General features: G+C 39.0%; 1 protein-coding gene across 1 annotated transcript; it reads right to left on the bottom strand.

The window, feature by feature from the left end:
- Nucleotides 1-4,647: 4,647 nt before the first annotated feature.
- On the bottom strand, nt 4,648-49,589 carry ARSJ (arylsulfatase family member J). Its single transcript, XM_065633798.1, has 2 exons — nt 48,863-49,589; nt 4,648-7,164 (listed from the first exon to the last, which is right to left on the bottom strand). The coding sequence occupies exons 1-2, from the start codon at nt 49,237-49,239 to the stop codon at nt 5,763-5,765; spliced, it is 1,779 nt and encodes a 592-aa protein (XP_065489870.1). The 5' UTR covers nt 49,240-49,589; the 3' UTR covers nt 4,648-5,762.
- Between the last annotated feature and the right edge of the window lie 22,500 nt (nt 49,590-72,089).

Here is a 72,089-nt window from a genome sequence, read left to right on the forward strand (position 1 = left end):
ATAAGAAATTTTAAAAATATATTTTTCAGGTTATGTCGGTATGACATTTCAGGACCCTGCTCTCCACTCGTTATGGAAATCCGTAATAACAGTCATTAATCAGTTCTGTTACTTCAGTCACAAGCTAAACTTCAGCAGCGTTGCTCTGATTATAATTGAAATTAATGGAATTCATGAAATAACTTTTAACTATATTATGGGCTATACCTTTGTTGCAACTTTAATTCAAATCCAGGCACTTAATTAAATCTTCTTTCATGCTCTTAACTGTATTTGTATCTATTACTATTAACTCACTTGGCAGAGGTGAAAACAAGCATAATTCAGGGAAAGAGAACGTTTTCTGTTTTCACAGTGGCCTGCCTTTTACACAACCTCTCCACTTCATCAAGACCTTGACATGTTCCACAGAAATGGAGTACATTATTGAGCACTCTGCTGAACAGAACAGAACACTGAAGTGAAGCTTCTGTTATCTAACTGCTAAATTAAATCTTATGCTCTTTTTTGTCTGTGGGAATATGCATTCTCTGCCTATTCTTGGAAACGAGAAAATAAGAGTGAGAGCAGAAAAAGAGAAGTTACTGCTGTCCTGAAAGTACAGCTTATTAAGTCAGTAGCCAACAGGAATATTGTATATTGCAGTATCTTTCTCTGAGCTAATGTTATCTTTTGGAAAAGCAGACCTAGTATAATATATAGTATATGCAGTATGAAGTAAACTACATTTAACTTGCTTTGCATCAATATCGCCGGTGAATATCCTCTGGTTTTAAAGCAAGATGACAAAAGGAACCTGTAGTCTCTATATGTTACATACTGAAAATTACTACAGAGTTTTTCCAGGACTTATGTATAATGCACAACAATTGTCAGAAAAGGTACATCCTTTGTTCACAGATCTCCACTTCTGAAAAAAATCCTATAAAACATACTGTATGTTATTTTCTTCCTTTCTTTATCATTCTTCAGAGATTTTCTGAACCGTCATTAGAGTAGAAGCTGGTAGACACAGCACTCCTGTTTGCACTCATGATTGCCACTAGGAGGAATTCAGTATCTCCTTGTAGTTTAAGAAGACTTCAGCCATGCTCATTTCTTTTGTCTAATTGCATTTTGGAAACTACTCTTATTCTTTGCCATCAACAAAATCTGAAGCTACTTCAACTGAAAGACATTTTAACAGCAAGTCCATCCCAAGTTTATTCCCTAAATGCTGTAGCCTAATATCTGACCTTACATGATGTAACTTTTGCTGCTGTCTCACTTTCTGTTGCAAAAAGCTCGTGTTTTATATAAAAGGTAACTTTCGAAATGTGGATGGATATGTAAAAGTGGGAGTGCTGGCTGCTGAACATGCAGCGCATGAAACATAGAAAAAGAAGCTTGTTCCGTGCAGTGAGATCACAAAAACCCAAGTTTCAATGTTGTCTAGATACCTCAGACAACCCATTACGTACAATCCTGAACAGATGGAAACATGAGTGCTTTCAGCAGCTTGAAATCAGGACCCAATTACTTCTAGGAGACAGAGAAAGTTGCTGGGTCTAATAGCCTAATTCACTTTCAAAAAAGCCTCATGTCCCAGCTATAGAAGAACCTTCAGACACGAACGGCTCCATTAGTTATGATAATTCATATTCCATGACAGAGCTTCACAACCACGTGGACTTTCCCTCACACCTTACAACATGATCCACAGATAAAGACTGACATTTCAGATTTACTTACCGTTCTTGGCACTTCCTTCCACTAGTGTGTATCTGCAGCCAGGAGAGTGTTTTGTCTCCAACTTTACATCAAACTATGTAACAACGACAACAAAAAGCTAACAAGATAAAATTATCTAACCATTAGAAAAGTAATTCAAAGGGCTTTAGAATAAAATTGAGAAAGCCTGAAAAGAACACCACAGGTATTTTTCACACTTACAAGATTTTAAAAGCAATGCAGCATGATGTACTACATTCAGGGAGCACAAATCACAAGGCAAAGCTTTCTTGATTCTGGTTTCATTTTTGGTTTTTTCTTTCTCAAGTTTTTCTTTCTTCCTCTCTTCCCTGGAGCAATCCTTCTCACTCTTCAGGTTGTCTTGGTGTAGAAATGATCATCCAGGATCACAGCTACCAATAAGACACGGAAAAGGAAGAAATATTGTCTCCCTGCTCAGGCTGGTCCTCCCAAATGCGTCACTAAGACCAGATCAGAGAGTTACTATCAGGTTTGCTTTTGTCTTGTACCCATAATAGTATACGGGGAATAGAAGTAGTGAGATAGCTTAAAAATAATAAATAAATCCTCCCCACATTTCCTCTCCCCACTCAGTCTTTTTCTGGATCCCTTAAAAATATGGGTAGAAAGACCAGTTACTGATTTAGACCACATATCAATTAGTTTTCCAGACTACCTTTGCACAAATGTATCAGCCTGAGCGGAGTGGTAACTCCCTCCGTGTCTGCCCAGAAATGATGAGGACTGCTGGTTTTCCTTGAGAATATAGGACTGTGGTCTCAGTAAGTCTAGTAGCCTTTTTTGAACTGCTTGCAGCGTTTACCTTTCACACCTTCCCCAAGATTAGACATGTTACACACTCTAAGACATAAATAACCTGTGAAATCCTGTTGTGGGAATGTATGAACTGCTTAGAACTCTGTAAACAGAAAGTCAGGTTTGAGAGCTTTATGGTATCACCAAAAGCTAGAGACCACTCTATTGTTGGAGTGAAAAGAGAAGTAATGTGTGAAAGTAGACAGGAAAATTGCAACACAGCACTTTCACATCAGGATCTTTTCACAAAATATTCAGGAAGGCTTCCAAATTGTGGGTAATTTCAAACCCACTCTAAATCCAATCTTTGCCCTATGCCAGATCAGAGTATTGATTTTAAGGGCATCAGCCTAACTAAAAGCCATTGCAGCCTTAGAAAACGTACTCCCATTGTGTACTCTACAAACACTTACTCTTGTGGCACACTTATTTAATATACCAGACTTGCAAGAGCCGATCCGCTGTTCTGTTTTCCACCAATTACTTTCAAGGACTCCCATTTTGCCTGAGAAAGAACAGATATAAATAATTATAGAATAAAATGTTGTCAGAGAATAAAGCTGTCTGCTTGCTTCAGTCCAATAAAGGCCAAAGCTATGATAAAACTTTTGTGGAAAAGCACGGTCATCGATGCTATGAGGATAACACTATTACAGTGCCTTTATTTCTATTATGCCAAAATAAATTAAAAAAAAAATCTCAGTCCTTTTACACGTATGGTTTAGCTTACACATCTAATTTTGACCTTTTCTAAATGACCTCTGAAAGTCAGAAATGTTACTATCTATTTCTAATGCTGAACCCAGTGTGCAACTCAAGTATTTCAAACATAAACAATAATTTACATGGTAAGTTGTAAACTAGACAGTATAATGTTTCAAAACCAGATCCTGCTTCCGTGACTTCTCTCCTAATGTTCATTACTGAAATGTAGATTCTCCCCTAAACTAGAAAAGGAACATCATAAAAAGTCATCGTTTCTACATTTGCCCGATTTGTAAATATACTTTTGTATTGATAGCTGATCCAAACTAACTTGAAAAGTCTCATCTTTTCTCAAAGACAAAAAGGATAGGCATTTTGTCAGACATTAATTTTACACACCACACTTGGGAGTATAATATCTCAAGATGTTATTATAATTTCTTTTAAGGACATTGTGGTACATTTGGGAAAAAAAAAAAAGTGAGAAATCAGAGAACAGTTGAGTTCCTGGTTACTCATGGAGCAGTTCTGTATCTTCAGTAAAGCCAGACAGATTTCTAAGGAAATCCATTAGTCCTCTTGAGGACTGCATAGTGTGAGAAAGAACAGTGACAACATTCAACACTTATGCAGATACACATCATCCTTTTATAAATATTATCTACAGGTAATGATCCAAGAAGTCCATTTCTGTTTTCTCCTCAATATAATCATTACGAAAGTAACTCTAAAATATGACTAACTTGTTTCTAAGTGTTCATTCATGACAGCTTTATTCTGATCTATAGCTGCAAATATGCAATTTAGTAGTTTTTGGTGGTATGTGTCTGCAGTTAATTTCTTTTCAAAAAAGGTCAAGGGGTATTGGAGTGCTGGACGTGGTTCAGATTTTATGAATGTTTAATTTTCCACCTGCAATCCGTTTATATAAATGTAATTTCTGCATCAAGCGAGATGTAATTGAAAAGCATGCTTATTTTAAACTTTATCAAAGTACGTTATAGCTATTTAACAAACAAATCATCAATTTTACTTAACAGAATTCATCTTGAAACTTATATGGGCATATATATTGTATCACTTATTACAGATCACCAAGAATATGCAATTGGTACATCCATTAGTCATCTATGCAGACACGCTGGAAACCAGTAGTGTGAACCACTCTCACATTATATACATAATGGAAGAATAAATTCTGATTCAGAAGCAAAATGTCATAAAATCATCCCTGCACCAAAAAGAATAGTAATAAAAAAGCTTATCAGGTTCTTTGAAAATAAACAAGGACAGAATTGCTGTCTTGGAAACAACAACAACAACAAAAAGGCAGACTACTTTTATGAATGCCATAAAAATAAACTATTTTAATAGATACATAAATAAAACGTTTAAAGTATAATTTTTCCCCCAAACAAAGATGGCCTAGCTTCTGTACAGAAACTGAACAATATTCATGTGACTACTAAATTAAATAATCACTTTGTTACATTCAAAATAATTGGAGGCAAATACATAATGACATGATGCACCTGAATCATTCTCATCCTAGCAGTGTATACAGTATTTTATTGTTTTACAGTACTCTGAGGATATGGATTTGTTAAATAAAAATCTGAAAGACAGAGTGGAAAAAAAATTAAAAATCAAAGGAAAAAAAATCCAAACAACCATTATCTTGCATCACCCATTAATTGAAGTTTCAATGGAAGAGAAATAAGTATTGTGCTGGAAAATAAATTACATACTTTATGTATTGCAGAATAGTTATCTTAACATGTTTAAATATTACATTCACTTTGGTGATGTGTTTTTGTCTATACCTATGATAAATTCTATGTGGTGCGTGCTAGCTCTTCATGTGTGTTGAATAACAGCCTTCAGGATTTATGACAAGTGGGGGGAGCTTAGCACATCTAGGAAATCTTTAAAATATTTCTGATTTATGTAAGGCAGACAAAGTCTAATTCAAAGCAGCTTTCTTCCTATCATGTCCCCCTCCCCAGCACCCCAAACGTTACTGCAATGGCTCCATGTTTTTGCTGTGTTTGTATCAAAGTATCATAGGTTGGTGACTAACATGCTCTGACCCACAGAGGTTCTCAGGTTTTGTTTTTCCTTTCTCTCTATGAATCATCTGTCAATTTGAGAACATTTACCATTAACATATCCATACTCTCCAAATATCCCAACTAATTTCGGCAAGGAAGCCCCATCTGTCCATCAAAACCAGTATTACTGAAGTTGGGAGTTATCTCCATTGTCATCGGGAATGTAACTGTGATGGATGAGCACCATTCCTCTTGTAGAGGAGAAAGTTTGTTGTGTGGACATTTACATACACTCAAGGCAGAGTGTTGAGATATCTTGTGCTGGTGAAATCAGTGAAGAAATTAGAAGTTGACAACTTTCACCCATAGTGCAGAGATAGCATTTCTAGTAAATTCTCTCAGAAGTTCAAGGAAGTTGGACCAAGCTGACTTAGACTTGGCAAAAGAGTGTGCTCGAGTTTATCCACCTGCAAGACGTGAACGGCAGTGTAATGATTGCCCTTTTTTCCGATTTGCCTTTTTCTTATTCTTGTTCTTCTTTTGCTTATTTGCACCTTTACTTTTATCTGATTTCTTTTTCTTTTCATCCTCCTTAAACCATGGACCCCAGACTCCTCCATTCAGCTTCGGGTTACTCCGAGGGTCCTTAGGTGGGTATCGAACAGGAACCGCAGTCTTATTGAACTGTGAAAGCCTCCGCAACAACTGCTTCACTACATCTGGATACTTTGCAGAGAGGTCCACTCGTTCATATGGGTCGGCGGTTATGTTGAAAAGCCAGACTGTTTTTCCAGCTGTCCAAGAAACGCGTTCATTGTGCCAGCGGTTGGGGCCTGCGTTACTGAAGGCCTGTGGAGGGACCCAGTCACTATAACCTGGATTTCCCGTCAGTAGTTTCCAATGATTCACTCTGATGGCGGATTGAATTGCGGTGTTCCAGATCCCATAGCCAGCTGCCCAGGACCCATTTTTGGCTTTGGTGTAAATTGGGTCAATGTTGTGTAAGATGTCCACCCGTGGAGAACGTCTGCCTTCACTAATGGTTTCCCATATATCATAGCCATCCAGCTGGATATCTTCATCGATCTGCCCTTCCGCCAGTGTGATCAGAGTGGGGAACCAGTCTGTGATGTGCACAAGCTCCTTACACACAGACCCTTTGTTTTTCAGAAGGGGACTATGGACAAACCCAACAGCACGGATACCTCCTTCCCAGTAGGTCCCTTTGCTTCCTCGGAGAGGCCAGTTACTTCCTCCAGCCATTGGCTGCCCACCATTATCTGAAGAATATATGATAATGCTGTTGTCATAGTAACCATACTTCTTTAAAGCAAGGGTTACGTTGTTTATGGCTTCATCCAAACAAGCTAGCATGGCAGCGTATCTTCTCCTGTTGATGTTATTTATAGATCGATAATGTTCAAAATACTTGCCTGGTGCCTGAAGAGGCGAATGAACAGCTTGGTAAGCAATATATAAGAATATGGGTTTGCTGGGGTTATGGGAAGCTAAGATTTGTTGTACTTTCTGTGTGTACATCTGTGTTGAATAGATGCCGTTGTCATGATCCCAAGCCGCGTTGTCATTTTCATACAGGTCGTAGCCACATATCCCAGGGCTGTCACACTTGAAGTGAGTGTAATAGTCACCGCTGCCTAAGAGCGAGCCGAAGAAAGTGTCAAATCCTCTCTGCGTGGGCATGCATTCTCTGCGGTAAAACCCCAAGTGCCATTTGCCAACCATGTGTGTTGAATAACCAACCTCCTTCAGCTTCTGAGGTAGCGTGACGTTATCCAGAGGTAAGCAGTTGGGCTGGGTGGGCCGTATAATGGAGTGCTGAAGGCCGGTGTGTATCTGGTACCTGGAGGCAGGGAGGAGACAGACATACACATCAGGCAGCGGGGGGAAAAATGCTCAGGCCCTTACACATAGACACCCATGTGCATAACTGTAACAGAAAAAAATTCCTATTCATGAAGTCATTTTCTCTGGGAAGATTTTGAAGTGCCTATATCAAAAACTAACAAGGTCATACTATACCTGCTGAAACAGGAGAATGGCATTTGTTTCCCTTCACAAGCATTTAGGTGCAGTTGCCTCACCTCCTTTGGCCAGTGGGCAACAACACTGAACAAGAAACAAGGCACAGAAGGATCACACCCTCCTCTCCTTGCTGGCCTCATGTTTAATGTTTTAGTTTCCTTGTAGCTGTGAGCAATGTCAAAGGATCTCTGAGGCAATGTGCTGCCTGTGAATCACTATTTGGGCACTACTATTTTAAAGCTAGCAGTCAAACTCCTAGACCTTTCCACTATCACTTCTGTATAATACAAACCCTGGAAAGCAGAATGATTGTGTTGTTTTTCCTGAGCATGAACAAGTACCCGTCACTGACTCAGGACCAGCTCTCACAGTGTGCACAAAGCCCCATGGGCTGATTTCTGGTCATCCATCACACGATATGCACACGATCTATGATTTAGCAGAGATATTACTAACACTATAACAACTGAGTCAGTCGTCAGCGCGCACATGATGGGACCTGGCTCTGCTCCCTCCTGGACCACCTACAGTCCCATGCTCCGGCATTTATCTCCTGAGTAAGAGCCGTACGTATACGTGTACAGCAAGTAGCCCAGCCAAAATCTCAAAGACCCATCTGCGGTTACAGTGAAAGGGGTTTATGAGCGATCGCTCAAAAGGAAGTGATAATTTCATCACTGGATCTCTTGTTCAGACATCATTTTTTGTCCTTGCCTACCTGTTTGATGAAACATGTCCCTCCCTGAACTGAATTAGTCAAAATACCTATACGTGCAGGAGCACAGATATTTTGAGGTACTTTTTTTTCCTCCACAGAAAGCTTTCACGTGTCCCCGTTTCACAATGATTACAGAAAACTATGTGGATAAATACAACTTTTACAATGCCTCAGTTTCCTAGTGGTAAACACATCTATAGCATATAAATATGCTGGACTTTGAACATGCAACAGCAGTATATTTAAAGGATAGGATAATAGATTCTGCAGTGCAGTACAGTCTATGTGTAAAGAATACATATGGCTCCCATATGATTAGAAAATGAATCCAGCATGGGCAGTAGTAAGTATCAAAGATCAAGGACAAATCCATTTATATCAGTTTGACGCTAAAAAATAAAATGTAACAGCACGCTGTCAACCAAAGACGACTTCTCCCTGAATATAGGAATAGATTAGCTGAAGAAAACAGCTAGGTCCACCATTACTGTGAATTTTCCTCAAAAATACTTTTAAATTAATTTCTGGTAGTCAAAGTTTGGGCTTCCTGACACATTCTGCTAGTATTGCCAATCTGATTGGCAACCTGAGCTATCTAGAAAATCAAAAACATTAGGCTCTGCCTGTCCATAAATAACTACAAGTCTGCTTTTATATGATGTCTTCCTGGCCAAGATCTTAGAAGGCAACATAGATGTCTTTAATGGCTGCCAATCTGTAATAATTGTGTAACTTCCATTTTATCCTTGAACTTATTTTCACAGAACCAGAAGCTCTGGTCTAACTAATTTATTGCAGAAGCTTTGGGTGTTGCACTCCTCTGCTTTAAGCCAGCCTGTACTCAGTACACTGCAGCGCTGCTGCTTTTCTTTGTCTCTCTGGCACTTTTTCAGAGCATTGTTTTTATCTGTTACCAGTTTGTGGATCTGGAGCCCTGCCATCCAATTGTCCCCAGACTCACAAGCTGGTGCCGACACAGGAGATACTGCAGTAGTTGAAGCATACTCTCAAATTTACGGGTTTCTGGGATCTGCACTTTGCCTTTGTAAAAGAAATGTCATGCATGCACAAACACCCACATCTCTCCCATGATTCAAGTATAACTTTATTCTCCTTTTAAAACTGGTAAACTACAATGAGGACACCACGCTGACTAATGGCAGTGCCCCATACTGCAGTTCACTCCATCTTGGAGAGTCCTCGGGCAACTATGTTCACAAGACATTTAATTTCCTTCCCCTTCTCGTTCCTCTGCCTTGTTAAAATCTTTCAGTAAATTCCCCTTATTTGATCTGACTGAAAATGTCCTTGGCCCATCCTGCTGTTTTAGTCAATAGCTCCTGCTGTCTTAAACCTTGACAGCCTCCTCTATCTTGAGATCAACACCCAATCCCAGCTGGACAGTTTCTTCCCAGATAAGTTAATTTTGCTTGAAGTCAGAATTTTCTCTAAGGTGATGTTGTAATAGAGATCCTTCTACCCTTCTCAACACAGAAGCTGAGCCTGGGGGGAAACAGGCAACAGAATGTGCAACACGCTGAAAACCAGTTTGCCTCTTGACAAAGCCTACAGAGAAAGTATGATATTCATACAAAGTTAATTCTCATAAAGAATTCATAAACAACATGTAGAATCCCCAGCTAGGGCTTTATCAATTATATATCCAAGCATGAAATTCCTACACTGTTAATCTGACAAATACTGAACCAAACAATATCAAGAATTAGCCTCGGTTATACGTATTCTTCTTGGGAAAAATATTTGGCATACAGCAATGCATCTTGTTTCAGCAGCGCCCGCAGGAACGTACTCGATGTGCTGGCCACAACGCACACACAGCAGTCCTGCTCAGATCCTGCGCGGTTGTCTTTTCTCGTGAGACTGGTGTGTTTCCCATATGTGTATGTGCATGCTATTTCTGGCATAGTTATGCTTCTGAATATACATATACGCATACGTACAAATAGATACGTAAAAAAGGATCTGCAAAATAATCAATTACAAGTAAAATATTTCAACTGACGAAATGTTTCAAAGAAATGTCAACCTATAATTCTCAGAATAATCTCCACTATTACAAAAAATGGTCAAGATTTGTTCACTTTTCTGTGCCACATGCCTTCCTAATTGATCCGTCATGTGCCAATGTTACTTTTTCAGTGAAAGTATTTTGTTTTCAAAGGACTTGAAGAGCATTCATGGGAAAACAAAGTAACCTGAGCAAAACCAGTGATTGTATGGAACTGAACGGCATTAATAGCAGCAGGAAAAGTGTCTCAACATTACTGTTTTGAAACTGTATTTAGACCGTGCAAGAGAAGAAAAAACAAGGCAAAACAAGGCAAATAAGAGGCAGATTATGATTTTGGGGGAGTTCTTTAGAAGATAAACTCATGAGCTCACTAACTGCCATGAATGCCTGTGAAATACATTCTATAGATTTCAACACTTTCTACCACAAGACGAGCTAATTCCTGAGAATAAATTGATTGAATTTAATCCCAAATGCAGAAAGCAAGTTACAATCATGAAAGTCTGGAATTCATTGTTATAATTACAATAGTAACAAGTTAAATATAAGCAAATGCTGACAGGCCACAGAATATCATTTTATAGTTTTTTAGACTTTGACCTGTATGGACAGTATTTACATAAAGGTAATAGACTGATACCATACTGTATAAAGTATAGGGATCCAAGACTTGTGAATACTTTATACATATGTACTATGCTTCCTTCCTCTTTGCCCCTTCAAGTTTCTAGATCACGGCTGTCTCTATTTAACACCTGAAACTCGCAATTTACAGAACAAGGACCAAAGTAAAATTCATGTGAAATGTTCAGCTAATCATATGCATACTGAAAATTAATTTATCCTCACTGCATAAGGGTGCCTCTTCTTTGCACATTTTCTACTCATTTCTATTTTACTCGCGTGGAAGTTGTCCAAGTGTTTACACTGTGATAACTGTTCCAGCAAAGGCAGCTGTTTAATGCCAGGTGACTGTTACAGCACTTTGTTTACTTGTTTGTAGTGGAAACTTTAAAGCAACGGACTCCCAGAGGGAGTATCTTGATGACTTCACAGGTCCTTTGCTTCTTGGATGCTGAGAGAAATATTTCAGAGGTTTCTTAAAATAAATAAATAAACAAATAAATGCTCTATCCTGAGTCTGAGCTCACGATACTGCTTTCCAACATGATTTCCCTTCCCGTTTCAATCTGGAAAGACACAAAGCTAAGCCAGTGGCTTTTACACTGCTCCTACCTTCGGTCTCAAGGTGCAGAGACCATTAAGTTGTTAAAGGTCAACTGCACATTCAAGTGTCAGTGTCTTTGTGGATGTAAATCACCACGGGGACACTAAAGTCAATTTGACCTGAGCTTGAGGAATGCATTCACATTTGGAGGCTTGATTTCCCCACTTCTGATGTCCCTAGTTTCCCAGTTTGCATCTGGAGAGCAAATCAAAGTAGAGAAGTTGGTCAATGACAGTAATCTTTGCACATTTTCACTACTATTCCCCTGAAGCAGAGTTTTTCCTTAAAAAATGTTTCCCTAAGGAATTTTCTATTGAATATTTTCCCCCTTAACTTTGGAGTAGGTTCTCCACTGAGAAAGAAGCTGGGATGTTTCTAATTTTGTAATGGGCGTGTACAAAACTATTGATTTTAAGCTTTCATAATTTTAAAATACTGCATTAATATTCTTCAAACTGAGATTCTTTTCAGGCTCACTGAAGATTAACAAAGAAGCACAGTTTGAAGTTTCTAATTTCAGGAACTTTTTCTAGCACAGTTTTACTTAGGTACATGTGGAAAATATATTTTTCTTATGCTTGCATAGCTCAGGATATGTTGAAGAAATTTTCTCATTTTTTAAAAATAATTAACTCTAGCCTAGGACTTAGAAAATATTTTAAATAAAAAAATCATTTGGCAGAAGGAGTTGCAAATGGAGTGATAGCACTGAAGTATGCATAATACATTAATTAAAGAGATCATTACTGATGATTATACATTTCCTTGTTAAAAATAATAAAATACAGCAAGTAGATACTAGTCTATAAAGTAGGTGTAGGAACTGCTAAAGAAAGTCTAGGGCATCTTACCTGAAGCTGTTTGTATAACACAACAGCTTGAAATATAGCTACTCAAGATGAATAAAGAATATAGAAAGCAGTGACATTTTTTGCTTGGAGATTCCTCAGACATTGAAGTTAGTGCAGAGAAGCAAAATCCAGCCCCTCACTTGCTGCCAAAAAATGATTAGAAGTGGGACTCAATGACCAGTAAGAGAAAACAGACATAAAGAAGACTTCTTTATAGTGGACTAGAGGCTTTGGGATGGGGTCAACACACACTAATCATTGGAGAAAGCTATTACTTTGGGCAGGTATTTTTACTCTGCCTCAAATTGTTTTGAGCTCTGTCAGATGCTCATAGGGAAGCAGAAGCTGTGCAGAAGGTCTTCTGCTTTCAGCCTTCCAAACAGGCTGGTGAAGAGCATGGCAGAGATATGCAAAGTTCCTGGATCAGACATGAACCAACATGAAAGAAACACACAAAAGTGATTTTGCATTAGAAATACTTGCCATAAAACCTTTTCATGCTGAATCTGCTGAGGTTTTTAAAACTAGAATCAAAGGGTAAAGTTGGAAAAGGGGCAGATTGCTACATGAGACGCTGGGGCAGAGAGACAGAACTAAGCTGATTTAAATGAGATGCAAATAAACGTATCACAGCCTGACATGAACTGCTGCAAAGCAGTCAGTGAGTATCAATTCATAGTCTCTTCAGACTGATGACAATGAAAGCCATCGCCTGTAGCCACAGCGCTTCTTTCTCATTTTGTGTTAAGTATATTTGCTGATAAGCAAAATGATTTCTAAATTTTCCTGCCTTTTTTATTTCCAGTCTTTTCCTAGCTTAGAGACTGGTGACCAGTCTTGCCTTTGCTAATTTCCATTTACCACGCTTCCGTGAGAGGCAAAGCAGGCAGCTGGCATCTCGGCATTTGTCACGGCAGCAAGTTTGAACATATGTTCTAGGAAATATATGTGTTAATCACATTTCTTCAGTTTTGATGGTCCATGTCAACCGTGTACTGTTCCATGTGACATGTTGTCTAAATGCTACCACCAAAGTTTTTGTTTCTGAGAAGACTATATTGCATGAAAACCATCTTAAGGAGCCTTGAGCTTATACCATATAAGTTACAGTTCATCTTTTAAAAATAGCAGCTAAGCAGCAGTGCAGGAGAAACTGTTCTTTTCTGCTCTAAGTTCCGGATACTTGGTTCCAAAGTAAAGTTACAGCTAAGGCTCCAGCTCAACATACATTTTAAATAAGAATGTGATTTCAGCCAGGTAGTTGGCTGAAACAGGACCAAAGTAAGCAATTGAAGTCTGTGCCATGAGCGTGAGCGATGCTATAGGTATGGAAATAACTCTCCAGTCAGCTGAGTAGCATTTTATCCTGGTTAAAATTCTGAACAACACTAGGGAGTGAAGGAAATGCCTCATAGATTAGAACATGATTTGTCACAAAATGTACTCTTTCGCTGAACAATATAAATTAAGTGTAGAAAGGATGTAGCGGCTTATGCTGCCTATTTTTTTACCTGCTTAAGATTGTGGATAAGATATTCTGCATATCTACAGTATTGTCTCAGTGGTTTGAATTAGACATGAAATACATTTATTGGTATGTACAAATGGTACTATAGCTAGCGAGTTACTTCTCTGAGATGGCGGATGCATGAATTACAGAAGAAAATCTCCTTGCAGAAAAAAGAGGAGCAAAGATTTATTACCAGAGTATGGAGACAGTTCATCATTGGGATATGAGTTATGGCTGGGGGGTTCAAATGAGCTCTGCTGCAGCAAAGAACATACAGAATCCTGTGCCACAGCCTGACCAATACCGCCTACTTTTTTTTTTTAAATTTGAGAGACGCAAAGACTGTTCATTTTCCAGAGCAGACATGATCCCTCTGGTCCCCATAGTCCTGGTTCCCAACTATTCAGCTGACAGAATGCAGAGTGCTCACCACACGCATGTCATTGCCTCAAGTTTCCCACTTTCCTTGGGAAAGAACCAGAATCATATAAGCAGGGGAGCCTGAGGGAATCTGAATAGGCCCCTCAGAGCATTTTCTCTGCTCAAGTCTCATATCAACGTTAAATGTACGCTAGAAAAATCGCTATGAATCTGCTCTATCATTTAACCATTTTTATCTTCTGGCTTATAACTTCAAGATTTTTTGGGGGAAGGCAGGTTATGAATGTAGATGGATCAGAGAAGGAAATACAACACTAAAGACTGAATGTCAAATGCCACTCAGAATAACATTATCAAAAAGAAACATTTATCAATAGCAAGAATCAGAGGGACTTTCAGTGGTCTCCTTGTGGTGTTTCAGAAGTCCCAGTACAGTGATGGACCCTGGTGCTCAAAAGCTGGAGAACCAAGCCAGAAAATGTTTATTTTTATGGCTCTATATTCTGACCAATTTTGTGTCTCAAGGATATGCAACAATTCTACTCTTTTATCTTCCCCATGTCCTGCTGACACAACTGGCACTCGAAGAGTGAGGCAGAGCTTGGTGAACAGCAGGAAAGAAACTTGTCTCTAGAGCTGCTAGCTTTGAAGGAAAAATAGCTGACTATAGAACCAAGCTGGGAGAGAAAAGAAACAGAAACCTTCATCTGCGTTTCCTCAGCGTTACTCTTACTGGTTGCAAGGAGCGGTTAGTGCAGGAAAAAATAAATTCATATAATGAAACTCAAGCAGAAGTTTCGTCTTTAAATCACTCCACAAATTAAGTTGTAATTAGTATTTGCGTACACTAATTCCTAATTTTTACAAAACGTTATGAAACTGGCAGAATATCCACTACTAACCTTTCCTGTCGTTGAGACAGTTTATCTGTTCAAATGGGAGGACAAAAAGGAAAAAGGAGAATGTGGGAGTCGGCAGCAGCTGGAATGCACATGTGTATATGCAGCTATTGTTTTCTTTGCCTCAAGTTCGCTGCAGCTGTGGAAACAGAGCACGTTTCCAACTTTATCACTGAATGTTATTCATTTAGAAAAAAGGGAAAAAAATGCGTGATTGCATAATCAGCGCTCTCAGTTTCATGTCTACATGTAAGTGACATGAAAAGAAAACCATTTGACTAAATGCTTTGCATACCAACCACAAATCCAGACATTGCCACCAAATTCTGGGCTCTCAGCAAAAATAGATCCCATCAGATATTACACTTAATCACCATGTTGCTGGGAAAAGAACTGCACCACTGTGACTTCAGGAGGATGCTGGAGCTACAGTCACAAAAAGTTCACATGAACAGACTATCCCTGCATATTCCTCTGAAGTTAAGGCAAGCGAAAGGCAAAGGAAAAGTGTAAGGGGTGAATTTTTTTAGTCCCGCTTCAGTCGTTTTTCCAGGAGGAAAAGCAGAAGAGAACGACATAAATTGGGTCTAAATGCCGTAAATTGGTGTGCAGAAGATTTCCCCCCTCCGGTACTTCAAAAACTCGTCTACAGACCCTGTTGCTAGCACTGCATGAAGGTGGAGAAGAACAGCATGTCACAACAGGGACACGGCACACAGCAGTTTGGAAAGGTTGTTCTCTGTGCTGCAATGTGTAACTTCTGAGCATTGAAAGCGTGTCCAAGAAGCCTGCATTTTAACCTGTGTGTTCGCTGCTGCACTTGAGAGACACCATCTCAGAAATTATTAATGTCCTGGTGTAGCCACTGCTACGGACAGGGTAAATGTCAATGTTTCAGTGTCTCATTGAAGCATTCTGCCCACAAAAATACATTAATTGGTAATAAATCAGGAATTTTTATGTGACCAGGAAAAAAAAATGCTGTATACAGGTGCAAAATATTTTTCAGCTACAAATCTCAAGTTTGAAACTCATAATTCTGTGACAGTTTAGGAAAATTAATCGTTATATAAGAAGAATTTATTCAGTGGATGCACCTAAGAGACATGAAAGGTATTCATCATATGCTTGCCTTTCATAAGAAGACATCTTTATTAAAATGATATACCTGATAGCAGTCCTTAAGGTAGCAGGCAAACAGTTATTTTCTTACCATTCACTTTAATTGAAGTACACGTTTTGACTTTTTATTAGTATTTCTGAATTAATATTGTCTTCATGTATTATTCATGTATCCAGTACTTAGAGTCTATATCAAATCTAAATGCTGTCAAATGACCTTGAATTGACAGCAAGGATGACTGAGAACAATATGACAATGTGTAAAATATAGGTTAACAACTACCATACCATGGTTTTATGTGATACCATTTGAGAGCGATAACTGCTTTTTAATTAGAGAACATTATGACATTGGAAAAAAAAAAAAAATCAGGATTATTCAGAGCTTCAGAGATATATATTTTAGATACCTCCACACAACATCCAAAATCTGTGAAAGCTAAAATTTTCTATTAACCACTGAACAACTACATAAACGTACCATTTCTGAGCATGACATGGGAGAATGCCATAGTTTCATTGCTTTACTGAGCTTAAGTATCCTATAGGCCCTTAAGTTTCTTTTGAAACCTTAGATTAGTCTTTAAGACTCTAATTTAAAATTAGAAATAAATTATTATTGAAAGTATGCTAATCAAGTGGTAATGTCCACAATTTCTCTTCAGTATTTATAATATTCCCATTTTCCTGCTCTGTTACATGTCTCAAGCTCAACCGTCTCAAAGCATCTGTTAGAGGAGAGAACTGATTCTAGCCCCCTTAATATGTAGCTACTTAAATAGAAGGATCAATTCCATCCATTTCAATTGAATACTCTTTCAGATAAATATTTGCTTGGTGTCATCAAAATATCAAAATGAGCCCCTGGATGAACGCATGAAACCCCTGTTCTAGTGTAGAGATTCATTCTGAATGCTGATTAAGAAATATTCTTTGATTATTATTTCTATCTCAACTTTGCTGTTCTATTTATTCTGCCTAATGCCTTCTATTCTATAACATTATTGTAAAACATGTACATTTGCACCAGAAGGAAATTATCTCTTCTTTCATCTCCCATATATCACATGGCAGGATACCCACCTAGAGCAATGTGATAGTTGAGCATTTATATTTAACATTCAGTTACAAATTTCTAGACACACAGTTGCATATTAAATGATAAACTGTTACTCAAAACTGAAAAAGTGAGATTGTGCAACCCGCGTAATCCACTTACACAATAGAACTTCAAGGTTTACACAGATTGCTACGCTCACCCAGGTGCCTCCCGTTTAAGACCCTGAACACCAGGATTCTTCTCCGCAAGATAAAGATGCCATTTGCTGTTGTCTCTACAGGTATCCTGGGGCAGACACATGCCAGAAATCATTTTGTGCCACTCCAGAGCTAGTTTTAGAACTGAAGTAATTTCCTGAGAAAAGCTACAGCCCTGATAATATGAAGAACAGTTTTATCTGGATTGAAGAAAAGAATGCATTGTGACTTTTCAACAACATGGATAGTTTTCTGGCCTGACATTAACTGGCAACAGCAGTGGCACTGACTCATTAGTAAAAGGAATAACCTTGACTTGAAACAGAGGGCCGGAAGCCAAGAGACACACTCGCTTCTGGGTTCTGCATAGTCTGTAGCCTGAGCATTGCAGTTGACCTCTAATTCTTTTGCCCTTCTGACACTTCCATATTTTTTTAGTCTTTTGTGTTTCTCATTCCTTCAAGCAGGGATGGTACTATGTCCCTTGTACAACACAGCTTATGCTCCAAAAGAGCTTTTTAGTCTTCAGATAAAAAAACACTGGCAGAATGCAAAGGAGCATCACCCTGATGCTAAAACCAGTTTGTAACTGGATTTGTTAAAACACAGCACTTAGAAGCAGCTACTTATTTACAGTGATTACTGATAGTTATGTATGAATTCTGTCACATATTGCTGCCTCTGAACTAGATCCTACTTCCTCATTGGATTCAGACCGTTGTTAGTGCTACTGGATTTTCTTTTCTACTTCCTGATTCACTTGAGAAATATTGTACTAAACCTCATTTTTCAGAACTGGTCACAACATGCAAGTCCATTTTTGACTGAGACACTGGCTGGTGTTGAAGACACTGTGTGCAGTTCCCAAAGTAGTACTGTATTAAGATAATGAAATATTTTATTAACTGTGGTCCCAGATGAAAGGTCCCTGATTGACAACATGAGGAAATGAAATATCTTTGTTTATTCACAGGGGAAACTCAACATGGAAATCAAATGCTTTTGCTGCCATTATCTGAGCGTATGTAGACGTAGGGGCGCTTTTGTAGCAGAGGCAGGAAGGAGTGGGGAGCAGTGTTTCGGTGCTGTCAGTCATTTGTGTGACAATTTTTAACTAACACATCAGAGATATTACATACTGCATAATACGGCATAAAAAGGAAAGTAAAATGTCTGTATTCAAAGCACAATGTCTTTGTTACTTTAGGGATTTTCAAATTTCTAGAAAGCAATAAAAGTGTAAACACAAACTGAACTCTCTTCCAATGCTCTCTTCCAACTCTTAAACGCTCTGGTCAGCTTCTCTCTTAAAAGCTTCACGTGTTGGAACTGAAAAGGAGCGAAACAACTTTGGCAGGTACCACGTGCAGCTCACTGCAGCCTGTCCCCTGTAACCAGGGTAAATGCTACAATGGCCCTAAGATTCAGCTTGCACAGCTGTCTCTGCTCATCACAAGGCAGCGTAAAGCCAGGAGCTTAGTACTTCATAGGGTTGTTTTCTACTCCTGTACCAAACAGATTCAAGTTGCCATCTTTGCACTCTGCTCAAATTAGGCAAAGACTAGGGAAAATATAAGGCTGCTCTGTAGACCAGGAGTGCAGTGAGATCAGAAAGCTCTCCTTTTGGTAATTAGTGGCAGCCCACACATTTGATGGTTGCAAGATGCCAGGGCATGGGGTGCCATGAAGTCCCCTCCCACCATCCTGCTACACTTTTCCTTTCCCCAGTCTCCTACACCACAGAAAAGAACTGTGGCTAATAAAGGACTGAAGTTAACAGAACATCTGCTTCTAGGCCTCCATGCAACTGAATAATGAAGTGATTTGGACAAACGCTTCTTTATTTCTCTCCTAAATCTGGCTTAGCAAAACAAGTAACACTATCTTGGATGTCAGTGCTGCACTCGCTAATCCTTTCTAATGATCAGTAATTTCTTATTTATACTGCTGCTCGGTAACATCTTGCTTTACTGCTTGTATTGCAGGACTGTCCAAAAGCCTAACAGAAACTGAGACCACAGTGCAAAAGGCCTGGAAATAAAATGGAGTAGAAGACAGGGTTTGAATGGAAATACGTGCCTAATAATTGTTAGTCCAACATAAATCTAGAAACCATGTCACTTACATGTATAGCAATTATCATAGAATCATTTCAGTTGGAAGAGACCCTCAGGATCATTGAGTCCAATCATAACCTAACCTAACTCTGGCACTAAACCATGTCCCTGAGAACCTCGTCTAAACATCTTTTAAACCCCTCTAGGGATGGTGACTCCACCACTTCCCTGGGCAGCCTGTTCCAATGCCTGACAACCCTTTCTGTGAAGAATTTTTTCCTAATATCCAACCTAAACCTCCCCTGGCGCAACTTGAGGCCATTTCCTCTTGTCGTATCACTTGTTACTTGAGAGAAGAGACCAACCCCCTCCATGCTACAACCTCCTTTCAGGCAGTTGCAGACAGCGACAAGCTCTCCCCTCAGCCTCCTTTTCTCCAGGCTGAACAGCCCCAGCTCCCTCAGCCGCTCCTCATCACACTTGTGCTCCAGGCCCCTCACCAGCTCCGTTCCCTCCTCTGCACTCTCTCTAGTATTTCAATGTCCTGCTTATGATGAAGGGCCCAAAACTGAACACAGGATTCACGGTGGGGCCTCACCAGCACTGAGTACAGTGGCAGAATCACTTATGTCTAAATCCAGACAAAGCATACATGAAATATTTGCTAAAAATATTAATATACTAATGAAACCATGCCTTATTTAAGATGTTACTAGGTGATTTTGATCCCAGACAGAATACCACAAGAATGACTCAGGTAATGGAGTGAGCTGGATAAGCGTAAGTGAGGTGCAAATCGGACACACAAAGTTTTGGCAGTATGCATTCATTATATCAAACAATTAAATTCTACTACGTTCATGGAACCTATGTATCAATGCCGACAACCTTATATGCCTGCCTTCTGAGGGACTTTTTCCCCCCTACCTGAAAACATTTGTTTGATAGAGTGATACTAGCATTACATACCCTGTGATAAGTGATTTAAGGACTGATATCCTCTTCAAAACGTAGATCCTTCGTACTGAGGCAGGAGGTATACTATTCTATATGTATAATATTCTATACTATACTATGAAAGAACTTCAAGGCAAACAGTAACTTGGCAGAGGTGGATGGGATTATCAGTCTGGTTCAGACATCAAAACTAAGGATGAATTTTTCACTGACTTCACAGGGCCCTCGTTCAGATCTTATTTTGGTACTTTGGACCCAGCTGCCATTTCCATACTCTAAGGCACTCAAAAGGGTCACTACCAGATGGACACTTGATAGTAACCCAGTTTGTCCTACAGCCAAACCAAAAGATGCTCGTACCTTTCATATTTATCTCGTTCAGCTGTATGCTGTCCTTATTCTTGAGGTGACTACATCCCATGCATGTATATTACAAAGAAAGAATAAGCATAAATTATGATGTTGTGTTACTAATTGATTGCATAGATTGTCATAGCCCATTAATTTCCTTCACTAACTTCAACAGCTGAAAGACAAAATCAACATAATATTGTAAATTAAAAACAATTATGAAAAATGGAAGTAATTTAAATCATGATCTTTTATCATGAGGCATTTACTTTTCTAAGTTTTCTTTGGAACTGTGAGAAAGAAAACCCTTTTAAAAGTTAAAAATAAAAGGCAGAAGTAATGATTGAGAAACGTTAATTGTTAAGGAGAAAGGAAACACATTTAGCATTTATCAAAGTGTTTGTTTCATTAAATAGTTGGAGAGCTTTGACTCAGGAAGATCCCTTTGTACAGATCGACCTTCCACACCTGCTTAAATTCCTTAGAGACAGAAGAGGTTTCTTGAACTGGATGGATTTAAACAACTGCCTGTTCTTGAACTGATGCTTAAGTGCACTTCCAGTCTTTGCAAGATCGCGGGAGTTTTAGAAACCAGTCTATAAATGTTTTTACAGCTAAGACACAAATAGGTGATTACTGTGATTCTCCAAAACATGTCCGTAAATCTCCACAAAATCAATATAAGTGAGAGCAACTAAAAAAAGACCACGGACTCCCAATCTGCGTTATTAAGCTTCCTTTAAAAAAATCTGGTCCTTCAAGATTTTTCTGTAACCCTTGGACTCCAGCCAGGGCAACTGAATTTGTTAAGATGGGTACAAACTTATATATACTCCTGTGTGCGTGCGGGGGCCTAATATGACATCTAAGTCCTTAGAGCAGCATGGCAGCTTTTTGATTAGAAGCAAATACGTACACTGTCCAAAATGCTTATTTTGACAAAGGAGATCAGTAAATTGTTCTCTATTTTGACTCGTAATCCTCTTGCCCCAATAGAGCTGTATATCATATAAGTCAATACGTGAATGATGTAGTCCTCCCCTCTTTTTTTTTTTCTTTTGCAAAAGGGAAATTAAAAGGACATATACTGTTTTCTCAGAGGTTCAAAACCAAAATTATTATCATCATCATCACAGAAAAGCAACTCCTACACATTTGGTCTTCAACCTTAGAGTTTCTTGTGGGAGCCAAGCGTTTGTTGAAAAAGACAACAGTAAGACCATAACCTATCACCCCTTTTCAAGCATTATTAAAGACACCAAACATTATTAAATTAGTGGGAAATAACTTGTGGCTCTCAAATCACTTATGTGCTTTCAAGGTTGTGAAATTATGGATTTCAGTGTTTCATAATGATGGCAATAACATCAAAATTAACAAAATGCTGTAATGCTATACAAATGAAGCATCATCATTTAGAGTGTTCTTATTTTCAACATTCATCTCTGTGTGAGGGGAGCAATACTGGAGTTGTGGGGATTGTAAAGGGAAAAGAGGGAACGAGAAGAAAGAAGAATCAAGCATCCTTTGTATCTGCAATGAATAAGAAGACAAAAATATTTCTTTCCTCTTCAAGACCCAAGAGAGTTAAAGGAGGAGAAAATCCGCACAACTGAACTCATGCACAGTAATTTGATGACATTACATAGTATTGTCTGCATTATGACTCTACAATACCACACGGAGCTGATGAGTTGTGACAATACCACAGAGCTATCTTCATTTGAGGGAACGTGAAGATGTTAACAAAACTGCCGAATATCAGAACATCACATCTGTTCCGTTTTGTTTGTATGAGACTTTTCCATTCACTAAACAAATCTGTCTTCTAAGTGTAGCTCTAATGGGTCACATAGGAGGCAAGCAACTCAGAAAAAGCTGTAAACCCTTCAGGGAGCCTGTCAGCTAACTCAGTAACAAATTCTTATCTATATTTTCCTATTAGCAATAACAATATATAACTAATTTACACAGCTTTTCCTTTTCCGTTTCAAAGTGTCTCAGAAAACAGATAAATCAACATCCCTGTTTTAAATATACGCACTCCGAGATACAGAAAAATGAAGCATCTCACAGAAGTAACCCAGCACCAAAGGCGTAACTGTAGAAAGAGCCCTGGTCTTCTGTCTCAGCCTGAGGGTCCACAATGGCCTAAGAAAAGTCCACGATTATGTTCAGGGCTCGAGAGATGGAAAACAAGAAAGCTCTTAAAAATGCAGCCTCATACAAGGAAAGGTTAGAAAAGCAAGAAAACAGTAGTATGCATTGTGCTAACTGATTTTCACTTACAAGCTAGATCAAGTTTTTGTCTTGACAATTTTCTCTACAGATTTTTATCCATCTACATTAACCTCCTGTACTGCATTTCCTTGCTATAGAGAACTTGAGCTTATTAAGCCATTGCCTACTTTGCAAATACTGCTTGAGAGCAACGGACATATCAAGGATCAATTAAACAGGTTTCTCACAAGAGTGGGTGCACACTATAAAACACATTTTCAACTCGTTCTGCAACTTAACCATGCTGCCTAAACGCACCAGTTCTTCACTAACTGTCCCAGTTGACTTGTTCAATATTCAGCACATCATATATTTTGAATTCTGGCAATCTGGCTGCATGACTTTAAAATTCCTCAACAGTTCATTTTATGCCCAGCTTTTCATAAGTGGTGCTCTACAAATTGCAGGACCAACTTCTTAGCTTTTACTGTGTTAAAATCAAACAACTGCTTTTCAAAACCAGGCTCACATATGTGCATTCAAAATCAAAATACTAAAGAGTCAGCAGCAATAAAACAGGATAGCAGCAGCAGATCTGTAAAGCCTTAGCTAGCATTTGTGGTGAGCTAAGAATGTGGGCTACACATGCATTTTGGCTGCAACTTGGGAAAATGAAGTTCCTTCTATCTTTCTAATGCAATATCTTCAACCAACAGAGCAGTATTGAAGTACTGACAGTCATTTGGGGAAACAGCATCAATCTCTCCTGGTAAGAATGGCAACTGCTGCACCACATTAGGATGAACGGAGATGAAAGAAAGAAGGGAAAGATGAAAAATCCATGGCAAACACATTAGAACCTGAGTAGAACATCAATATTTCATCCAGTTATTAAGATTACCTGAAGTTAGGCCTTTCATTACTTTTGGTACACTTTTCTTTTACAACTTTCAGTAAATAATATTATAGCCGTAGAGCCAGTAGTATGTATTGTTATGTAAGTGCAGTATTTTAAAAACAAATAGCTATTTATCTAAAATCAAAAGTAATTTGAAAAGCATCTAATCTAGACATGATGAGGCACCATGAGCTAGCTGGCAGACAACATCATTACTTCTTAGGCTTTTACTGCCTGGAAGTTAAAATTTCTTTTCTGCTTTGAGGGTGGGGTTTTGTTTGTTGTTTGTTGTTGGTTTGGTTTGGTTTTTTGTGTGTGTGTGTGTAGTGGTGGTATTGTTGTTGTGGTTTTTATTTTGGTTGGTTGTGGTTTAGTGTCATTCAAGTTTAAACAGTCCAATAAGTGTTCTGATGTTGCTTCCTTCCTGCCCCTTTTTCATTTGCAGATTGCATTATCATGCAGAAAAAAAATCCTGTGGTAAACAAGTTTTATGCACTTGGTCACAATAAGTGTGACTTGGAAATGAAGCATCCATCTAGGAACAACAGAATATCAAAGAAATTAATTATTATATTTAGAAATGACATACACCCTGGGGCAGCTGCACAAAAGCCACAGCTAGACACACTTTTCTCTTGAAATGTGTATGTCAGGTTTGCTGGTAGGATATGAAAGTTTTATGTTGGCTCTTCAGTTCTTTAGTATGTTACATAAGCTCCCTTTCTCCTTTGCTTTCATAACAGTACATAAATATTTTACAAACTATGGGTCTTTGAACTGTGTGTCTCTGACCCATTGACTGATTCTCATTTGTCTCTTTGAAATCGTATCTCATATGCTATGAGAAATTCATCATCCCTGTTTGCCAAAAAAGCTCCAACAAAAAACCACAACAGTAATTCTGTTTGTTGCCAATGCTACGGGTCAACTTGAAGGACAATAAATTTGCACTTAATATCAAGGTTGCACGAAGACAATCATATTCTGACATATTCAAAGCAGTAAAGTTCAAACAGCTTTTAATTAATTCTTTATAAACCTTAAGCTAGACACTCCCCAAAACACAATTAAAAGAGAAATAAGGGAAGAATATCCTGTCTTTCAAAGTGGAGTAATGTAAATCCCAGTTTCCACCAGAAAAATAAAAACATGGCTGTATATGTCTACTTATCGTATTGCACATCTGGAATTACAGGTGACAGTGAAACTCAGGCTATTCTGAGGCTATTCCAGGCTAACATTCATTGCTTCATAAAGTGCACAAGATTTTGTAGTGTTATGGAAAAATAAATATCTAATGCAAGGCATTTTATACAGCCTATCGAAGTAACTCAGTCCAATATAACTAAATAGGTCTGCATCAACTACACTTTCTACAATCCTCCAAACTTTTCAAGTTCAGAAAAAGTGTCTTTTTTAATCCCCCTCCAGTTTTTCCCATTTGACTTCATTCTCTATGGGATGAAGGAAAAAACCCCATGCTTGAAATTACAGTCAATTGCAATTCTAGAATCTAACCTAGTATGTTTGCTTTGACAAGGAAATACTCAGTTTTCTTCTGAGATTAGCTGCATTTCCTATACAAGACCTGAAATAGATGTTCAAACTGTTTCACGGTTGAAATCAGGATTAAGTCTTTAGCTTCACTATGATTTAGAACACTTGCTTATGAATAAATCTCCTTTTTATTTAATTTGCTCTGGAAAAATCTCTCATCAGTATTCATTCTGAGCATATAAATATCCTTTGTGTCAGCTAAATTCAGGGATTTTATGAGCTGGAATAAAATCCTCACTGGGTCACTGGGGTCTCCGGACTCAAACTAATACAGGCTTCACGGATTTCAGCTATGGGAAGTTCTGATCTTGCCTTCTGCTCTGGTTTATATGGTTTTCTTCTGCATGAATGTCCCTATTCTGCCTAGGTTCACCTATTTAACTTTCTGCAAGGCTTCAGGAGACCAGCGCATCTTCCACAGGTTTCCCACATTCCATATAGCCTATGAGTAGATAATCAGGATAGATATTCATGTTGCTATCTTCTGTTGCATGTTAGGCTTCTCTAGCACACTAAAAGCAATTTTGAAAAGTCAGAGTAATTAAATCTGGTCAGCTTTCTGGTGAAATAATATTTCCATCAAAAAACGTTCCTTAGAAAATCCAGTGAAACCCAATCTTTTAACAGAAATAATACCACCAAAAGTTTAAACTCAAAAATGTCTTCGAAGAGATACACATCAGCCTTTATCATTAGCACTGTGGCCTGAGATCTGAGGAAGCCCACATCTCTATTGGTTTTTCTTTTTAACACATTCACCGAACAGGGTCTCAAGCTACACTGCAGGTGAGAACTCTGTTGCTCTGCAGACTCAGTCTCTAGGTCAAAGAATAGTGCAGCACTTTCAATGGGGAAATGGAGAGATTCATTATTCGAACAGCTGCAGGACTTACGAGGGATATTGGGCAGACAGGGTCAAGTTCCTGCATTCAGGTTCCTGATTCCAATCACGGTCTCAAAACCAGGTTCTTTAATGTTAAAAAGCACCCTCCACCACCTGAAACACCTGTTTTTCTACTGCTCTCATGCATCAGTGCAACGTGGCACTGTATTTCACTCGTCCACCTGTTTTTCTTTTGCTTTTCTAGCTGAAAAAAAAAAATTTCTATTGAGACAGGAAAAATGAAACAAAATAACAATCTCACAACGTTAAAAATTTCAAGCGCATGACTATTACAGAGCTCTTGATTAGCCTATAGATGGAAAAGAAAGATTTAAATTAGGTTGCTGAACAAGCGGAATCATGCAAAGCATACTATACCTTTTAATAAAACCCCAAACACATATACACTATTTCACGCTCTCACCAGAAAGAATGATTTCTCCCACTCACTCCCTCAGGAATGTGCTTACAAAATTCCACTTCTCCTGACTCAGTAACTCCTACTTCAAAATTCTTCCCAATTATGGCCATGTTTTCAGCTGCTTGTTTAAAAAGCGTTTGATGACCTTTTATTACCTGCCGATAGTTTATTTTCTAGAAAAGAAACCAAAAAAATGAAACGTCTGCACATTGCACTTCTCCATCCTGGCAGCTAAAGGAGCAAAATACTGATTCAGGAAACATGGAATCTATTGATTTGTGTCAAACTTCGAGACTTGGGACAAAGTACCTAGGATTCAGACTCTAACAAACAGTGGCATCCTCTAGAGATCTTACTCTATCTACTCTCTCCCAGAGGTTGCCCATCCCAGAGAAAATTTGCTTTAGTCCTAGCAGAAACATATCTTCAATGATAGTTGAAGCTAATGCCCCAGACTGTGGTCCAATTTAGCAAAGATAAAATTACATTCCCTTTTCCTCCCTCTAGCACCTGGGCAGTGACCTGGGCTTCAGGAACGGAGCAGATTTGAGCAATGCAAAAGTATATTAAGTCACACAGCTAAGCTAAAATGAACTCACTCACCACAGTTCTTCATTTTATCAAACCAGAATAATAATTCAGTTCTCTCAGAGTACTGTGAAGCCAAACCTATTAATGTCTCTGAAGCTCTGTGAAATCCTTTGACAGAAGCAGCTATGGAGGACCAAAACTGTAACGTCTGCTTTAAGACCAAAGTAGCTGCGGTTTCCATGCTTCAGTGACTTTCTCAAATGTCTGTGATGACAATTACAGATACTGGATTTCTTGTCCTTTATCCCTCTGCAAACAGCTTTCAAAAATTCCTAGTGTGAGTCCAGGTTGAGAGGGCATGTTACAACGAAGAACGACAGACAGATGAGGGAGTCAGGACCATCTTTGCTATTTTTTCCCTTTTCCAGTTTACCCACATCACCGACCAGCACGTTGGGGAGGGCAGCCCATCCCCCCCAGTCCCAGCACCCCAGCCCACAGCAGAAGTTTTGCTTTTGGCCCAACAGCAGCAGGTTGTCCTCCTGCTTCACCAGCTCTTGCATTATCAGCCACCTACACCACTGAAGACAGAGTTTCTTTCCTTCCTTGCTTCCTTAAATGATGGATTGACGAGGTGCAAATTTAGAAGCAAGTGGTATCAGCAAACACACACTGCCTGTGAACATCTTTTTTCTTAAAGACTAACGACTGCGTGCCATACATAGTAAATAGGTTAAATCATCTATTTCAGTAAAGGGAAGCAATCTGTTCTCTCCCTGTCATGTTTTCTGGCCTGCCAATCTCCAGTTGTACGATGCAAATGCAGAACACTCAGTTTTTTCACCAAGATGCTCAGTCCAAACAGGGGACAGAAAACAGGAGGGGACACACAGTTAAGACATATTCAGTTTTCTGTGTGTGCATTTCTCTGTTTTTCATGTATTATCTGTCTTCAAGTGCCTACCAGTTACCTAAATAGACTGTCTGGGATTATTTAGACATGTTTAACTAAACAACTAATTTAAAAAACCCACAATGTTTCTAAATGTTATATCAAATGATAGCTTTAATGGAATTACATTTTATGTTTAACAAATTATTTCTATTTTAATAAGTCATATCTTTTTCATTAACCATACAAAACCACATGTACTAAATACAATTTTGTAAATAACAGCTTCACCGGCTCTTAAATTTACTTTATCTAGCTATCAAAACAAAGAAATACTGATGTAACAACACACTAATGGAAAAACGATATTTCTGAAATGTACAACAAATACTAGGAAGAGTGCAGTCATTAAGAAAATTAGCAAATGATCTAAATAAAACTTCATCTCTGGAAACGGATGAAGTTCTACCTCTGGCAAAGGTCATTTGCTTTGTTTCCTGTGTGTGTGATGCAAGAGGTAGACTCCTGTACTTAATGTTATCAGTGCACTGAGCTGTACCTTTGGCTCTCTACCAGATTTTAAGGCAGTCCTAAGCATCTGAAGAGTCATGGTGAGCGTAGAAAACATAAATGTCTCCTATATGGCTTTATATCACCTTCTTCCCCTTCTTCCTGCAGGCATGGAGAGGATATTGCCACAACAGGAGGTGGCACAGGCTGAACATGTTCCATTCCTTGTCCCTGACACTGCCTGAGCATCACTTGCTCCATGGAATGGGAACACGGAGGAAAACATGAAGCACACTTCCCCACAGGAATTACATATGTTGACTCAGCATGACCCATACAGCCAGCATGAGGTGGGAGACAAGTACAGTCACTGGTTGTCTTTGGCAAAAATAAAATAAAAAATAATAAAATAAATCTTAAAAATTACATTTTTGAACTGCAAGAACCACTAAAATAAGTCCTTGCTTATACTGATTAATATTTACAGTATTCTAGAGTTCATTTCCATGTGATCTCTTTCCTTTGCTAAGGTTTCCTGAAAGAAGTGATTGAAATTTATGGTATGAAGTCTTCAGTGTTTGGGCCATTTGCATAAAATATGTTAGTATACTTTTAAAGGATGTGAAGTTGAATTTATGCTCAGTGTCTAGTTCATTTAGACTCAGAAATTGAATACTTTCCAATATGAAGTCACTAACTAGTTTGCACTGGACCACTGTAAACCCAGAGTATTTCCACTCACGTCAATACAATTGATGTTAAGTAATTAATTGTAAAGGGCAATGCATTTTGATGCATTGGAGGTGTTGGGGCAAGAAAAATGGAAAAAAACCCCAAACTGTTAAAGCATGGTTGCTAAAGCCCAAGGTGCTGAAAGATTCCTTTGAAAATAAAACTCTTTATGCAGGAAAATATTTTGTTTGGATCAGTACACTATAGACAGACACAGTTTCCGAACAGCATTACCAGCTGATAAGCCTAGAACAGACGGCAGAGGGGAAATATTTTAATTCCATTCCTGCCTGGCCAGTGTTGTACCAGCACCAACTGTTTCAGACAGTTTTACAGCGTGGTAATATTTGCAAGTGTTTCCTTCAACCTTCAGAATTTAATTCCAAGTACAGAAGACTGTTTTGACATAATCTGCTACCAAACAGAGTAGATTCAGACCATGCTTGTTCCATTTGCTAAATTCAAAAGTTCCCACATGCAAGCCAAGAGAATTAGGCTAGACAAGGAGTTAGGATTTTTTTTTTCCCAAGCCAACTACTATGACCATGTACATTTGTTGCCAGAAGATTGAAAGTTCAAGTGAGAGAGCAAATTTATTTTCCATAGAAGAACAGTGGTAGAGAAAATGAAAACTTTTATGTCTCCCTTGCTAATCTTTTTCTAGATACCAAAACTTTACTTGGCATTCAGTATTCCATTATTTTCCCTTTTAGATTGGACACAAGATAGTTCTTTTAAAAAACTACTTCCATCATTTGCTGTAAATCATTTTATAACTAGAACTCTTCTGCCATAATTTTAATTTGGATGATGATTCCTCATAGAGTAGTTGCACTTTACAAAAATCAGGTCAGGCAATACATTAAGGCGGCCAACAGACATCTATTCTACAGACTGTTCTATCATCACTGAATGAAAATGATAGTATTTGTTTTTAGTAGTAATGTATTTTTGAGCGTGGAAGTTTTTCTTCTAGGAAGCCTTTCACAGCACTTATTATTTTGAACAGTGAAATTTAGGATCCTCAGCACTTTCTTCTGAAAACTATGAGTAAAACTGAATTTTACTAAATTACAGTACTGTGCACAGAATCTGCCATTCACAAGGATGTTTAATTGCAGTTAAAGAAAAAAAGACAACAACAAACGCTGATATAATAAACATAGGAACCCCTGGCTGCACAACAGACATTGCCATCACCAGAATTGCTAGTTTAAAATGAAGAAACCAACTATTGCATTTTTTTGTGATATAATCTTGATGGTTTCAATCTAGTAAGGGATTATTTTTCCTACCTTAATCATAACCCATGTTCTTTTGACAGGAAGAGATGACACTCTTATGCACAATTAAGAACATGCATGGTTTACTCCTGAAACCAAAATCCAATTTGCTGAGAATAAGTGACAATTCCATTTTGGTGAACATGATTCGAAAGAAAATAAAGCTCATATTGCTAATAAAACTAGGTATTAGCCATAGTACGGGAAACACCTGGAACATGTCTGACTGGCTATCTCAAATCTTTAAAACCTAATGAGGCCCCAACAGTAATTTGGTAGAAAATGTCCTTGCTGTTAAACACCATATATCTACTTCAAAAGACCTTTTAAGAAAATGCCTTCATCCGTTAATGTCCATTAATTAATGATATTGGTCTTTCCTCAGCAGAGAAACAAAGTAATAAGAATACTAAAGAGTACAAGCGTACTCGTATTGTTGAACACAGGAGCTGTACCTGCATTTAGCTTTCTGGCCCTGCATAAGATTTATGACCATCTTGATCTGCAACACAGACAATTTTTTGTGAAGAAATATACTCAAGCAACTTCATCCTGAAGGTGTACGAGCCACAAGGCTCAGCTCCACCTATGGAGAAATTACGATTTGTAAAGTACAATCCTTCCTTACTCACTGTCGGACATACCCAGCTGAGATTCCAACCAGGACAGCCTGGTTTCCCGATGTGCACCGGCCTTGTTCTGCCAGATTCAGCACAACATGGCTACAGAGAAGGTTCTGTCCACTCATTTTGGTAACTGTTCCCCTCATTTCTTCAGAGAAATATAGGGGGAAAAAAAATAAAAAAAGATCAGACAAACTATTTCTATCTTCATTTCCTACCTACAGATGACATCCAGTAAAATTCTAGTATAGCAAGATACACGGACAATGGCATGGTTTATTTGACATCATAATGCCAAAACCAGAGATAATTATTTTGTTCGATGAACGAGAAACACGAAGGGAGAGTAAAAAAACTTCAAAACCAAACCAAACCAATACCCAAGACTTCTAAGATGAAGCCTTTTGAATAAACATATTTAAGCTACAGCCTCTCTCATTCTTAAAATACATTCTTTAGGAAGACATAGAAGTAATTGGGTTAATTACATTTATAGTAACTATTTTAATATTGTTTATGAATACACATTTTTAAGGTGAAATTCATACATAGTAAATTTAATTACCTGTGCAGACTGTGAATTTGTGCTAGTAGAGCTGCTGCACTGCATTTTGGAGAGGAGAGTTGAAATTCACAATGAACTTGAATTAGAGGAATAGCCCAGACTTAACAGAAGGCAACTGACTGACAAGTACAAAGTAGTGCTGTCAGGTTGGAATAATTAACTGCACAAACTTTTTTTCTCATAGGAAAAAAAACAGAGATCTGGGGCTTGCCGGTAACCCAATCTGAAGATGAGTCAGCCATGACCTGATGTTGTGAAAAACAGCATCATCTTATTGGGATGTATAAAAGTGATTGGTTAAGTAGAATATACGACATCCTGTTTAAAGTCAGGTAATACAACAGCTGACAATGTTTTTTCAGGTCTGTTAGAGGAAAATGAAATTTATTTGCTTCATATCCAAACATGCAGACTAGAGCGGGAACAAAGCTCAACTTGGTTCATTTCTTATTATGCTTTCGGGTGGCATGAGTGCACTTTGACCTGCACCAGAACGCGGGTGTTCTAACAGGAACAAGCCCATAAGGATAATCATCTTGTTTTAATTTGAAGATCACAGCCTAACTAGTAAAAATAGTACAAGATCTGTTGTTCTTGCGACATTTTCTACCCACCAGCAGCGGAAAAAAAGAGTCATACGCTCTTTGATACACAGATGCTTTGGCCAGATTTTCTGCCGAGGTAAATTCATGCCAGTAAAAGAGTTGATGTACTGCCTTCCAATTACTCAACAGCGAAAATATTTCAGAAACTTTGAGATTTAGGACAAAATCTTGAGGCAGTACTGGTCAAACTTCAGCTGGAACATTGTGTCCTGGGTTCTGGATGTCACTTTCCACAAAAAATAGGCCCAAATTTAAAAAGCCCAGAGGAGAACATTAAGAGTCCTTGGAGGTATACAAACTAAGATCTATGTGGAAAAATGGAAATAACCAATTTTGCTCAGGCTAGAAAAGGGAGGAGCGGGGACATGATAATAGACCTCAGACGTACAGGAGATTTATCACCTTTTTGTAGCAAAGTAAGTTCTTCACTTGGGAACTGCCAAGACATCATAGGCTTAAACTGCAGCAAGAAACATGGAAGTTAGGCAATTTAAAAACTATACAACTTAAATTATAGCTAAGACTGCCTGGGGAAATTATGGGAATCTTTGTTGAAGGTTTTTAAGAACAAGTTATTTCCACATATTTTAATAATATTACTGTTACAATTTCCTAAGGGAGGATGGATGAGGTAATTTAAGATTTCTTAAATCCCTGTTTTCTGGAGGTATCTGTATGGATATAAAGCAGAAAATGCCACTTTGTTCTCTCCATTCCTAACCGGCCAGAAGCAAGGCAGCTTCAGTTCAGGAGCTGTACAGAAGCATTAAAAGAGCAGGAGCTGTGCCTAAGCCAGTCGGTCCAGCTGAGATTCTCTCAATCATAGCCCACTCTGCTGTGCAGCAAAAGCAACTATTATAGATCCACAGAGAAGAGCTGAGAAAAGCCAGCCTGAGCAGCACAGGGTTTAATTTGTTCCTTTAGCACAAAGATGGCAAGTTCCTCCCCGCTACTGGAACACTGGCAGCGCCTGCCAGAGCCGGGTCCAGCAAAGCCGTCGTGAAGGGGGGCTGAACCCAGGACACTGCAGATGTAAACTGAACATCTGCTTTACTGAAAACACCTTGTTCTCATATCAGATTGCAAAGCAAAGCGTAACTAATTTCTCTACGCTGCTAAGACAAACTGGCAGTAGCAGAGAACTAAATTCCAGGACTTGTAGTAAATCAGTGCAGCATGGTTTGGTTTGAATAAAGAAGGGTGAACTTAAAATGTAAACAATCTTGCCTATATATCATATCACATCACATATCTTATCTTGTCATATCTAATTAGAACCCCCTGAACTGTTTCCAAGTGCCTTAGGTTTGTTTTCTTTTTCAAACATTCCTAGGATTAGCACAACCCTTGTGAAGTGCCTTTTCCTCCCTGTTAGTATTACCTTTTCTCTTCCAGTTTTAAAATACTACAGTGATAGAAAGCTACAGGATGAAAACCAAATATTTATTAGAAAACATCCTTCGACAGCAGGCTTTTAAACCGTTTTAAAAAATATTTTCAGAACTGTGCAAAGAGTATTATCTATGATACTCCTTAAAGTGTATTTATTACTGTGATCAACTATAATTAATCCAGCCTTAACATACTGAGGTAAGGCAAGTATAAATATTCTTACCTTACAGATACAAAAGCTGTACGCATGCATGCTGATAACTGATTAACATGAACACGAATTCGGATTGTGTCTGAAAGATACATCAAGCTTGCTGTTCAGCCAAAAACTACCTAAAGAAAGAATTGTATCACCCTTTAATTCTCTTTCTCTTTCTTGTGGAGAAGAGTTGCTTTGGCTCTCACTTCACTTGGTGCCGGAGACAGGATAAGGGAGAAAATGAAGAAAATGGATTTAAGTCTGGGCAGCCAAATTGACTGGCCTTGGAGGCAGACAGAAGACTCCAAAAGGACAACCTGGTGGGCCGGTATCCAGGAAAGACTGGAAGATGTTTGGGAGGCTGCAAAAGTTTAAAACTGACTGTGTAACAACCTTCAAAGCTCAGGTTTGGGGTTTTTTTGTTTGGTTTTTGTTTGTTTGTTTTTTGTTTTTGTGGGTTTGTTTGGTTGGTTGGTTTGGTTTGTGGGTGGTGAGGTTTTTTTGGTTTTCAAATGTTTTCTTTCACAATAGCCTGAAAAAGGTCAAAAAGGCATCCTGAAGGATGGGAGGGGAAGTGCTGCACAGAGAACCAGTATTACTATGGACATAATAATTTCCTATGGGTTTCCCCTACAAGGATGGGAGATTGTGGGGAAACTGGGAACTGGCTCAAGCTAATAAATATTGATTAAATTTCAGAAACCTCCCCTGCTCCAAACCTGTAACAGCACTGTCATAAGAAGGTTCACTGATGCAGATGTGCAAAGTGAAACTTGGATGAGTTATGCTGTCTGCCTGCAGCCTTAAAGGCAATCCAAGAGAGACTGAGGCCAGGACAGATGTGGTAATCCTTGTAGTACGCTATAGCTGCTATTTCACTTCTCCCCAGCCCCAGTAAATAAACCTGCCATTGTCCTCTTGAAAGCATTTTATCCAGCAGAACTCTGCAATATGGCTCTTGATTTGATATTTTTTTCTCTAGCTGTCAGAAAGCATGCATGGTAAGGCTCAAATAATTTTATTCAGCACATTTTATGCACAGGGAGAGCAGTCATATAATTTAAGTATTTAACTAAGTTGTTTTGAGTCACCTCCTCAGACATGTCCATATATCTCCGGTGACTATATCTTCATATGTCTATACAGGGTTCCAGCTTTGGTGCTTTCATTTGCATGTGAGTTAGATGCCAGAAGTAGAGTATGTACAATGGCTTGATTATTCCTTAAGAGGTGAACTTGCACAAAAATGCTGCTTTTCATTGTGCCAGCCATATTATTTTCAGCTACCACTGTTTTTGTTACACAAATCTTTGCATTACGAATACCAAAATACGTTTGGCATGAATACATGAATTTGAAAACATTCAAGATTATTTTTTTCCCTTCGTATGTTCCATATAATTTAAATCAAGAACTATAACATGGGAACATGTCTCAGATCGTGACTTTAAGAAAAACAAAGCAAAATAGCCCACAAACTTAATTTTGCCTTAGTTAAGCTGATTCACCATAGTTAATGGTAGCAAAATATATGTTTTTGTTACTGAAGTGAGCAGGTATGACTCAGTTACATAGAGGAAGCATGCTGAATACTAGTGTCATCTTGACATGACAGTTTTTCAGATTCAAAAGCACTATAAGCACAGAAAAGCTACATCTATACAAACAAAACCATTAAATCAGCTTACTAGTAAAGATCATGCCCAGTTAAGAAATGCAGTGTTGGAGATAACAGCATCAACTCAGACTATTAAGCTCTGGTGCACTTCAAGGTTACACTGAGTAGCTGCAGGCAGAGTATCAAAAGGACGCTGAAGAAAGGCACTTGTAGTAACAACACAGATAAGAGCCTGCAGGTTAGTATAGAAAACATTAACACACTACTTGAGCTACGTTTCCGCAGTGGGAAATAGCCGATGTTTTGCATGGCAGAACTATAATGTACTATATAGAAAGCTCTGAGCTCAAAGCAAGCAGAAGCATTTCTACTGAAAACTATGAAAATATTTGACTCCTCCGAATGAAGGCTAAAAAACCTCCTGCTGCTGGGCTCCAGTCTGCAACCAACTCAACCCTAGCAAGATTCATTCTGCAAAGCCTTATTATGACCACGTAAAACAGTGACAAAATTTCAAATTGATACAAGGAACGTGAAAACAGAAGCTGGTAACAATGGATACCCAATACATAAACCATGTAATTGTCTCAGATGGCAAAAACATTTAAAAAATTGAAATCAACAGATAACCTTAAAACTCCTACATGCAGTTTCACTGTGGGAAGCACGTTACTGCCAAAGGTTATAAAATGAGATATATGACAGAGTAAAGCCTGAACAAGGCTGTAATGATGCCAAACAGTATTACCTAAGCTCTTAATCATTACGTAAGCCTGCATCATTCACAGCACCTAGTATTACCAAGACGGCCAAATATTCCTCAGTTTATCACATTTTTTTAAATCTTACACAAAACCTTAAAGGCAATGTATTAATAAAAGGGCCAAAACTGCATAGTTACAAAATTAAGAACCAAGGAAACGTCGTCTTCCTTCTGTACTGTATACAGGATCGAATTCTCATCCTATTAAAATGAATTTGATATTGTAACAGCAGCAACAATAAAGTTAAGACGACAGAGATCTCACAAATTGTATAGCAGCTTCCGTGAAGTACATACCTGATGCATGTAAGTCTCTCTGTCTTAGTAATGTACATACTTCCTGCATAGATCTGGTAAAAGTACAAGTGACTGTTCAGAACTGAGATACAATGCTAAAGTTAGTGGTGTTACATTCTTACCAGTATGCTGTGTTCTTAAAGAAAAGAAGATTTTAACAGGGCTGTGATAACAACGACTCAGGAGAGAGAGTGTTCAGGCTGGTTAAGAGGGCCATCAACCCAACAGGCGAACACTCCAAATACTTTATTTTTTGCCTAGAGTACTTCTATAGGGGGAGATGCAACAAAGAAGTAAGTTGCTTCTTCTCCCTCACCAGGAATGTTTATTGTGACAAATTAGAACCACGAGGTAATTTAACCTGGACGCAACTTGTGGAGGTCATTTGGACCAACCCCCTACAAAAGCAGGGCTAATTCCAAGCTAAAGCGGGTTGCTAGGACAGTCTCCAGTTTGCTTTAAATTTCCCCAAGAATGGAGATGGCACAACCTCTCTGAGCAGCCTGATCTGGCCTTGACGTGACCAGTGCCCAACACCTTTCATCCGTTCCCTGGGCACCTTTGAAAGAGCCGGTTCTGCCTCCGTTTTTCCTCCCAGGAGGTGGCTGAAGACAGGGACGAGATCCCCCTCAGCCTTGCGTTCTGCACAGTAACAAACGCAGCTCTCACAGCCTCACCTTGTGCATCAGGCGGTGAGAAAACTGAAGAAAAGCATCCTGCAGGGCAGTAAATTCTAGAAGGAGACTGCAAATCAGGACGACTTTGAAATGATGGTAGTAAACTAAGTGCAAAAGTCAAACAACTCTGCTTTAAGAGAAATTGGCAAACATACTAGAATAGCCTTCTCTGAAGTCTCTTGAAAAGAGGACAAGGGAACATTTAAGGAAGGAGCTGCCATTATGCTGTGACCATTAATAAATTCACCAACCTAATTTAATCAGTTGGTCTTTAAAAAGAAACAATCTGGTTTTAAGAGATTAATGCAAATATGAAAAAGTTCATGAAACAGTTTTCCTAAATTTACTAAAACTGATAACCTGTTAAAGCTAGAGAATTCCCTAACAACAGTCTATATTTCAGTTTCTTGATTACTTAGCAACATGTTCTTATTTCCAGGAGGAAACAAACAATAAAAAAAGAGTTTATGAAGTCAGTGTGTCCCTGCTATGTAATGTAAGTTGGCACGAGGCCTAATTAGACAACGCCCAGAGGTCCCTCAAACCCAGTTTTCTATGATTCTATGAACTATAATACATAACAACTAAAACTAAGTATTTAAATAGAGATAGTATTGTTTTGACAAAATGTATTAAATTCAGAGGCACAATTTGTGTGGTAACAGTGTATCTATTAAAGTATATTTAGTCTAAAGATACTACATTGCTTGTGCCTACCCTGAGACTAATTTTCTCCACTCCTTCCAGCTTCATATTTTCCTCAGTTTGCAATGTTTCTTCAAATGTGTAATTTTCTCTTTCTTCAAAACTGAAGGGAACTCATTTCTTACAAGAGTTTATTATCACAGAGATTGCCTCTATAGTAGTACTTTGGTACTCACTTATGTTCTGTAAATGTTAAGAAAAAATATTTAGTTATTTCATAACCGTACAATATTATCTATTAGGGAACACGCAGAAATGACAAGAAAGGTGGACTGAATCTGAAAATGGACACAAGAGATTTATCTAGAAAACAGATAATATTCCAACAAATGGATGCATTGAAATTAAAAATGTACTGCAGAAAGCTGAACTGATATTTAAAAAAAAAATTTTTTTTCAAAACATAGAAGTAAAAGCAAAGTAAAAGTCAGAGAAGTTTATAGAGAAATGTGAGATTCTAACTAATCAGATTAAAACGCCACCAAGAAATAAGGACACTGTCTTGCTTTTAGAAGTAAGTATCAGGTATTTTTAATTATTAGAAGAAATATGTTTGATTCTTTTGAATATGTGAGTGTCCAACAATGGGAAATTTCAGTTTTCCACTGTCCATCATGGAAACTGCCTGTACGCCATCACTCCGTGCCATGATACAAACAACACTTAAGAGGAAGAGAAGTTGATAGCATTAATAAATCATATTTTGAAACACCTTAATCATGTGGATTGCTGTGCACAGAATGACAGTCAGACCATGCAATGTGTAAAACAGAAGCTGGGAACTGATAATGGAGTAAGATGCGTTGCAAAGTCTTAGTGTCATAAGCAAACCGAGACAGCAGGGAGTTGAGGTCCTCTTCTACAGATCTGCTGAGGATTGTGACTTTAAGCAGGATTAATATTTGTGGAACCGTTTTCTGTACTGTTTTTAATACTATTTCAAGCTTCCAAATATTGGAATAAACACTTCTATACTTATGCTTTAATCACCGAATACATTTCTATTACTTATTACATGCCTTTTAAAGGAAGCATTGGACTGCGCTTTCCTCCAAAGTGCAGGATGGGAATGCACATTTGGTGCCTCAGATCACAACCACGATTGGCTCTCTGATCTCTCCAACGTTCCTCCCTCCTCTGCATACGAGGCCCCCCCAGGTCACACACTCGCTGGTGCCATGAGCTCTGCAGCCTTCGCCCTCTCCTGGCACGAGATGCGGCACATCTGCAGATCGCAACCATCCATCCACACACGCTGCATGCGTGTGGGAAAGCTGCCATGGCACAAATATCTTCATTAATCAAGCGTTTAAGTGTAAGAAAAATTAGGTATAAGTTTGGTTCCTATCTATTGGTCTTCTGACCCTAGGTTGAAAATAAAGGCTCTGGAGCCACAGCATACTTATGATATTAATAATGTCTAATGCTTATGATCTAATATGTATGCATAAAGTAAGAGAACTTCCTGTGTAAAGCATATTAAAAAGTATTCCCAGAGTTGTTTTCTAACTCTAGCAATGCTTCCCTCCACCTTCCCCAACCTAGAGCTTGACATTATGGTGATAACAGCCTAAATTAATGAGCAAGTGATAGCTGACACAGTTAATGTATTACAATTGCAGTTGAACTAGAATGATGAAACATGTTTAACTTCTTATTATGAGCCAGCAGGTAAAATCAAGTTCCCTATTTAAAATTTTTCAATTTCGTCACAGACCCCAAAAATTCAAAAGCTATTTGAGTCAGATCTCAATGGTTAAAACATGTTTTATATTAATATTTTAAATTTGTTACCCATTAGCGTTACCTTGATTTCTTTCTGAACTCCTCCTGTTGCATTTCAGCCTACCAATTTACATTTACAGAGGCAAGCTGAGGTCACCAGCCAGATCTACTGACTTTTAAATAAGAAAACTAATAAATTGAGTAGCTATTATGAAAAGACTACAGTTATATAGAAAGCAAACATATCCTGCACAGAATCATTTACACACAGGCGTAATCTTCATTTATGTTGCGCTATTTCTATTAATCTAGTAAACTAATGCTGGTGAAATTACCTTATTCATTCTGAAGCATACATTCTAAAACTAAGCAAACTCACCTCAGGGTAGAAAACCTGACTCTGAATCAATAACCAAACAATGCAAAAAATGCAGGGACAATACAGGGAAATCTCAAAGAATTACAGCTAGGAATGAATGAGAAAGCACGAGCTCCTCACACCACAAGAAACTGTTCTAGCCTGGAGTAGAATAAGAAAAAAAAAAAAAAAAAAAATCAATGTGATGTATCATGCACTGAAGAGGCAATTGTTCATGCATGTCTAACAGTATCCACTAGTAAACATTGGTATTTTAGATTTTTAATGGAAATTACCAGATTCTACAACAAATTATGAACTTTTCATATAAAAAGGAATTAATGCCAATTACTATAACACAAGAAAAAAGAAATCCATCTCCCAAAAATTTGAGATACATTATGTTAGTTTGTTGAAAAGATAAATAAATTTTTTAAAAAAATGTAACCACAAGTTGCATAAATCTAATGGTTTAGTTTTCAACCACTCATCTTTCTCGACATGTGGTAATACAAAATAAATTCTTACACTTTTCATTTATCATATTTTACTATAATCTTATGTACCTGTCCACATATTAATGAAAAATTACTCTAAGGATATAAAATATTATTACAAGAATGTCCTCAATTCTACGAGCACGGCTTTGCTAAAAACACACAAAAGTTAGAGGCACATTTGAAATGGATTCAAGAATGATCAAACATTTTATAAGTCTAAACATCTCCATTACCTTAAAACAATATTGTGTTAGCATATGCAAAGTCTCTGATTCAACAAATCAAATACAAAATTGATTAAAAACCAAAAGTGCAGAAAAACTCACAAAGACAAAAAGAGAGTAGACAGATCTTTCCCCTCTTCTGATGATTAGTTCATAAATCCAACAAATCTTTCTATGAAATGTAAAGTATTTTAATGAAAACATGAATTTAATTCGTCCAAATTTTAAGTCCCATCTAACTTGACTATCTTGGAGACATTATTTGGGTATTATGATAAGGTCGAAATACTTTGACATGAAAGTAATCTTTTTACTACACAGTTTTCTTTCAAGATACTTATCGCAGCTTCCCATCTTGATTCACTTAAAGGGTCTCGTGAAGGAAAAGTAACATTCAAAACTGGGAGTAGTTGTAACAGGAGTCCACCACTATGGTTCACTCAAGTAGTTGTTACTGGCAGCAATATGCACCATCAATTACAAAGCAAACCTATCGGGAACAATGCTGAATGAGCAAAATACCTTAATTATTTTAAACCTAACTTTTCCATGGAATATAATTTATCTTTTCTAGTTAAAACCAAAAGCAAACAAACAAACACCAACCACAACCAAAAAACTCCCAACAAACCAATAGGCTAAAAGTCTACAACTTAAACTCCTCAGAGTACTGACAGTTTCCTATCAAAGATTTTGTAAATTTATTTCCAACTGAATTTCTTTAGCTTCACTTTGCATAAATCAGACCATGAAAAAAAAAAAGTCAGTTTCCATTATCTAGTTAGTTATATATTGTCAGATAATGCTGTTTGTCTTATAAGCAGTAGACCTAAACTATCAAGCAATATTCTTAAATGTCACCAGAAAGTGGTGCAAGAAAAAAAAAAAAAAAAAATCACGACCTGTACTACTACCCTTTGCTACTTCCTCCATGTTTTTCTTTTTTTAATCTCTATTGTTCGTATGTAGTTTCCAATTCTTTCCTCCAAACGTTTCTTTGTATAGTGCGTTTGTAATTATGGTGATATGAACAGGTTTCTTACAGGTTTCTTCAAGCTTAAGACCATAGAGCAGTTCAGTAACAGGATCTAATTTTCTGTACAATGAACAGAGGAGAGGACAGAACAAAACAAGAAAAGGAAGTCCTTGCATTTAATGATTTATTCATTCTCTGTGTATGCTGCATATATATATATAAACATATATATATGGACAATGTCATCCTAAGCAAGAGACAGAACAAGAACATGGAAAAAAGATACCTCAACATCTTTGGCAGCAGTCCCACAAATTGTCCTGAAAGAAGTCAGCAGAAATAAATAGTTACATACTGCAAGAGTTATGAAGGCCTAGGGGGAAAAAACTATTGAAATTTTTCAGAGAAAGTGAGGATATGGAAAACAGGACTTTCTAGGACTAAACTGAAATTAAAGTTTCACACAGACTACCTTCTCTCAGAATGAATGCTGAAATCATTCCTAGTGTTTAAAAATATTTTATGAACACTCTCCTTCAGAACGCCTTCTGTAGTTAATATGTACTTCAAATGAGCCACAGATGAATACAAGTTGGAAGAGAAGCCATCCAGTTCAATGCTTTTCCCCAAGACAGATTCAACTACATTATGTCATTCCTGACATATTTGTCTTGTCTGTTCTTAATGACTTCCAACGAAGAAACTCAGCAATTTCCCGAAGCCAGCTATTCCAGTGTTTCACAATCTTTAGCAGTGGAAAGTTTTCCCTATTATCTAACTGCAATATTTTGCCTCTACTCAAGAAAGCCCCTCATGTCTTGTACCATCCCTCATGACACTGAAAACACATTATGCCCATTCTCTTTGCATAGCTCTTAAGAGAGTGAAGACTTACCACGTCCCTTCTCATTTTTCTCTTCTTTAGACTAAACAACTCCATTTCTTCTGATCTTTTATCCATAGTTATCTTTCTGAGATATCTGATCACTCTTATCTGGACACTATCCAATTATGCACACTGCTCTTGGAGAGCGGATGCCCAAGTTTGGGAACAAGTGCTGCAGCTATAGAGCAAAAGGGCTGCTTCAAATATCTGCTACGCTCCCCTGTTTATACAAACTGGTATGATGTTTGCCTTTTAGTAACAGCATGACATTGCTGACTTTTTATTCAGTGCACAATTCACTATAATTCCAGCTACTTTTCTAAAGAACTGCTGTCTAAGCAGTTGTTCACCATCCTCTGCTTGGAAAGTTATTCCTGCTCCAGCATAATATTGTCTATTTGTCACTGCTGACTTTAATTCTGCTTTTTTTCAGATTATTTTTCTAATTTGTCAAGATGATTTCCAATATCAATATAGCCTCCTCATGCTGGCGGCCCCTCCTATCTTAGTGGCATATTTAACCAGAACATTTCATTTCATCATCCAGGTTCTTAATGGAAACACTGATCAGAATTAAACTCAGGACCGATGACTGCCAAGTCTCTATTTCAGAGCAGATGAAGTATCATTTCTTGATACTTAGGGCTGATGTTGTACAGTCCTTCATATTTTGTTAACTACAAAATAAGGAATACATATAATGGACTTTTACATACACTTCCCAGTATTTATTCTCTAGTATAATAAATGTCTTCAGAACATGCATTGTAACGTTAGATTTCTCTCTGCACAACTAGATTCCTCATCTTAAATGTACACGTGGGGACAAACGCTGTGGCCATGGGGCTGCCTGGCACCCCTCTCCTTTGGAGCTCCCCCTCTGCAAGGAAGGCTGAGAGTGCACGGCCCAGAGTTCTCCCCCTCCTTTATAGTCCCCAAACCAGGTGGGCACTGGTGGTTTGTTCAAGGCACAGGAAGGCTCAAGATCCCATCAAGTCTCTGAGACACTTCATTTCAACTCAGAGCATAGAAATTAACTTCCCAGTCAACACCATTGTACTGGATCCTTCTCAGAACAACCAAACTGTCAAAACTGCAGTTTGGACCATTATGCATCCAGGAGGCAGGAAAAGAGAAAGCTTACCAAGAAGTTTGAACCCCCTGAATACAATATTTCTGCTTGCTTGGAAGTCAGCTGCACTGCTTTGAATTCAAAGTTCTTTAAACTGTCCTCTATTCTGTTTGTCAAAACAAATTAGTTTGCTGAAACGTAATTTTTTACTGCGAACTACGTATTGCTACACAGGGATGCCTACAAGAGAATGCATACTAACTATATATATAGCTACATATATTTATAAATGTATTTATATATTTATTTATATTTATATACATTTATTATAAATGTATTTATAAATAGAAATATTACATATTTCTATAATTAGACAACATAGATGTAATTATTTATATTAAAGTAACACTTTGATTATGCTTACTGATTATACAATCCATTTCCGTCTGCTTTGGATGAGCAAATCCTCAGTATTTCATTTTATCACCGGGAAAAAAATGATTTATTTCCCCAGACGTTCGACATTTCTCAACATCTCCCATGTCCACATTCCGTCCATCATGCAAAGCTCATTTTTGAGATTAATGTAGTGCTTCCATGATTAATAAGTGTTTACTGTAAAATGGCGTTCAGATTCCTTGGTGATTTGTAACCCTGGCTGTGTATCGGTTTCGACAAACAGAGATTCCTACTCTTGCACAAGTCAGGAACCTTCCTGTGGCGCAAAGGGATTCCAGGGTATATAATGGTCCTAAGGCTACAAGTCTGGTGGTCAGCAGAAAAGTGGGAGCCTAGAATAGGAAGTCATTGTCTGCTGCCTACATAATATGCCATAAATTTGGGGGGCATTATGTCTAGATTCCTTCTTTTCTTATCAGTCTTATTTCTCAAATTCCTTTGCTAAATTAAGTATTGCTCCAGCAAATACAACTACATTGTATAACACCATCTATAGAATTGGGTCAGCTGCCCCAGCAGATGTTCATCTAAGCTTATAGTCTTTTTGTCTCAAAGGAATACTCCTCCTTTCAGTCATAATCTTTCAAAATTTAAAAAACACCCTCTGAGAAACTGTCAATACACTGATTATGCTCAATAATCTTTCCTTTATAAAGGAGATAACTCTTCATTGTAATGTAACTTAATAAATTATCTAAACAAGCAACACCACAGCTGACCGTAACAAATCAATCTTCTACCCTCTCCCTCATCCCAATCAACTCTCATCCACACACACACACAAAACTTCACACGCGAATAATCTTATACTTTCTTAGTACATGACATGACCTGCATTGTTCAATAAACCCAGCTCTTCTTAAACTGTACTACCAAATGAGTCTACAAGATTATTCATGCAATTAAAAGTCATCAAGGCCATTAAGCGCACAGATACACCAAACCCAACAAGCACTTGGCCAGCAAGCTGCATTCTTAACCCCTTTTCCTAGGGGAAGAACTTGAAGACCTGAAGTCTGAGCCATTATTTTTTATGTTCATAAAAATAAACTTTTCGTAAATGTGTGTCTTTTTCGTTTCTTTTCAAAGATAAGGATGAGTTTAAGAGTAGTCTTTTAGTTTAGCTGTGTTCTGTACCATATTCACGACTCTCTGTATCTTAAGAATACTTCAGCATGGTTGATGTATGCGCACATGCAAATTTCTTCTCACCTAATTCAGTGATGGTGTAAAATAGTTGTCACCTCAGCACTGGTATAAAGCTAGATAATCCGAGCTATTCTGCTTAAATTATTTAGCTTATTGAGGCATGCCTACTACTTTCAAGGAGAAAAGAACAAGAGCAAAAAACTGTATCACACAATACAATTAGTCTAGAGGACAACTTGTGTTCATTCACATCCTCTGGAAGAAGAAAAAAATAAAAAGCCAACCATACCTACAGTCTTTCTGCAATTTATCAGCAGGTCAATAACCTCTCCAGTATATGCAGGCCACCGCCCTGCTCAAATCAGCACAAGGCAACAATAGAGATGAGTCTCCAAAACCCACTGATTATCAAATTTTCAAAGCAGCTGTAGGGGCTGCAGCAGGAACTGCAGCAGTCCCAGGAGCAGCACAATCCAGAGCCAACTCTCTCACCCGGGTCACTCCTGCGATTGCAGTTGTGCAGCTGCAGAGTGAGGGTTGAGCTGCTTCCTGAGAGCCACCTCCCTGACCTCCCCGCCGGGACAGCACATCACGTGTGGCTCACAGCCCACTGGCTCACACTTCTTCTCTGTTCCCAAGATTCAGCTCAGCTGCAACCCCCTCCCCACACCCATAAATAAAGCCTAAAATAAGAAAAAGCTGTGGAAGCCAGCCTTGCTATTAGCCTAAAAGCAATGGCTTTTGATGGAGCACATGGAGAAAGAGGTAATGCTGGCGGAAAGCAAGAAATGAAAGTGGGCCAAAGCCTCAAGCACAGGACATGAGAAAGCAAAGAGAGGGAAGGAAAAGTGGTCAGAAAGACAGGCTCACCAGCTGTTACGCTGTGGTATGACACGAAGGGGAAAAAAGAGCCAATTCTACCGCTCCCTTCTAACATGTCACCTCCAACCTCCTTCCCCAGCACAGGACAGTTACCAAAAGAAGGGTCACTTTACTACCACAAGCCTTAGAGGGACTGCCTGGAGACCTGTGAAGAATTTGGAGCATTTGAAGTCTCTTTGCCTGGAGCCTAAGTTCCAGCTGGCAACATGAGTCAGTGCTCCCTAATGAGTCTAGTTTACACAAGCCCCTCTGTTTTTCATAGATCAATCAGGTGATGTTTGGCACGTGCTAAGTGTGGTATGTGTATTAAGAGGCAGGGAGCATCCAGGTGGTCCTTCAGTGGATGAGCAGGCTTTTAGCCTTGAACTAACATATTCTGGAATTCAAGATATAACAGCACTTCTCCTGGATTAGAAGATTCTGAGTCCTGGCACTTTAATTAAGATACCTCAACTAAGAAAGCATCGAAAGTAGTTATCACAAGCATTTATCTCCAGACAGAAGGGATAACAGTATCCTCTAGATCTGCCTTGTTAATACTCTACCCAAACCTATTAACTCCTCACCATTACCATCCTCACTTCTCAGTCATGCGAGGCAGTTCTTTCTATTTGCTGCTCCTTTTTTCCCCAAAATAGAACAACACGAAAAAACCAGCAGACTAAGAAAATATAAATGAAGTATAAGCAAATTTCTTTTTTCCTCTAAAAGGTTCCAAAACCAAAGTAGGCAGACTTGCAGAACCATTTCCGCCTGATGAGCTGATGAAAAGAACAGGGTTCCTCAGAACATGCCTACCTTTGTATGTATGGTATAAAGTTACACACAAACTGGTCCATATTTAGCAAAGGACTAAAATAGTTAAAGTGAGTTACTGTTATCCCTTACTTTACTTTTTTGTGTGTGTTTAGACAACGTCTGCAGTCTCCAAGAGCCAACACAGCACCCTGGTTCCTCTGGAACCCACTCATCCCATTCCTCCAGCTGCTGCATGAATCATTGTTGTGCAGCATGACATTCCCTTTGTAAAGTGCTGGTTACCAAACCACTGTCCTCAGAAAGCTGGCTGGCTACACGCTGCTGGCGTGGGTCCTTGCTTCCAACTGCTGCATGGCCTTAAAGACAACCATGACGCATTAAACACTATCCTGATACACATTTCCCTTGTAAGCTGTTACTTAAGTTGCTGCAGGGCAACTATGTTCTTGTGAATGAGTGAGTAGGTACCTCAAAATATCTTCTAAGACACAGTCCACATAAAGAAAAAAAAAAAAGAGAAAAAATACACACAAAACCAAAAAACCCCCAAACCTAACAAAAACAAACAAAAACCTCCCAACAACAAAAAACCACAAACAATAAAAAAATAACACATGTTGGGAAGTCTTGCTCTAGACAATGTGTCAGCTCCCTGTGAAAATTTCCCTGCTCCAGCAAGTCTGGGAACTAGACCGAGACCAGGGATTATCTCCAGCTCTACCATATGGAGATGCAAGAGACCAGGCCAGTTGCTTGTTTTATTTAAACATGTGTTTCTTTTACCAGCAATATTAACATTGCCTTGTTCCTGTTTATACTTAAGGAAAGGAGAAAATAAACTAAGTAACTTTTTCCCTCTCATTTTGTTTTGCTCTTTTAAGAGTTCCCTGTTCCTGTCAAAGTGAGTTAAGCTAAACAGAAACAAGGCGGTTTTGTTCCAGAGTAAATGTGTCCACACTTGGAGTTCTCTGGGAACTGTTCCTACAATTCAAATGCATCATCCCCCACCCTGATCCTTATTAACCTTCAGATGTAAGAAGACCCTTAGGTTGGGTTAATTGGTTATTTACTTAACTGACCACAATAAAGCACAATTTACCAGAGACAGCACAGTGCACAATACCAACCCACTGCTTTTACCATTTTGGTGAGGCACCTATTTTAGTGGCTTAAAAGTTTCTAATAGTTTATAAAGCTTCAACTGCATCATGACAAGCGTGGTACTGCAGCTCAGAGGATCCTGAGAGAGAGTTTGGATTCCTCACACTGATCTACACGTGACACACTGGAGATTCCTCTCAAATTCACTATAACCCTCTGCAAGAACTCATATTAAGTCAAGGTTCAGTGAGATTTGTGATCCAATGTGCTGACTGTAATGAACGTACTGGAGAAACCATAAAGTTTTCAGTTCCCTAACACAGACTCCTCCTGTAAGTCACTCTAAAAATCACACAGAAAACCTAAGCCGATTGCTTCCCAATATTAGCAACATTACTTGACAACCAGCACGTATGTTAGTAATGCAGTAAATGTAAATGTCCTACAGCACTTCACAGCAGGAGTAGCTCACAGTGCTGAATCCTTATTGGCTCACAGACCGTGAGTTTTTATTTCGCTATTTCAAACGTATTAGAAAGTCCGTTTTGTCCCAGATTTTTAAGTGAATCAGAAAGGCACCTCTCTGCCTACAGGATAAAACAGAGGTGTACTTAGCCAGGTTCAACCCATGCTCTTTTCAACAGGGACAGCGCTTAAACTGGTGAAGTGAACGATGAAGTGGTAAACTTACTTTCCAGTGATAAACTGGCTTCTGGATGGTGTGCACATAGGCTGAACGTAATAGTTCTCCAGTTTAACCCCTTCAGCAGCTAGCTTGTCCAGAGTGGGCGTCCTGATCTCCGATCCGTGGTACCCTACATCTCTGAATCCCTGATCGTCAGCCAGGATGAAGATGATGTGAGGCTGCGAGCTGGGGGCGCCGGCCCCCAGTTCCTCTCCCAGCCCGGTCCTTGTCGCCTCTGTCACTCCGGGGCCGAGTCCGAGGCTGTCCCAGGACAGGTAGCCGTAAGTGAGAAGGCTGAGCACCGAGAGGCCAGCCAGCACCCCCACGGCCAGCATTTTCCCCTTGCCGAGGCGGTGAGGCCAGTTGCACCCACCGCGGGCCATTCACCTGGGCTAGAGCAAGAGCGAGATAGAAAAGTAATAATAAAAAGAAAAACCAAAAAACCACAACAAACCGAAACAGTCTCTGACGCGGGGCCGGGGACCGTCAGGGGTCTCGCCGGGCGGGGGAGCGGAGGGGAACCCCTCTCATCGCAGCCACCACCAGCTTCAACAACTTCAACCGCTGCTGCGGGAGAGGCGCCGGAGGCCGCTCTGCCCGGTGCTGGAGCCGGTGCCGGCCGGGTGGGCAGGGCCCTGCCGGGGGTCACAGCATCCTCGGCCCGCCTCCGGCCCCGCGCCGGGGCGCCGCTGCCTGCCCGTCCCGGGGCCGGTGCCCATGGCGGAGCGAGTCAGGGCGCCCCGGCGCAGCGCGGCCCGCGGGACGGGCCGGGTCGGGCCGCCTCCCCCGCGCCCCCCCGGCCCGCGCAGCGCCCTCCGCCCGCCCCCTCCGGCGCTGCCGGGCTGCTCCGTTCCTCGCCCCTCCCCGCCGCCTCCCGGCGGCTCCCGGCGCACGGGCTGGCGGCCCCTCCAGGGGCAGGGGGACCCCGGCCCCAGGAGGCAGCCGGAGCTGCTCCCCGCTGCCCGCCCCCTCTGCAAACCCATCTGCTGCCCGCGCCTCCCCTCCGGCCAGCTCCCCCCGCAACTTCTTTCTTCCCTCCCCTCCCGGCCTCTCCTCCTTTCTCCCCTCTCTCCGCACCTCCTCCCCTTCCTTGCCCGGCCCCGGGGCGCCCCCCGCCCCTTCTCGGCCAGCGGCCCCCGCTCGGATGTTGCTGTTTCCCCCGCTGCTCCGCGCATTTGGGAGGCGAAGTCCCCCCGGGGCGGCTCGGCGGGCACCGCCTGCTGTCATCTCCCTCGCTGCAAAGGGCAGCCCTTTCTGCCGGCGGGTCCCACGTCTCCTTCCCCAAGCTAGGTGGTCGTTTTGCCCTCCGCTCCTCCACCCCCCGAAATATTGATTGTTTTAAGTGTTTCTGAAATCGCCACGAACATCTGGAAGGTATGAATGTACTGGATTTCTTTTCAGCCACAAACCAGTCACAAGTCCCAAACCCTCCAATTCTGGTAAGGCTGTGGCAAATGTAAGGAATGTACCCTTTCAAAGTACTATCATTTTTAAAAATTTGGGTTAAAGTATGAATGTGCTGCAGCTGCAAAATACAACTTCACCCGAGTCCTGAAAGACACCGAAACAAGCAGAAACTTACCTTCATGCATGATTACGCTAAACTGAAGTAAATGTGCAGGTTTGACCTGTCTAACATGAGTCATCATGGCAGGAACAACTTTTACTCAAACTAGATTTTATAAAGCATTAACTCTTAACCAGCCACTTGGACAAAATCCTACAGCTAGTGCACCTCTGTACCAGCAGCCCTTGGAAGCTCCAGCTGCTCCCTGCGAACAGCCGGGCTGGCTGGTATCCCTCCACACAAACCTTTCTGTCTCTCGATTCTTAAAAGGTGATGGATTCTGGTACTGAAAGTTCAGTATACTCTTAAACATTTGCTCTGCTCCCCATGGCTCTGCATAACGCAGCCTCAAACAGTTTTCTGTGGAACACAATATTTTTAGATGGGGTAGGTCTTCTCTTATGGAGCACAACTTCCCTTGTGCACAGCATGGCTTTCACTTGTGCACTTCTAATGAAAAGTTCCCAACACCAACCTTATCGTAACAGAACATGACAGTCAATTTAATGGCACCGAGTTAACATTTTTCTCCCCAGTACACCTTCTGGTGGATGCTTCAAAGAACCTTCCATGCATCAAATGGACAGAGCAGACACGAGAAGCAGCTTCTAAGATCCATAGCGTGTGTATTGGTGTTGAATGTTGGCTTATGTACTTCGATTCCCTTCAATAACATTGTGTAATGCAAGTGTCTGGATTTTGCCTGCCTAGATGTCTGCTGTAATTCAGTTCATAACAGCACTTGGTGTCCTTGCTCTGGGGAGAAAAAATAAAGTAATGCTGTCTTGAGGGAAATTTGAGTCAACTGTAACTGATTTTGTGCAACCTAATGTGAAAAGAGATGTCCCCACTCTAAAATTTCCACTGAAAAGGAGCTATTTAGAAAGAACTAAGCATTGTGCTGCAGTTTACAATGCTGCAGCAGGAAAAACACAGGAGTAAAAGTGGATTTAGTGACTTTAATATGCTACCTAAGGACTTGTGCACACTGGAAAGTGATATTGACAAAGTTACATCTGCATTGTAAAACCTACAAAGCTTAACTTCTGAGGTAGAACATCTGAAATCAGAGGAACTTTACAGCATGTTAACTCGAGCTCTTTTAAAAACCAAAACCACCCAAACAAATAAAAATGAAAACCCAAGCTTCTTAAACTGAAGAAACCCTTTGATTTTTATATACTGAAATTACATTCAGTTTAAAAGAATTCTGTATTCACATTTTTTAGTCCTGCTTTTCTCCCACTTTTACAAGACCGAAATAATATATATAGTAACCTAAAACTATACATGATAAAACACAAATTGGATTAGTAATGCTATTTTGCCTTTAACCCACCTACTGCAAAATGGCAAACAAAATATAATGTCCTTATAATATAAGCTGTAATAGCACCGTGGACCCAGACAAACATTAGAGCATCACACTAAACATCTGATCAAATGTATTCATACTTTCTGGTAGTTAAATATATTTTTCATTAATTCTTTTTTGGTTTGTTTCAAAAAATATCGAACACCAGCTATTACAGTACACCTATGATATAATTCATGCTTTATGATATCCACATACCTGTGACTAGCCATATATGATTTTGCTTATAAAATCAAAATATTTCCAACACATTCAAAATACTCAGATTGGTAGGAGGCTGGCTAAAGGGGATCATTCCTGAGTAGGTGACCAACATCAGTAAGCAGAACTACAGAATCATATGAAGGAGAGCTTGGAATTAAGATTTTTTGAATAGTAGAAAAAAAAAATTATGCAGACGCAAGAGAGCTCATCTCCCTAAAGAGCACATCTATTAGCGGACAGCGGGAGAACATAGCCTGCAATTTTCCAGGGCTGCCTTATGGCAGTGCCCCATTAGCATTACCAAATCCTGTTAGTCAGCACCCAACTGCAAATGAAAACGTGTCTGTCAGACATCTATGAACTTGGCTTTCTTTCTTTATGGGCCTGACAAAACTTCCTTTTTTTTTTCCCATTTTGTGAAAACAAAAGTAGGCTTATGTCAGCAAAATATTCTGCTAACCTATAAGTAAAGAGGCCTTGGAAGATAACGTGCTATTAATATTCCACCTAAGAAAATATTTGTAGACGCTCAGGAGCTGCAAGCATGGTTTGTACAGCCCATTCAGGATGCTCAGCGAAAGGAACAGAACAGCTGTGAAAGCCGGAAGAAGCGTTTTTCCCTTAGGGAAAAAACACAGAACCTTCATTGGTATTTAAACTTGAGTGCAGTGAATACATTAATTCAAATATACAGTAGTTAAAACTGATTTTATTATACCATTAGGAAATGATATATTTTTAGTACTTGTGATGTAGTCTCCGTGTGTTGACACCATAAAATTAACTCAATTAAACATGTGCAGAGAAAGTGACTTTAGTTGAAGACTCATCTGTAGTTATTGTCTGGCAAGGTAAGGCTGTTAAACCTTCCCTTTTCTAGTTGTTTCAGTTCAGGCTGAGATCTAACCTTTCTGTTTCTGAGATATACATATGTGCCACACAAAAATAAGCCCAAGAAGATAGCAGCTTCATAAAGTTAAGTACAGCTGAAAAATTAAATGAGGCTGTTCCTTCAAAGCCAATCATGACAGAGACCAAAGAGTCAGTACCAGCACAGACAGCAAAGAACTAGTCTGGTTGAATGAGTTTCTGTCCGAAGCCTCAGCTCTGAGGAATTGCCCCTGGGAGGTGAGACTCAGAGGGATGTCTCCGAGTCGCAGCTCCGCTCCTGTTCCCTCCACATTGCCAAGCCACTTGCAGCTGGACTGGGTCAGGTTCAGGGAACGGGGAACCTAAAGGGCCGTTTTGAAACAAGCAAGCAAGCAACCAACCAACACCCACAACTATTTTAAAACGAGACATGCCTTGGGGGAATGCAGATAAAAATATTTTCCAAAAAGGAAAAAACACGTTTTATTTTCTTTCTCTGCCCTACCTAGCCCTGTCTGCCAGCTGGTGCAGAAATGAGATGCTTCTCCAGTGCAGGAGGCGACTGGCACACAGGTCCAGCGCGAGCAGCATGCAAGGCTGGAAGATGCAGCCTCTCATTCCTTGCGCCAGTACACGTCCTGAGAGGGAATCTCCCCACGAGTTCAAGAGGAGCAGAAATAATAATGGTAAATGAAGTCTTGGGAGGACAGTTTGCAGAAAAAAATAGATTTAAGTGCTAACAGTTCTATGATAACATTATAACTGTTCTTCTAACACTTAGTTCCACAATAAAAAGGTAATTCTTACTAGGTGGGGACTACTTGTTTCTTCTTACCTTCCAGTCAGAGCTGTCAGGTACTACAAAAGAAAGGTTTTGATTCAGGATGTGCATTCCAATTCTCTTCCTGGTTACGCCCGAGGCCAGAAAACTGCGTCAAGAACAGCTTTTTGAACTGTTATTTTTAGCTTAATAGCTACAACTGTAGTAAGAGCAAAGCGGGCTTTGGCCTACACACACAGACAATATTCTTCCTATTTCCAAGAGGAGGAAATGTAACTAGGCATTTCCTTTTACCCCAGTTAATTTTTTGCATGCCACTGACCTCAGCGTACCTTCCTGTTGGGAAAGGAAAAAAAGCAGGACTTCGCTGCGTGCTCTTTCCCAGGTGGATGCTGTGCTTTTGCCAGGCACTCATCACTGGAAACAGCGTATTATGAACATGAATAAAAACCTGGTGAGTCATGGGACTTACATCATTCCCTTTGCCTCCGTCAGGGGACCCTGGTAATTAATTTACAGATGTGCTACTTGTGAATTATCAGATTCCACCCATGGCTTACTCCCTGGTTTATGATGACATAACCAGAATTTTGCTGTTAACTTATTCTATATTTAACACAGATTTTCCTCAATTCCCTGCTGTAGTTCATAGGCAAAGGTCCAGATTCTGATCTCAGCTGCCTGTGGTGATGTAGATGTGCAGTTACTCAACTGATGCCCATAAAGTCACTCTGGAAATTTAGAACTTGACCTTAGATATAGGTCTCATGGCAATCCCTGTAATAACCGAAACAACAAAACCTTCGGAGCTGATAGCTGCCTTTCTAGAGGATCCTCCTATTCCCAGTTATGTAAGGTTCATTATCCCTAACAAAACAGAACCAAGTGTTCAAATTTGTATAGTCCTACTGCTTCTGGAAACAGCAACGGGATGATACGTTGCCTAGTGTGCTTCCTTAGGAAAAGGGGGCCATTTTAGTAGCAGATGCCAGGGAAAGCCCTTACTGAAAAAGGGGTCACACAGTTCTCAGTGTCATTGGAGATGCTGTAACCCCTCTCAACTTGAAGTGGCTGTCCCACTATGTGGTAGATTTACTTACCAGTTATGAAGCCCAGTCTGCAAAGGAGCTGCATTTATACCATCCATTCACAGCTAGGGTTTCTCACTTGTAATGGCAAAAAGGAATTTTGCTGCACCAAGGATGTGCACAAAATAATTTATTTTGCATGGACAGTGAGACAGCTCCCCTACCCATTTTTCTGAGCGCCATCCTGGGAACCTCTCAGGACTGAAAAAGGAACGAGCCTTACAGACCCAGTTTGGTGGTTTGTCACACCCGTGCCTGTGCCTGGCCCCCACCTCTGATACTGCCAACAACATGTGTTAACACCGTGGGAAGTGCCCTTGAATGGGCAGACTCTTTGGCTTGCCACCGATGCAAGCACTGTTGGTGGGTTTCTGCTGCAACAACGCTAGTTCTCAGTTAAGGCTTGCCCTTAACCTCATACAAATGTAGACACAAAATCTCCTTTGATTTTTTTTTTTAATGCCACAGTCTGGATGTTAGTGAGTGAGGGGCGTGGACATTTTTCTGGTTTTACTGAGTTTCTGAAGAGCCAAATAGTTTGAATAGATTACAGTGCACTTCTGGAGGCTGCCACAGCCATCAGCGTGTAAATGCTTTGAAGCTTTGGTACGCTATTGTTAACATCTCTTTCTCGGAGAACAGCTATAATCTCCAATATGGTTTCCATGCCACACATACTATAGAAGGAATAGTCTCATTTGTTCCTAGATCACAGGTTCTTATACACAAGGTCCTTGTCTTGTTTGAAACTTGTCTTAATATTAGTGCAATTAAGAAGGCCAGAGCAAGAGAACTGGGGCAGGGCACGACCTTATAATGCAACAGAAATCTAGAAAATTTAAACAGGATGGATCTTTTCAGAATAACTAAAGTATTACAGTGGAGATAAAGCTTTCCCTTCATAAAGAAAAAAAAATTATAGTTTATGAGGCATAATACCACAACCTGCTGCAAGTGTTTTACCAACTGCCTGTCATTCACAAAACTGAACATTTTTTTTCCAGACAGCAGTAAAGCTGAAAATACAAGATGGTCAAAAGGATACAACTGCAGCAAAATATAATTCTAAGTATTGCTTTTGTCCTCATGAAGTATTTGATTTCAAGGTTATGGTGCACAGCTGCAACAAAGCTGCTCCTTTCTAATGTGAGCTTTAAGGGGGAGATGCTTTTAACTCGGAATGGTGCATGGTCTTCAGAAGGAGGAATGCTAATGAAGTGCTTGTAAGGATGTTTTAAATACTTGTTAAATATTAGAAATGGCATCTGGATGACTCACTACTATACAAAATACAAGCTTCAGGTCATGCATAGAGAACTTCACACATTATAATGTCAGAGATTACTTTGGTAATGAGTTTTAATCATACTTTATAATGATTGGCAATTAAAATAAATGTAAATACATTTTCAGAAGGTCTTCTAATTCTACCAGCTGTGCCTGACCAAAAGAGAGTTTACAACATAATTATAACAAGCACATACAAATATGTTTGCATACACTTATAAGCGCTTCCTATAGGTACTGTCCTGTACTCGCCTAGAGGGCAATGGGAAAGATTTATCACAGATATGTCTTCATTCTTCATTTCCATAGTCTAATGTTACAGTTTTGTAAGTGATTCTCCTTTGTTCTTTTGGGAATATAGCCAATAATGGTTCAATCCTCTCAGATGTGTTTTAAAACAGCAACAAATATTCTGGAACAATCCACATCTAGTTTGATATTTATAGTTTTGTCCTGCCCCAAAATGTTTTAGTGGCTAGGAATCTACAATATTTTCATGCTATGCAGCTGCTGGAACTCCTGTTAAAGAAGATATTGGCTTCAGAGCCTCTGCAAATTTCCCTTTTCTGTGAGGAATGCCCACAAACTGTGATAAGCCTATATTTGCTGCAATTTCTGAAGCTGCACAATGCTGCATTGTGTTTTCTTCTGCTGCTGGTTTATACTAGGCAGACTGCTACATGTTGAACCATGCTAGTATAACTATGTGCCACTTGTTTCTCTGAGTACTTTTGTTTCCTTCTCCAGCTTCATCTGTACAGTCTTTGATATACCCACTGGACAGGAGACAGCATTTCTGGTGGTAAGCCTGGAATTACATTCACGCTGATTGACACACCAGCCTGCGAGTGTCGCTTGTCCCACCCGCTGCTGCCGCAGGAACTGCTCTGCCCGCTTTCTGTCCTGCCTGTACCTGGCTGCCAATGTTAAACAACAGAACTGATGACATTCTTTCTCTCTTTCCTGTTTAATTCAAAATGACCGACCAGTCAAAAACGTGACAGGCGAGGCAAGCACAAATGGAATGGTAATGGTTCCTATAACGTTTGCTAAAGAAAAGGAATGCGATTTGGTTTGTTGTTACTGCAGCCCGGGAAGATGAACAACAGCCAGAATGTGACAAGTCAGAAGCTACAATTTTTTAGCACAACTAGAGCAGGGCAACAGCAGTGAAACAATATTTCATAGGTATGACTTTTAAATTTTCATGAATGCTGCAGAACGCTAGGACCGGTCAGCTGAATTCCAATAGTCAAGTAAAGCTTACAAAGAAATTTATAAATAGAAAATGATTGGATATATGTTACAGATTGCCTATTAGACACGTCGACTTAGAGCAGAAGATAAACAGGTTTAGGTTCTCTTCCTCTTATGCCTTTGCTACTCCCACTATCCCTACATAATTATACTTCTTATGCCCTACTGCCCCAAAAGAGCATTTCTAATAAGGATTTGATTGAATATAATAGTGCTGTATCACACAAAAGCCCCAGTGCAGAACAAATTGCCCAGTGTTGACATTTTATCCAGTGCAAAATTAAAATAATTGTGGCTGACCTGAAGCATACGCTGTTAGAAGATTATTTCAGTGTTATTGAGGTATCATGGATGCTTAAAAGGTAATCATGCAGTCAAACAAACAAACAAACCTATGTACTTGACAGTGGTTGCAGAATGCAGTTTTATACCAAGAAAAATGCGTTAAGATAGGTAACATGCACTAAGTTGTAACAATATGTCCAAAAGACCGTAGTCCTTAACAGAGATGGCTGAGGTCTAGAATACAAGGTCTGACAACAAGCACACAGATGTTTTAGGAGATCCTGAAAGTCTGCATAACAGCAAAAGGAACTCGAGATATCGTTATTAAATATAGGACTACTTGAAATTCTGTATTTTATCAGTTTTGTTTTTTATTTTTTTTTCCTATTGGTTTCTCCGGTTGTGAAAAAACAATGTGGAAAATGACATTCTAAGGATCCAGTTGGAACCATCGGAGTTGTGCTAAGCTTCATTTTGTACTATATAGCTTGCTTAAAATACAGCAGTTGGGTTAATTTGCGTTGAGTTCCTTGATACTAAGCTAATACTGGAAAATACATTGACTGACAAAAAAAAATAAAGAGCAGACAGAAGCATAAGTAGTTGCCTACGTTTACGTTCACTTTGTGCTAGGACAACATAATGCCAACCAATAATACCTGCATTGAATTTAAAGTATGCGATTTTCAAAAGCTTAAAGTAATAATGACTCTTATTTTCTTTAGACTTGTACTCTCACAACCATGGTTCTTCACAGCAGTCTGAAATCACCTGCCTTCCTATTTCATAATACTGACCATATGGTTTCCCTTGCATATTTTTTTTTCAGTCTGGCAACTTGCTCTGCGGAACATCAGACCGCTTCTTTGCTTCCTATGCAAATGTCTAAAAATTCCGAGTTAATTTGACATAAAAAATAATTTATTTTTTAAATTAGTGCATTTGCTTCCATACTGATGATAGAGTGAACACACATGGGCAAGTGTCTTCTGAACAATGGAATAGATTAATTTCTATTTTATCTACATGGAAGATTAAGTAAAAAATTCTCAGAGTATGCTAAAAATGCATGACAGCACAGTTACTGGGCTCTTGCTCCCAGGATGTATTACTCAAAAGAACCTTACTTGACCAAGTGCTTTCTTTCATCCACTTCTCAATTCTTTTACTAGAGTTGTTGCAAGTGGAGGGAAAAACAAACAAACAAACCAAAACAAACCCCACAACTTTTTTGCTATTGGCAGCAATGTCTCAGGTCAGGATCCATATGGATTAGCAGGACAGTAGTATTCAAACTCACTAAAATCTTGCAGTCATTCAGAGTATTATCTTTTGAATACACAAGACTGATCATGGGCCACAACAATTTGTTGAACAAAAACATCTGTTCTGCATTCTGATGATCAACTGAGTGTACAAAGGTAGAGAGTTAAAAACAATACTAAATTTCTCATTGAGATTTTTCTGATTTTTCTCTAAGCTAGAAGACAACTGAGCAATGGAGTTGTGTGAAATGCTTAAATTTCTGGCCGCTTCTTATCTCATCCCTTTTCTTCAGGGGTAGGTGGAACAATCCCCTCACTACACTCTTGCCAAAGCGGTGTCTCTGAATGGGGCTGGGAGTGACCACATTAAGCAGTTGAATGAAATTAAGACAGATGTATTGAGCAGGACAAGTTGTCATTTTTCTGAGACTTGTTTGCTTATTTCAACATCAAATTGTTGACATCACTAACTATAAATATTGGAGGAGAGTCGATAAAGAAATCACAAAGAGATAATAGGTTTTACAGGAAAATGCTCTTGAGTTGCTAATATAATTTCTTCCTTTTTTTCCTTTCTCAGTAAAAAAAAACCCAAACAAAGCCAAACCCAACAGAAAACAAAAAAACCCCAACAAAACACCCAACAACAACAAAAAAAACCCCAAACCAACCCATTTCCCTCCCCTCTCCCATGTAAAACCCCAACACCTCACTCCTTCAACTTTAACCAGATCACTTAGTTCAGCTGGTTTCTAGTTCAGAATTATTAACTGCTAGAACGTCATTACTGTAGAAAAGTGTTGGGAAATATATCATAAACGTAATCTGTGTATTTCAGTAATTGGAGCTATTCACATGCCAAACAACAGGACTAAACTCAAAAGCAGAACTAACTAGTCAAATCACAAAAGACACTAACTGCATTCCTTCTGGAGGCACTGGTGAAAGCAGTGAAGCTTGATCTGGCCTGTTCCTTATCTACCTAGAGCTAGGAACAAATGCCTCTTGTCTGAAAAATGGGCTCCTTCCAGCAACCAGCCGTTCTGGGATTTCCCGAGTTACAAGTTGTGTCACAATCAATAATTGAAATGGAAATTACAACAGTTTTATATTGAACCTGTTCATATTTTTGATTTTATAGCCACCTTTGGCATGAGTGTCACAATGGACAGAAAAGCAATTTCCAAATCTACTCTTTTATGTTACCTTGTGTTGCTGAGTCCATTGATTGTTATGAATAATGGTCACACGTGCCTTTTTTGATACAGACACTTTTTTTCTGGAATCTAGGATGAAATCACCAGCTCTCTAAAATTAATACAGCAGCTATACATGTAAGTGACAATAAACCATTTGTACATTGATTCAGATCCAAGTCTGGAACCCTTCTTAAAAAATCCCCCTGTGCGACACTACAAATCACTTCAGCAGAACTAATGTATATTTCATGTCATAGAGCATCAGGTGAAGGAATAACTAATTTGGCAGAAAATAGGTGTTGCTTAGGAATCAAAAGGTAATAAATGAATGCATTAATCAAGTTATACTACAAAAGTCACCTAGAATGAAATTCAGTGTAGCTCTATATCACACAGAAATGTAAAATCTGTAGGCAGTGGTGTATTCTGAACACTAGGATAATAAAAAATTGCTGATTAAGTTCAATTAGTGATTAAAAAGCATAAAATGTGACCTCTTGGATTCTACAGAGGACAATAAGTTCCAGCCAAATTGCTGTATAAGAGCATGTCATGCAAATTAGAGTCTCAAGGCACTATTACAGTGTAAGTAATAACAATCAGCTTAAATTTTGCAGGTAGGAGGTTTCTATCACTTCCTTTGGGAGTTCATGAGCATTCAGAAAGTTAGCGATAGCTGCATACATTAAACGGGATTTCAGACTGGCCTGGATGATTGCCAAAATTTATGAAAACATACCATCCCTGCTTTCCCAAACTGAAAATGTAATAAAATAAGAATTTTCTCAGAACCTTTTATAGTGTTCTGCTTTGCTAATATCACACATACCACTGCTTGGATTAATTAACTACAACCCGAGCATTGTCCCATGCTCATGGATGAAGCCTCACTGATTCTCTTTCCCAAACAGCGCCATTCCCGTCCCCAAATTCCTGTCAAGCACGTTTAATGACTCGCATCAGGCTGTCTTTTCAATTACACGCAAGCCTTTTGAAACACCTCCACAAGTAACCAAAGACTGCAAGGAAAGAGGAAACTTAAATCCCATTTCAGGAAGATCACTGAAAGCAAGCTTTACTATACAAACAAATTTGAGATTCATCAGCATGGTCTGTTATCTTGCCCTCTCACCTCAGCACAGATCAGTTCTTATCTATTCTCATTAATTGCTCCTTCCTTCGTCCTGTTTCCAAGCAAGCAGTATTGTACAAGACTCATTTATACACCGGCCAGCTCCTGTGAGAGGACTTCAGACAGACACAGTCCTGCACTAAAATCAAGCTGCTCTCCCAGGTGGGTTAGCATTTCCTCCACCACAGATAGGGAGTAATTGAAATGAAAACCTCCTGTCCCCTTGTTTTCCCATTTGGGATGAATTACCCATGCAGATACTTCATTGCCAGCTCTGTACTCCTGACAGTATCATTAAGCTTAGCTCCACCAGGGACAAATCTTTTTATGCACTGAACAGTAATACTTTTATGTTACCTAATGAGTTTTGCGGTGTTGCATGTTACATAGGGAAGCAAATACCTATCCTGTGCAGAAAAAGTAATGGGCAGAGCGTTCAAAGCAAACATTGTTAGATGTCTATATGTGTTTCTATAGAGCAACCATTTCCTTTTCTTTCAGAAGTACTCAAAAGACAGAACAGATATCTCCTATTTCTTCACCATTTCCTTAGAGTTCAGAATAAACAGCTGAGTTTCTGCCACAGACTGCAGACGAGTTGAAATTTTGCGCAGATATCCTTGTGTGAACAGATCGACAACTTCAGGTAGCTTCCCAAACACAGTCTTGGAAAAAATAATTCACTTTGCAGTGTGCAACTAAAGACATGCTGTTCCACAGAGCCTACAGATATGAGGAAGGTATTTTGACTAAGGAATGGTTGATTAGTCCAGAAAAAGCCTGAAGTGAAATCCATTTAAGTGTGCGGAAATGGTCCTCTCTCTGGTGAGCTGTGCATGAAGCCCTTGGAATGACACAAGCCACCACAGCATCACGATTCTGCAGCTGTCGAAACAATCACCACAGCTTACAGGGAACTGCACTTCTTTTGTGTTCTCAGTTCCCCAGTGATCTGCCTTATAAATGTGGTGAAATAGAAACGATTGCCACATGCAAAGGAAAAAGAGGAGGAAAAATTCCTGAGAAACTGTCATTTCCTTAACCAAGTGTCAGCAGTTTCAGCTGGTAGGTCAATGTTTACGTGTATGTATATGTATGTACGCACACACACACAAGTTTTAATACAAATAAAAAAATATATGGATATAGAACAGTTGTTGCTGTTGATTTTTGATGTTCTGTATTCCAAAGTTTATTTCAATCACACTACAAGACCAATAACTCCTGCTACCATAAAACCTCAGAAATTTGGACATAGTAATGGCATGTGTGGTCTAAACTTCCACTATTATAATAATCACAAATTAAAAACATAAATTGTATTTTGTACACTAGAATTGTAGCGTGAAATATAATAATCAAGAAGGCATGTCTAAGTATTTTTTTCTGACTTGTAGAAATGTTTACTTATAGGTGCATTAAAGCTGTATCCTTCTTTTGGTTTTGGGAAAAGAGATATTAAGATACAAGCTGTCTGTCACTACAGGAAATTACTTCAAACAATATCTCTAAGGCAAACAATAATAAATGTATTAATGGACATTTATAATATTGCCAAAGCTCTATGCCTTCAGATCATGGGTGAGGCACCTAATTTTCAAGGGATTTGAAAAAATATTTTTGTTTAATACATTTCGGATCCTATGTCTTCTGAATTTTGAGTTGTTAACGCATTGTATTTTAACTTTTTATGCAAGAAAGCTAGAAAAAGGAAATCTACCTTTCTTTTTTGCTCACACTCAGGTTTGAGTCTGTAAATAAATTTTCAGTGATAAAACTGTAAAAGCCACTAGCACAGCATTTAGCTGTATTTCACCTTCTGTTTGCATTTCTCTGTGGGCTTTTGTTAATAGAAATAGTTATCAAAAGCAAAACCCAAATATGATAGTCAGTATTCATGATAAAAATAGACACCTATTTTACATAGAAGCAAAATATTAGGTTTAGAACAATCAAGGAAGAAATAAAAGAAAAGCTGTATGATTCACTAGATGATCTGTAACTGAGTTAAACAACGTAAACCATAAATATTGATCAACAGAATGCACACATACCCCAAAATACATTTTGATTTTGCTAGCAGAACACATAGATTAAAAATAGCTCTTAAAGTTATTATTTGGATGCTCAAACTCATCTGTAAAAATCATGGTCTGTATATAGGCAAACCACACAAGTTGCTTACTGAAAAACAAAAAGGCTTGTGTGTGCTTAATATACAGACTGCCACTGATTAAAGATTGACTTGGCAGCTGCATAAATGTGACCTGAAAACATAAATGTCTGCTAGAGCAGAAACCTGGAGCCAGAAACCTAGGACCTCCCTTCCAGAATGGCCTTATTTGCAACCAGCTCCATTGTCCTATTGCTCTTTTCTCTAGTTTTAACTATACTGCTCCTCAGGCATTAATTTCAATTTCTTAGTTTACAATAAAACGGACTGACCTCTTGGTTAAAGCAGACCTCTCACAACTATTAACAATAAATATCAAATCCTCAGTTCTACTCTTAGATGGCTCATTTCAAATATACCAAACAAGTATCCCACGGTTGCAGGCCCTAATTCCACGGACACAGGGATTTGGATGTGCTCAGTCCATGAAACTGGAAACATTGTTACTTTCCGTACTTAATGACTAATTCTGTGGACATCTTAAATCTCAAGTGCAAGGTATTGTGCTGATCAGGCTGTGTTCTGGAGCTTCAATCCAAGTCTACTGTTTCCAGTGTACAGCATGATACTCAGAAGAAGAGTCCCTTGGGTAATATTTTTGGGGTAAAAAGATTGAAGTGTGCAAGGTTGGATCTAACTCATACTAACTAATAATACATGGTCAGTGGAGATTCTTATATCACTTAACATATAGTTGCTGAAGGTTTGCATGCGTAACTCCTATGATTTCCAGACTACAAGACTTTCTATTCACCTGTTTGTTGCCAATGGTTTCCACAGACTGTTGAACCACAGAATTTCAATATATTATGCACAGAGAGAGCTGTCTGCCTAGGGATACACCAGAAAATCCAATCCGAGTTAGCTGCAGCTAGGAATGTTAAAATGGATTAGTTAAACTCCCTGTGAGGTCACTTGTAGTCAAAGTTAAAATACCTTGATTTGATTTAGACTGCTCTGAGACTGGTTAGATGTGCTGAAAGCTGCCAGGATACCCCAGTGTAACTCCCTCCTAATTGTTTGCACTGCAGAGCCTGTCTCTGCTTTTTCTCCTGTCCTGTCAGTTTACGTCATTCGAATAGATTAAGCCAACTTGGTGAGTTGGACTAGTTTAGCATGAAAATAATTATAGGCAAGTGGTTTTTTGTTTTGGTTGGTTTGTTTGTTTTTAATTGGAAGTGACAGGACCCCAAACATTTTCTGCTACAAATTCTTTCTATACCTAGAGTAATTACCTAGAGTAATTTCTATACCTTGTAAAGAGCTGCTAGTCACCAATTAGGTCCCTGGAACCCTTTAATTTGCGTAACACATTAAGAAACGTGAATCCAAAAAAGCTATGATACAGAAAGCTGTGCATTAGGGATATGGAGTGCTTGCTTTGACAGTAGCATAAAACTGAGATTCCAAAATGTTTTCTCACGCATTGTTTATCTTATTGTTACCTTATGAATAGTTCTGTCCCAATGCATAGAAAAAGCAGTGAGAATGCCTGTTTCTGGGAACTCCCATCCCCTGGACCAATTTAACGTTGGGTCTAGAACAGTATCAACTAGAGAATTAACCTTCCCCGTGGGATTTCATGGAGACATGTTATTCCACTGACTTTCGTAACACTCAGGGTAGTCCTACACATCCACATTATTTTGCATTTTGGAGAATCCAGTGAGGTCATTACCACAAATTTAAGCAAACCAAATAGGTTTTATATTTATGATATTTTTTGCCACATTTTGCATTTTAAGTGTTTTTAGTTGAGCATTTTTTTGCCAGCTGTTTGCCTATAAGAAGGGTAAACTATAAAACCAGTTTCAAACTGTAGATGGTTTTATAATCATACAAAATTAAGGGCAGCATCTAGGGACAGTAACACAGTAAAATTTAACTAGTTACAGTAAAGCTGGCACCAGCATTTTCTCTGTTAGTCCTTTGGAAATTACTGTATGACACTTTGTGCTTCAAGGAATCTGTCTCCTTTTTGTTATTGCACTGATTGTAGAGATTTGCTTAAGGACATATTTATTTGTTTTAGAAATTCTTCTGGAAGAAAATGTAACTGAACGCTGATGCAAACTGCTGTAATATCCTGTACTGAAGTGATTTTAGTGTATGTACGAATATTGTTGTTTCTATGGTGATCGAGCACTATTTTACAGATACAAAACCTAAATCCACACAGGCAAAAACCAAGCACAAACACACGCACTTGCTGAATGCTTTTGGAATCTATTCAGGATGATTTATTTTCTGACAGTAAATTTCCTATGTATGTAACATTCACTAAACACTGTGAGCACTATGTACAACAATTTACAGGCTGAACTACACCCTGGGAAGTTTTTTATGCCAGGATAGAAGAAAGTCAGCCAAAAGGTGAAATTGGGGGGAAAAAACCCCACCCACATTCCCGCTTGCAAGCATTGATATTCCTCTTTGAAAAGAGAGGGAAATGAAACATGGACACATATAAATAACTCCTTACGAGTAACAAATAAGCGACTAGAAGTGAAAAAACTAGGAAATCCACTTGAGAGAAATCTGCTGGCATAACAACACAACTAACAACAGTCATGTAGTTTTTGATGCTCTAGAGAGAGTGACAAAAACTGTATGATAAATACAACTATATGCCAAAGAGGCATGATTTTGCTAATACATTTTTTGACTGAACTGTGCAATGTCAAATGGTGTGGATGCACTACAGGGAGTTCTTCTAGCATGAACAGTGAAAACTTTAAGAACTAGGATTTCCTTATATGAGAAACAAAAAAATGCTCCACAAGGAGATATGAAAACAGAGAAGTTTGCAGGTGGCTCCTTATTGAACTTGGGCAATTTTATTTCTCATTTTACATTTCTCAAACAGCAGCAGTGTTTTATACCTATACCATGCACTATGTGGTTTATGACTGAGACACATCACAGATCTATACACATTACGGATCTATTACCTATTATGACAAACTAATTATTTGGGAATTACTGCTGTGAGAAATGTGAGCAGAATTTGCTTTGCTGTCTCAGTACATTTGAACTGGCAAATGTATGATGGATATATCTAATTCCATAAAGAAAAACAACTTTATAGTCATCATTAACATAAGCTGTAAATGCTATACAAGCAATTCTGTAAGAAGTTCTTACAGGCACAGAAGAAATCCATTACAGCTTATATGGAATATAACACACAAACGCAACCTCTTCAGCGCACCATCTACAAAGAAGGAAACAGAAATGCAGAAACACTGATGCAATAGATAACACATTTCTGATTTGCAGAAATGTAGCACGGTGATGTAATTCAGTACATATGTAACCCAAGGGTAAGTCTGTCAGCATAATAAGGATTTTCACAATGTACAAGAGTCGCCTAAAGGCATTTGGAAACACCTTCTCCCTCCTGGCTCCTAACAGTACTTGGGAGTGTAGTGAAATGGAGTCTGGTTCTGCAGGATCTCCTTTACCATACTCTGACTGTGACCCTGATCTTGCAAATGCTTAAATACATGCTCAAGGTTTCTACCATGAACAGTCCCACTACTCGTATGAAGCAAGTAAAACATGCATGCAACGGTTGGCAAAAGGGGAAATCATGCCTCTTTGGCGTTACCACCTAATTGCCGACGGGTTAGAAATGGGTCTGGGTCCTTTGACATTTTACAACACAGAAAAATATGAGGTAAAAACAAACTGCAGAATCTATATTTTTATCACAAAAATGAATAACAGCCACCATAACCCCACTAAGGAATAAAGATCTCTCACAAAAAGTTTAATGAGGAGGAAAGCAAGTAACAGGATAAAAAATCCAACTAGTACTGCCTAATTAAAACAGACCAGGTCATGCTTTCCTCTGCTTCTTTATGGATGTAAAGTTGTGTAAAACAGGCAGAAGTAAATACCGGATAATAATTTGCCTTTTTCTTAATTCTCTTTCCTGGAAGACCCAAATCATTTCAGCATGATCTCTTTCTGCTTTTCCAAACACAATTGTGGGCTTGGAGACCATATTTGGCAAAGGTGATGAAGTAATGTAAAAAAATGCAAAGGGAGTGGTTCACTTTATAAAGCACTCATGTTTCTCTCCCTTTCTTTTCTCCTTTTACGGTTTCTCCAGCCCATGCTACTGAAAGAAAGGATGTGGCTGAAAAACTGGGCTGGGGTTGAGAGATTGGCTTCTGAGGCCTGGTACAGACTTCTTGTATGATGGTGAGACATTAGATATTACAAGAGCACAAGCTAGTAAGTGTCGCCATATGAATAATTTTGTTCACACAGATACTGTTAAAATGACCCCAAACAAGGAAGAAATCTTAGGTATTTCCTAGTATTAAAATAGTTGAAGAATGAAATATGGATTGGAAGGAATTAGTAGCATCAGGTAACAAATTTGGCACAGTCTGATGCTCAAACATGATACAAGGCGAACAGCTGTGCAAACCAAAACCAAGAAAATAAATGGTACTGTTTCTCTAGTAAGAAGTTATATTCATGGACTAAAAGAACAGCTTGGGAATCGGACACATTTATGGAAAATCTGTGTCTAATGAGAGAAAAGAGCCAAGAGAATGTTCAGATGCTAAGAAGGTATTACAGCAAAAATAATAATAATAAAAAACCCAAACAGGCTTAATGACTATGTAAGGAGAAAAAGCAGATCTATTATAAAGGAAAGGAAGTTTTGAGTTGATACAGTTTAATTTCTGGATACAACAGGAGCTTTTTAGTTTGCCAAATTAATTAGTAAACAAATATAGAATTGCAGAGTTTTCTGAGCCTCTAGAGAAAAATTAGTGGTACTGGCTGGTACTGCCATTTGTTAAAAACTGTTTGGGGATTCTGCTAGAAAGACAAATTATTGCTTCCGCTTTCAAGGGTAAGCAAAAGAAAGTGGAATAGACTGAATTCATAGATGTCAAACATTACCTACACTGTGTCACACTTTTTATGTTTATTTAATACACTGTGTGAGACACAGTGGGTTACAGTGAGCCTTACAAACTTGCAATTTGTCATGGGTGGGCTACAGCATGGGGACCACTGACCTAAAGGAGATTTTTTCAAAGGAGGATCGTTTCTTTTTTTTATTAGAGTTGCTGTTGTACTTTGGAAAAACCATGGAGTCATGCCACCATTCTGAATCTGTAAGGTACGTCCCAAGTAGTGTTTTCTGAACCCTCTCTTCCATTTGGGAAAAAAGGTCTTCGGCTCTTAGGATGCAGTTGCCCTTTCCTTTTAACAAACTTACTAGTAATCAGATTTTTTGGGGGGCGGGGTGGGAGGGAAGAAGAAGACTAAGTGGTTCTGCCAGTAGCATTCTGTACATTTAAAACAACAACTGGGCTCCAATTAAAGTTTCAAAGCACACGTAAGGAAGGAGACCAAGATAATTGCTGGAAAGGGAGTCTCAACTAGAACAGGAGTGATGAGATATCCAGAAACAAGCAGAAACTGGAAGGTTCATTGGGTACCATCCAGAAACAGCAAATTCTCCTTTCAACTGCAATAACTCCCATGTAGTTTGTGGGCTTCGCCCTCCTGACATAATTTCTTCCCATACACTTCAAATTTCCTTCTTACTTACTTCACTGTGCACAGGACCTCGTACGTAACAACTCCATCATCAAGCTGTCAAAATCATCTCTGCTTCTATGTAACATTAGCAACCCATACTTGTCTGTTGGAGACAAATCACAAATCTCCTCTTGCTCCCAAGAGCTCCTTCCTTACTGAGGTATCTATTGTCATTTACATGTTTCCCTGAAAGTAAGGCTGAGTTAAAAAGGGTCTTCTGTTTTTCTGGCGATTAACTGTGAGCTGAAAACCACAAGAACTGCATGTTTGATCATTTTTCCCTTTAAAGCAGTCACTTAATATCAGCACATTGATTTCCCCATAAACAAAGAGGAAGCTTGGGCCTCTACCTTTTCTCTTAATTTAAACAGAAAGAGAAGATAAATACATGAACAGCTGAAAAATTGGGTGGAAGAGAAGGTATGAATTTTACCTAAATTTTGCTGGGGTTCAAACTAGCTTCGGTGCTGGAGTTATGGTATTAGGTGATACTGTCCGACATCACCTGCTGTCCTGGTCTTGGCTAGGAGAGTGTTAATTTTCTCCCTAGTAGCTTGCATGGTGCTGTGTTTTGGATTTAGGATGAGAATAAACACTGATAACACACTCATGTTTTAGTTGTTGCTGACCATTCCTTACACTAGGTCAAGGACCTTACAGCTTCTCATATTTACTAGTGAGTGGGCTGGGGGTGCACAAGAAGCTGGGAGGGGACACAGCAAGGACAGCTGACCCCAACTGACCAAAGGAATATTCCGTACCCTATGACATCCTGCTGAATTAAAAACTCGGGGGAGCTTGCCAGGGGGTCACTGATTGCACAGGGACTGGCTGGGCATTGGTCAGCAGGTGGCAAGCAATTGTGTTATGCATCACTTGTTTCGCATATTCTTTTATCATTATTATTTTTTCCCCGTCCTTTTCAGTCCTATTAAACCGTCTGGATCTCAACCCACAAGTCTTTTTTTCCACCTCTCTTCCCCATCCCACTGTGGGAATGAGCAAATGGCTATGCGGTGTTTAGCTGCCTGCCAGGTTAAACCACAGCACCTGCCCAGAAGTCTAACCTGGACACATATGTGGATTTTACTCATGAGTTATCTTTGATCACAGGAAGTTGAAAACCTTAAATTATTTCATCTCCACTTATACCTCACCCCCAGCCTTTGGGAAAAAAACAATGTTTTATCACCACTCCAGTATCTACGAACAAGGCGCAATGGGAATGAAGCAGTAAATTCAAAGGAAACCGTTCAGTTACTGCATTAAGACACAAGCCTTGACACATCCTAAGATAAAGAGAATGGTACAAGGGGGTTTTTTGTTGACTTTTTTTTTTTTAAAGGAACAATGACAGCTAAGTTCAATCATACAATATGGTATAAAAACTCCCCTGACGAACTGGCAAGCAGCTTCGAGCACAATCCCATTTACAGAGCAAACCAGCATATGCAGCCCCAGGCTGCATTTTCATGTTACAAAGGATTTGGCAACAATTCCCAGCTTTCCTCCTGGCACTTGTTCTTGACTTCATGTTCCATGGCACCTTTCCTGTGACAGTTTGAAAGGTTGCACCATGAATTGTCTTAGAGAAGTTTTTGGGAAAAAAATACATTTTAAGTCACATGAGCCCATCTATTTCATGAAAAGAGCCTGCAGACTCATTAGATTGCGTTGGCACAAGTCAGGTGTAGTGAGCTACAATGTGAGGGCACAATGCCATGAAGTCCAACTGCCGCCAAACTCTGGGCATTGTGAAACCAGGGCCATAGCTAATGGAAATCAATGTGTATAAATTCAGCTGTCAGCCACTGAAATTGCTGCACCTCTGTTCTCAGATAGCACCACAGTTTAATTAAGTGTTGATGTGTTTTTGGTGGAAGCCTCTCAGCAGCACTGCTTCTGAAGAAGTCATTTCATTTTAAAAAGGGTATGGGAACGGAGGCCTCTCCCATATTAGAGAAATATTTTTGAACTGAATTCGCATTCCACTTATCATTGTTTTCATAGTAGTTGGATTTAAACTCAAAGGAAAAAAAAATCACAAATTATATTGCTATAAAACATTAAGGGTGATCACACAATCAGTGGAAAAACTATTACCCAATCTCCCAATATTGTGAGAACATTAATTTGTTTTGCCTGTGCTTTCCAGGTTTATAAAAGGGCAAATGTGCCTTGGTCTTTGTTTGCTACGTATTAGATGGTCTCTGGTTGGCAGAGGGAGAACAGTAAGCTGTTGCTACAGGATATGTCTATTTTTCTGGTTAAAATGATTGCTTTACATCTCAGCAAACCTCTGGAACAGATTAAAAATTAGTGTAAACAAACCAAGATGCAGATTTACAGCTACTTCATTACATGTTTTTTCTCCTAAAAGAAAGAAACTACCTCCTTTTCCTCCTTGCATGTATCTTAGAATCTTTGTGGTATCAAATGCAGGCCAAATGAACATATGGCAGTTGGATTTCTTCTGGATGAGGTCATTTTGAAGTGAGGTCTTTTTTCTCCCTCTACAAACATTTACATGCTGTCCTCAGAATTTGGCCATGACATTCCAGATAAAATTATCAGTTTCCCAATCCTTAGTATATCTTCTCAATTTTCTTTTTTAAGTCAGCGCAGGGAGGATAACGATGTCACTGCAGAATAACTAACAGATTTTTTGGATTCTAGCCAAGATGTTGTTTTCTAACTGCTTTTTGCTATGTTTTGGATTCATTTCACCCCTTGTGCTGCCAAAGTAGTTGGAGGTTTGGGTGTGTTTTCAGGAGTAATTTCTGTAAGAGTATAAAATGACTTCTATGGTACAGTTATTCCTCATTTTGAGAAAATTCAGGCAGCTCTTTTCGAGAAAAAAAAAAAAGGGAAAAAAGAATTAAGGTAGTATTGCAGGAATTTGGTTTAAAAATTAAGTGTACTTCCCAACAATAAAAAACCCATAGCATCAAGACAGGTTTCTCAGCCATATCTCACATAAGCCTTGCTTTGGACAGGCTGTTCTCAAATAAGAAGATAGATTAGTCTGTATTATCTACAGCAACTGATGACGAAATTGCATATTAACAGTGATTTACTGACATGTGTTTTGTGTTGCATTCTAGCTGTACCAAAACCACCAGGGATTGCGTACAGGGAACACAGAACCATAAGAAACAGGTTTTTGTGCAAGCATG

The sequence above is a fragment of the Caloenas nicobarica genome, chromosome 4 (assembly GCF_036013445.1).
Source record: "Caloenas nicobarica isolate bCalNic1 chromosome 4, bCalNic1.hap1, whole genome shotgun sequence".
NCBI lineage: Eukaryota > Metazoa > Chordata > Aves > Columbiformes > Columbidae > Caloenas > Caloenas nicobarica.

Excerpts from the sequence above, each read along its gene's own strand:
- ARSJ (XM_065633798.1), bottom strand. The coding sequence starts at position 49,239 with ATGGCCCGCGGTGGGTGCAACTGGCCTCACCGCCTCGGCAAGGGGAAA. Across the intron at positions 7,165-48,862 it reads AGCCAGTTTATCACTGGAAA|GTACCAGATACACACCGGCC; the intron begins GTAAGTTTACCA and ends CCCTGCCTCCAG.